General features: G+C 34.0%; 2 protein-coding genes across 2 annotated transcripts; one reads left to right on the plus strand and one right to left on the minus strand.

The window, feature by feature from the left end:
• Positions 1-16,466: 16,466 nt before the first annotated feature.
• LOC129234075 (leukocyte elastase inhibitor-like) lies at positions 16,467-18,071 on the plus strand (the record flags this gene model as incomplete). Its single annotated transcript, XM_054867966.1, has 1 exon — positions 16,467-18,071. A coding segment is annotated over one exon (1,230 nt), but the record flags the coding sequence as incomplete, so codon positions are not given.
• A 9,878-nt stretch (positions 18,072-27,949) lies between these two features.
• LOC129234076 (mitochondrial fission 1 protein-like) lies at positions 27,950-47,362 on the minus strand. Its single transcript, XM_054867967.1, has 5 exons — positions 47,136-47,362; positions 46,347-46,479; positions 41,713-41,789; positions 33,709-33,814; positions 27,950-29,966 (listed from the first exon to the last, which is right to left on the minus strand). Exons 1-5 carry the CDS (start codon positions 47,220-47,222, stop codon positions 29,839-29,841), a joined length of 531 nt encoding a protein of 176 aa, XP_054723942.1. The 5' UTR covers positions 47,223-47,362; the 3' UTR covers positions 27,950-29,838.
• Between the last annotated feature and the right edge of the window lie 24,727 nt (positions 47,363-72,089).

A 72,089-nucleotide genomic window follows, 5' to 3' on the forward strand; every position in this document is an offset into this window, starting at 1 on the left:
GGGATCAATACCAATCAGAAGATTCTGTATCCAGAAGACCTGTTCCAGGTCGTTCTGAGCATCAAAGGACAGCTGCTCCATATTTGGAAAAAATCGGACGAAAACTGGATTTGCATAAAGAAAAACCCCTTGTGGGGTGTATTCGCACCCTCCTTCCAGTTTACGTCGAACCCCTTCTTCAGTGAGAAAAAATATGCAAATATCAATCTTTCGTACTTATTTGTGTAAGTTGTGTTGATTTTCAACTGTTGTTGTTCAGTTTCAGTGACAATAGTCAATAGAGTTTAGAAAATGTCTCAGAGACATCTTTTGTCCGATTCGTTACTGTGGCGGGCAGTTGGATGAATGGAAATGGGATTGTATTAGGCTGAAGCTGCTAGACGTCTCAATGTCTCGTCGTGTTGTTCAACGATCAGCGACTTTGGGATCAATACCAATCAGAAGATTCTGTATCCAGAAGACCTGTTCCAGGTCGTTCTGAGCATCAAAGGACAGCTGCTCCATATTTGGAAAAAATCGGACGAAAACTGGATTTGCATAAAGAAAAACCCCTTGTGGGGTGTATTCGCACCCTCCTTCTTTCCTCATACGTAGGCGAAAACCCCTATGACAATTCCTGACCATCAACGAACCAATGGGCCAAATTTAGCAAAGATCCGACGAAAACTGTGGATTTGCATAAAGAAATCCCCTGTGGGAGGGAGGGTGGCCCCCACTGCAAACGAAAACTATAACCTAAGTGAATTCTTGAGCATCAAAGAACCTGTCTGCAAACTTTTTACAAAAATATGATGTAAACTCGATTTGCATAGAGAAAACGTGCGTGAGGTGTTTTTGCCCCTTCCCTCCACACTCATCGGTAGGCGAAAAACTCCCTATGAAAATACCAAAGCATCAAAGAATGGCTGCTCCAAATTTGGCAAAGATCCGACGAAAACTATGGATTCGTAAAAGGAAACCCCCGGTGGGAGGGGGGGGGGGAGGTCCGATGGTGACAAAAACTGTCCTGTATGTGAATTCTTGAGTATCAAGGGACCTCTATGCAAAATTTTGCAAAAATCCGACGTAAACTGGATTTGCATAAAGAAAACCTCCGTGGGGTGTTTTCGCACCCCACCCCCTTCCTCATAGGCAGAAGAAAAACTTCCTATGAAACTTTCTAAGCATCAAAGAACCGCTGTGCCAAATTTGGCAAAGATCCGACGAAAACTGGATTCGTAAAAGGAAACCCCCGGTGGGAGGGGGAGGGGTGTTTCGATTGCGAACGAAAACTGCTCAATATGAATTCTTGAGCATCAAAGGACCTTTCTGCCTGCCAAGGCTGTGGAGTCGGAGGCGGACAGGTTTTGGGGTAAAGGAGTCTAGGTGTCGTTCGAAAACATGCCGACTCCGACTCCGGGTTTCTTTTTTACTCCTTATACAAACGAACTGATGTGTGCATCACATGACTTCCTTTTACTCCAATTTAATGTCATTTTATCATTATTGTCAGTTTTAATATGATTCAATAGTTTACTCCCTAAATATTACCAACAGTGGCAAAATTGAAACCAGATTAAATAAATAAATAAATAAATAAATGAAATAAAATTAAAAAAAATCGCAAAGTTGGCGACCAAAAGACTGGCGATATATCGCCAAGTGTCCGCCAAATTATATCACCACTTGAGTTTACATAGAAATTAACAATGATTTCCCCACAAAAAGGGGCAAAAAGACCCTTTTCGGAGCAGCCGAATGCAACCAAAATGGAAGGTGAAAAACTAGACCTCACTAGGAGTCTACGTACCAAATTTCAACTTTCTAGGACATTCCATTCTTGAGTTATGCGAGATACATACACACATACGCACATACATACGTACTGTAACGGATTCGGGCGCGACTTCCACTTTCTTGAAATGAAGACACAGTCCTTGATAAAAACACAGAAGCTTTATTTACACTATGTACAGGAGAAATCGTTAACAACTGCTAAATTAATCATTAGCAATTAAGCAAATATCACTCAACACCGTAAACTTAACGGTTACACACGTATTTACTTCCAAATACGAAAACAACACAGCGAAATGCCTCGCTATAAACAGAGCAAATACGCTCTCCGTTCGAAATTTCAATCGAAACTCTCTTTTTATCCATCGCTAACGGCTTATATACACACCGAAAAGAAATCTCTCAAATTTTCCACACGCTTCTGGAAAATAGTAGACCGTTATCAAATTTTATCAATGAACAAAAAGGCAATAGGGGGGTCGTATACTTTAGCCATATGAAAAGGGGTTGTATATTCATTACGGGAAACTATTTACAGGTTACGTTACTACAATAATTACTATTTACAGGATTTGTAACATTGCCCCCTTCCTAAGGACTGCACGTTCCGGGCAGTACAATCCCCAGAAAGGGTGCCAAACTTCTATCAAAAGTTCACAATTACACACATTAAATAATAACCAATAGTGCAAAGGAAACACAATAATAACAAGAAATATTACTAAACATTAAAAGCAAAAGTTATCTACAACTTTTATGTTATCAACCATTGTTGTTTACGTAATACTCATGAACTATGGCCATAGTATGTGGCTAACCGATCATAATGTACAACCCTAGGTTTTGCATTAGGTGATTTTTGGATCCTCACTACGACGTCATTCAGTCGGTTAAGGACTTTGTAGGTTCCATCCCAATGCGACTGCAATTTGGGTGACAGACCTTTCCGTCGGATGGGATTCCATAACCAAACCTTGTCGCCTTCGTTGAATTCATGTCCAGTAGACCTTGTGTCGTATCGGGTCTTCATCTTCTCCGCTGTGATGTTGATTCGTTCTCGTGCGAAGTTATGAACGTCTTCCAACCGGGCCTGGAGATCCTGGATGTACTCCTCAGGCGATGCAGGCGCATCCGGAGGACGACCGAAGACGAGATCACAAGGTAGCCGAAGCTCTCGTCCGAAGAGCATCTGAGATGGGGCATATCCGGTGGTCTCGTGGACAGCACTGCGGTAAGCCAGCAGGAACAAAGGTAGCTTCTTGTCCCAATCCTGTTGATTTCTGGATACCATAAGCGAGAGATTATTCAGGATTGTGCGGTTAAATCTCTCCACCATGCCGTCCGATTGTGGGTGTAGTGGTGTTGTCCTAGTTTTCTCAATTCCGAGAATTTGACATAGGCCCTTAAACACAGCAGAGATGAAATTCCTCCCTTGATCGGAATGAATCTGCAAAGGTGTTCCATATCTCGAGATCCAGTGTTGGACTAGAGTCTCTGCTTCGGTGGTAGCTTCTTGATCTGGAATGGGATACGCTTCGGGCCATTTGGTGAAGTAGTCGATGGAAACAAGAATGTATTTGTTCCCATCAGCAGTTCTTGGTAGAGGACCCAGGATGTCGATCCCAATTCGTTCGAAAGGAGCTCCAACGTTGTACAGATGTAGCTTCCCTCTGCTTCTCTTCTTCGGTCCTTTACGAGCAGCACAGGCGTCACAAGAATGGCACCACTTCTCCACGTCATCCTTCGCCTTGTTCCAGAAGAAGCGCTCCCGAACTTTATTGAGGGTTTTCAAGACACCAAAATGTCCTCCAGTCGCACTACTATGTATTTCTTTCAGAACATCTGAAATCTTTGATCGGGGAAGTAGTAACTGCCACCTAGAAGTTTTGCCGTCATCAGATTCCCATTTTCGGTACAGTACGCCGTTCCGTAAATGGAGTGAGTTCCATTAAGCCCAGTATCTTTTTGTGGCAGGGCTGAAGATGGAAACGTCCTTCCAGCTAGGGCGCCGACTGTCACTTTCCATGAACTCCAAAATTGGTTTTATGTCGGGATCTTCAAGTTGATCTTTTCGAACTTGGTCGTCACTCCATGGATCAGGTTCTGATGATATTGGAGTCACTGTCACCTGATAGGCGGTAGGGCTAGTCGTTCCATACTGTTTCTCGATTCGGGAACAATAGGGCAGTTCTCAGGACAGGGTCTCCTTGATAAAGCGTCAGCATTACCGTGAGATAACCCTTTTCGGTGCTTGATCTCCATGTCATATTCCTGGAGCCCTCTGTATCCACCTGGCTATCTGGCCTTCTGGATTCTTGAAGTTCAAAAGCCAAGTTAACGAGGCATGATCTGTCCGAAGCAGAAATTTTCGGCCGTAGAGGTAATGATGGAAGTGTTCTACAGCTTTCACTATGGCCAGTAACTCCTTTCTGGTGACGTAGTAATTTCGCTCCGTCTTTGATAAGCATTTGCTCCAGTAAGCGATGACATGTTCATTTCCGTCAATTTCTTGGGATAAAACAGCTCCGATGCCCTCGTTGCTCGCATCAGTGTCCAGGATGAAGGATTTTTCAGGCTGAGGATAGGCGTCGATGTTAAAGCCTCCTTCAGTCGTAGAAATGCATCTTCGCATTCTTTGGACCATTCAAACTTTTGCTTGCTCTCCGTCAGCTTATGCAAAGGTCGTGCAATGTTGGAAAAACCCTTTACAAACTTCCTGTAGTACGTGCAGAGCCCCAGGAAACTTCGCAGCTGATGGATGTTTTCGGGACGACTCCAACCCTTGACCGCAGATACCTTTTCTGGATCGGTTTGTACACCTTCAGAAGAGATTATGTGACCAAGGTAGTTCACTTCCCGGCGGATCAAATTACATTTGGACGGGCTTAACTTCAGATTGGCTTCCTTAAGCTTTTGCAGCACCTTCCTAAGATTTGCCAGATGTTCTTCGAAACTGCGTCCCACGATGATGATATCGTCTAAGTAGACCAGACAGGATTCGTAGGAAAGTCCTCTTAACACTGTCTCCATAAGACGCTCGAACGTAGCTGGTGCATTGCAGAGGCCGAAGGGCATCACTTTAAACTGCCATAAGCCTTGTCCAGTTGTAAACGCTGTCTTCTCTCGGTCATCAGGGTATATCTCAACCTGCCAGTAGCCGCTCTTCAAGTCCAGGGTCGAAAACCACTTGTTTCCGGAAAGAGTGTCCAAGGTGTCGTCTATCCGTGGAAGAGGGAAACGGTCTTTCTTGGTGATTTCATTCAGCCGTCGGTAATCGACACAAAATCTGGTGGAGCCATCTTTCTTTCGGACCAAGACGATGGGAGACGCCCAAGGACTGGATGACGGTTCGATTACATCGTTCTCCTTCATCTCTTTCAGGAGGGTCTCAACCTCTTCCTTCTTGGCGTACGGTAGTCGTCTTGGATGCTGTTTAATAGGGAGGTGTTCTCCAGTGTAGATCCTATACTGCGTTAAATTCGTCCTGCCCACATCCTCCGATGTAGATGAAAACAGATGCTTGAAGTCCTCCACCAATTGTTTCGCAGCAGTTCTTTGATCTTTCGATAATGGCGCACTCCCAATTAACTTCGATGTCAAGGACTCAGAAGACACAGTCTCAGGGGAATTGATTCTTCTAATGATGCAGTTTACGGGAGTACAAGTTGATAACACTTCGCCTTTCCGGATATTCCTTGGCCTTTCACTCACGTTGGCAACTCTCACAGGAATTACATCCTTAGAAAGGTCCACAAGCGTAGATGCTACCAGCACTCCTTTTGGGTTATTGCTTAAGTTGGGGCATTCAATGAGTCCAAATCGAAAACTATGGATTTCTTCAATGCAGCCAGGTATTAATGATTCTGACCTTGAGGGAATCGATAAATCTGTTTGGGCTATTATTTGATGAGCTTATTTTACATCATTTTCTGCGTTGAAGATGGCTATGTCTTCTCTCATCGAGTGCAGTTCATTAGTCTTGAAATCAAGGGTGAAGTTGTATTTCTTTAAAAAGTCCAATCCGAGAATGAAGGGGTCCGTGATATCAGCAACGAATGCCGTATGATGGTAGGTGGCATTCCCAAACACTGTTTCCAAGTCCACTTTACCCTCAATCTCGATTTTGTCACCTGTCACAGTCTGGAGACTTACGCGTGGCGATGTCCACAACAGTTTCAATCCAAATTCACGAGCCACATCTGTCCTAACGATTGTCACATTGGCTCCAATGTCGACAATCAGTCTGCAGGGGTTCCCATTTACATGTGCGTAAATGAAAAGTCCATTACTGCCACTACTGGTAGAGGAAATCTGCAGAGCTCTGGTGGAGGTGATTTCTTTCCCTCACGTAGCTTGGCGAGCAGGACAACTCCTTCGCAGATGCCCTTCACTACCGCATTTCCAGCACTTCTGCTCTTGTTTCTTTTGGGCTGTTATGCTGTTCAGATGTCTTGCCAAGTCACCGAGTTGTCTCTCAAGTTCAGCGAGATGGGACGACCTGGAATCAGACTCATCAGCTTCCAGAGTTCGGATGGGATGGCGATCCACACGGGTTGCTTGCTGGGCGGCCTCCAACTTCATCGCATACACAACAGCAGAATTCAGGTTTTTGACATCCGCCATCCGTAGAGCTTTCTGGATTTCTGGATCTCGAACCCCGTCGATGTAGTAGTTGAGTGACAGGTTGTCTGGAACATCCGCAGGGCAGTCGCAAAAAGCAAGATGAGACAGTCTCTCGATGTCCGCCGCAAGCTCTTGCAGGGTTTCCCCGGTTTTCTGGAAACGGGACTTCAACTGGAGTCGGCTGAAATCTTTCTGGCACTTCTCACCGAAGCGAAGCTCCAACGCAGATGTGAGGGCGGCGAAATCCAGGCGCTGACTGTCCGGAAGGGTCTGAAGAATGTCCGCTGCGTCACCTCTCAGGGATGCTGCAAGATGGCAGGCCTTGGTAGCAGAGTCCCATCCGTTCGCTTCCGCCAATATCATGAATTGGGTCTTGTACACCTGCTACGAACTTTTCCCATCAAATGTGGCCAGTTTAATGGACGGTCGAGCAACGGATGTGGGAGCGCAAAACTGTACAGAGCTGCTTTCCGCGGTCGCCAATCTCCTTTCCATGTCTTTAATTATTTCTTCCTTAAATGAAGTAAATTTCTTGTCTTCTTCTTCCAACTTATTTTCCACATTGGCGATACGCTCTTCCACACAGTATCAAATTTTTCTTCCAGAGCATCAACTTTATCTCCCATGGCGGTTAGTTGATACTCCATCATGGTTTTCATCGACGTTAGGTCACTTTTTATTTCATCTTGACTTGTAGTAATTTTAGCAGTTAAATCACTATTTAACTGTTCGTGGTTAGTCGCCAATTCATTTTTCAATTGTTCTTGATTAGCCGCCAATTCGTTTTTCAATTGTACTTGATTTGCAGTCAATTCATTTTTTAATTGGTCTTGATTAGCCGCCATATCATTTTTTAATTGTTCTTGATTAGCCGCCATATCACCCTTCACAGAGTTGATTGCGTCAAGAAGTTGTTTTAATTGTTCATCCATTGCGCGAGTAATCACCATAAAAATAAAGTCCAAATTCAAAAAGTCTTTATGAAAAAAATGTCCAAAGTCACACTTACTCCAAGAAAGTCCAGAAGAAGCCCCACGTTGGGCGCCAAATTGTAACGGATTCGGGCGCGACTTCCACTTTCTTGAAATGAAGACACAGTCCTTGATAAAAACACAGGAGCTTTATTTACACTATGTACAGGAGAAATCGTTAACAACTGCTAAATTAATCATCAGCAATTAAGCAAATATCACTCAACACCGTGAACTTAACGGTTACACACGTATTTACTTCCAAATACGAAAACAACACAGCGAAATGTCTCGCTATAAACAGAGCAAATACGCTCTCCGTTCGAAATCTCAATCGAAACTCTCTCTTTTTATCCATCGCTAACGGCTTATATACACACCGAAAAGAAATCTCTCAAATATTCCACACGCTTCTGGAAAATAGTAGACCGTTATCAAATTTTATCAATGAACAAAAAGGAAATAGGGGGGTCGTATACTTTAGCCATATGAAAAGGGGTTGTATATTCATTACGGGAAACTGTTTACAGGTTACGTTACTACAATAATTACTATTTACATGATTTGTAACAGTACATACAGACGTCACGAGAATACTAGTTGTAATTAACTCGGCGATCGTCAAAATGGATATTTCGGGTGTCTGTAGTTCCTAGGCATATATCCACGTGTGGTCGGGTTGAAAAAAAACTCAACATTCATTCCGGGGTGAGCAAAATGGAAATTAAGGCCGATTTTTGAGTGAAATTTTTTTCGAGAATACAATACTTCCTTTTTTGTAAAAAGAAGTAAAAATTAAGTAACTGTTTGAAGAATGCAGAAAATATCTTAAAATTTCTAACACTCACCCATCACACACAGCTATAAAAGATTATGCATTTTTAAGTCAGTATTTATATTTCTCCGTACTTAAGTCCCATATTTTCTTTTCAAACGATATATTGACGGATAGAAATCGAAATATCGTTATCACGGTAGTAAATATATATCGATATATGACGGTATATCGACCAGCCGTAATATTGGTCGTATTAATGTCAAACTTTTTCTGTTGGAATGATTTTTCAATGGATAAAATTTGCCTAAACATAAGTAAGGGGACCAAGGGCGGATCCAGGCTCCGGTTAAGGGGGGGGGGGTCACCAAACGTGTACCCACAAACAATGGTATCTTGGTGGGGGGGGGGGGGGGGTTACGACATGCTCGTCAAAAAAAGGGGGGTTCTTCGGTCTAAATCGTAGTTTTACCATATTTCGTTATGTATGAAGAATCTGAAAACGTTGGTATTGAAATCTTGTGCTTGTTTCTTACTTACCAACAAATCGTTGTTGCATTATTAGCATATATAAAACAAAAAAATACAGTATGTTTCTAAGAAAACTATGTATATTCTAAATGTTACAATTTTTTAACTTTGTGGAGGCCTGATTTTTCTAATTTGAACTAGGAGCAGCAGCAGTCATTTATGTTGGTCAGCGCACTAGATTTTACTAAAATGAAAATAAAAAAAATATAAAACGTACAAGAATTTCAAATTGAACAAAAACCATACTGAATAGTCAGTAGCAGATTTTAGGGGAAGTCCAGGGAGTTCAGGCCCCTCCCAAAGGAATAAATTAATGCAACTATTTCATTTAATTTTTTAATTGACTTCTCGTTTACATAAATAAAAAACTTTCAGTCATGAAAAAGAACACAAAACACACAAAGCATATTTGATTAAAATTATTTTGTTTGCTAAGGAAGTACAATAGACTCTCTCTATTCTGAACACTCATTAGACCGAACGAAAGTCATCAGTTTAAGAGGGTGTTCAGTATAGGGGGAGACGGAAGTAATGCATACGTGATTCCCGGGACCATCAAAATGTGTTCAGAATATCTGGGTGTTCAGGTAAAAGAGTCAACTGTACTTCAGGAGTCAGAGGTCAGAGCGGCAGAATACATTTAATTCATCGAAGAACCTAATACCGCGTTTCGTCTGTTAATTCCTCTTTGAGGGAATCAACCAAGGGCGCCCATATAGGGGGCAAGGGGGGGGGGCTCAAGCCCCTCCCCCCTTTGCGATTAGAGCTTCCTTGCTTTTAGTACTTTTTTCTTTGCAAAAATATAAAAACATTTCTTTTCTAGCCTTGAAAAATGAAAAATCCTGCAATTTGCATGAGAAAATCCTGCAACTATTCCAACGAGTCCTGCAACTATTCCAAAAATTGTGATCAACACATATTACAACAAAATTAAATTGATACTAAAGAAACAAATTCTGTAATATTTAACGGAGTTAATTTATTGAGACATCCCTTAGTCATTATGACTAAGTTATTAAAAATGTTAAATTTTAATAACTCTAACTTGTGCTGAAATCGGTTTCCATGGGGTAAATATCCTGCTAAACCATGTGGAAAATATCTGAGCCCCCCATTAAAATTTTGCATATGGGCACCCATGGAATCAACTATTAACATTTTAAAATAATGTGTAGCTTAGAAGAGTCATTTCTATCCAAGAAGCTATTTTGGAAACAATAGATTTATTTTTTAGCTTATAAAAAATGTAGAATGAAAAAAATCGCATGGTAGTTTCTTGACCAAGCCATATAATATTAATAGAAACGGCATTTAGTATCAAAATGGTATGTCATCTGTATCAGGGCACTAAGAACAAATCAACAACTACTTTGAAAGAAATAATTTCTACATAAAATAAAATATAATACAATACTATTAATGTAAATATACTATAAACTAAATACAATAAAACTTACACGTTATGAAGGTATGATTTTCTTAGTTACATAATATTTTATAGTTAACACATAAATTAATTTATAAAAATTCAAATGAAGTATGGGTATAATTAAAAATCCTACCCTCGTGTTATTGTCATTATGACAATGTTTCTAATTGAAACCGCTTATTTTATAGCATCTCGGTGAAATTATACAGGGTTTTTAGTAGGGGAATGTGGGGCAAAGTGAAATAGTTAACATGACTGAGCTTTTTCAAAATGAACAAATTGGAAATTTGTTTTGAAAATACATAAGGAAAAAACGTTGTATTTTATAACAAAACTTGCATTGAAACCTTATTTTTGATTTTTAGCAGTAAAATTGTTTCTTCAAATAAAAAAGTGGAAAATGTTCACTTTTTTTTCCCCATGGGGCAAAGAGAAAATTGATATATTTTTCGAATGAAATATGTTCTATTCGATTGTGAAAAATATTTTTGATCAAATTACTAAGTAAGTAAAACGCGGATGATTTATTAGATGATTGAATGAGTGACTTAGACTAATTATGAGAAATATTAAAAGACAAGTAAGCTAAATATTAACTAAATAAATACTGCACCGAATATTGGAAGGTCCCAATTCATCATTCGATAATATCAAAATAATTTTTGAGTTACAACAAAATATTACAATTTGAGTATCATTTTTTAAAAATTGCTTGCATTATCATTCGATTAGATTTTCGGAGGTAATTTTTTCTTGACTGGAATAGACTACACATGACACATCTTACTACATAGTTAAAATATTACTAGTTAAGTAGCGCTAAAAACGGAGTAGATATTTCACCATTTCACTTTGCCCTGCTATTTCACTTCGCCCCACATTCCTCTACTAAATTGGCTTGAAATGTTAAACATATTTTACCTCCACATCAAAAGTGGGTTAGTGTGTAATATTTATGCATTAAAAAGTAGTTTAATTAACCTTAAGGGATCCTAAAAAACATTTGAAAATAAATTCATGAAAACTTTGTTATGAAAAATAACATTGGTGAAGGTGAGCGCTTTTCAATTTCCGGGGTCCCGTCCAAACATTATTTTAGTATTTCTGAACGGTTTTCTTCCACACATTTTCTCACAAGACAAAATCTGTAACTGGAAGAATAAAAAGGATCTGGTGGGTAATGTTTGGTTTGGTTAAGGGGAGCAGGCTCATGATCTCCATGACTCCCCCCCTTGGATCCACACGTGCCCCTCCCCCCCTTAATTTTGCACTTGGATATAATTTAAATTTGTTCACAAAGTGGGCGATCCTCAATTTCTCTTTCGAAAAAAATCTGTAACTTTGAGATTAAAAAGGCTCTGTTGGGCTATGTTTGGTCTAGCTAGGGGGAGGGGGTATGAACCCATGACCTCCCCCTTGACCCACACTTGCCCCCCCCCCCATAATTTTGTGCTTGGACATAATTTAAATTTGTTCACAAACTGGGTGGTCCTCAGTTTCTCCTTCGAAAAATTCAGTAACAGGAAGATTAAAAAGGCCCTGTTGTGTAATGTTTGGTCTGGCGCTAAAGGGGGGGGGGGGGTCATGACCCCCCCATTGGATCCGCGCTTGAAGGGGACCTGGGGCCCATGTAAAAAGTTAAATTTTGTATTTTTTGACTCATTTTTACTTCTTTTTACAAGAAAAAGGAAGTATTGTATTCGCGAAAAAATTTTCACCCAAAAATCGGCCTTAATTTCCATTTTGCTCACCCCCAAATGAATGTTGAGTTTTTCTTTTCAACCCGACCACACGTGGATATGTGCCTAGGAACGTACAGACACCCGAAATATACATTTTGACGATCCCCGAGTTAATTACAACGAGTTTTCTCGTGACGTCTGTATGTGCGTATGTGTGTATGTCGCATAACTTAAGAACGGAATGCCGTAGAAAGTTGAAATTTGGTATGTGGACTCCTAGTGGGGTTTAGTTGTGCACTTTCTTTTTTGGTTGCATTTGGGTGTTTCTAAGGGGGTCTTTTGCCCCTTTTTGGGGGGGAATCATTGTTAATTTCGATGTAAATTGAAGTGGTGTTACAATTTGGCGGACACTTGGCGATATATCGGCAGTCTTTTGGTCGTAGTAACTGCATCTGACTTTGAACATTTTTGCAATTAGAAGCATACATCTAGGACTAACGGTTGCGAAAATAAAGATCCTGCAAATTAAAACGGAACACCATGTATATGTAACTAAAGTGCATACAATTTTCTTTAAAATGAGCTATTATGCAACTCTGTAGCTCCTATAGAACTTGAGTAATAATATTTTAAAGCAAAATGTTAGCAAAAATTTTGCTAACTGCCATTCAGGTCCCAACTGAAAAGTTCAGGATATGTTCATTAAAATACATTTAAAATTATACATATATTTTTCGAAATTTTTAAAGCACACTATTTAAAAATTAAACAAATCTCCAAAGTTTGCGGAAGAAAAAGGTGACACAAAATTCAGTCAAGTTACAAATTAAAGTGTATGCAACTGTCGTAGCATCTCTGTAATTCACATAGAACTTGAGTTATAGCATTTTAAAGCAAGTTTTGTCCGCAAGTTAAAAAAGACTTTTTAATGAATTTCAAAAATTAATTACTCATTAATAATTATGAATGAAAGATGTTTTTAAAAATTTAGTATAAAGTTGGGATGTTATGGAGTAAGATTTCTGAAAGTACCATAAAAATCCAAGATGGTCATGTTGAGATCTTTTTTTTTTTATTTGTGCGATATAGAATGATCCAATCAACATGTTTCAGGACTAGATTTAACATCATCAACAACAATAACAAAAAGTACTGAGCTTTTTTACCGTTACTGTAAGCTTCCGCCGATTTTTAATGAGTAACTTTGAAATTATATTTAGACTAGATTTTACCCGCGGCTTCGCTCACGTTGATGTAGTTTTTTTTTTTTTTTTTTTTCAATCGATTCAAGTTAATGGTCAACACAGGAAGAGGTCAAATAGTTACCAAAAAATGGTTTCTCTCTCCAGTTTCGCCGACATTTAGAATGGCTACCACCCTTTAATAAATCAAGAGATATGATGAAAACTGAAAATCTAGGGGGGGGGGGGGTAAATGAAATGTCGGCGAAACTGGGAAGACACCCAAAAAATCACACAACACAAATCAGGAAAACGTTCAGGAGTTGTAAAGAAGTTAGTTTGGTTAATTCTCAAAAATTCCAATTCGAGTGAAGTCAACTATTCTTAAATAAAGTCAATTATTTCCTTTATAATCCCCATCCCCGTCAAATGGTGTCCAGCGCTACACCTGCTATCTAAATTATTGTACAGCTTTTTACCGGAGAAATCGTCTCAAAATAGGGCCAACAGTAGCTACAAATCCAGATTCTAATAATGTCCCTTTAGAGTGAGAACATTAAACCTTTAAAATCTCCCACGTGAAGGAAATCAACTGTTTCTTAACAACGTAAACAATCCTGATTAAAATACCAAAAAAGTTCAGAATAAAAATACCATTTAAATGAGGACAATAGTACAAAAAACTTCTCATTTCGTAAAGAGAAACATTCCCTAAAGTCTCTATTAGAATGGTGATATCAGCGTTTTCAAATAACATCTCCCTCTGAAGATCTCCTTCATGATTAATTCCAAAAATCTTCATCAGTACAGGTCCGATAGCATAAAAAACAAATTAAAAAAAAAGAACAATATTCTCTATTGTCGCTATTAAAGTAGGGATATTAATTCCACCAAATCCTAATTAGCACCTCCATTAATCCTTAAAAACACCCCCCCCCCCAAAAAAAAGAAAAAATAAAATTAAAAGTTTCATTAAAATTTTAGAAAATTCGCCAATGCGCTAACGTAGTGGCCTGGTGAATCTGGAGATATAAAATGGATTTGGTGGATTAATTTACCTTTTAATAGCAGTTTTAATGTTATTTGAGCGTGTTGTTTCACTAATTTGGTGGATTAATTTTAACTGCAATACCCTATACATAGTATTTAATGATATTTTTACCAAAATTAGTTTGGCGAAGTTTTTACATTTTAATGCAAATTTTGTAATGGCTGTAGTGCCAAGATTTTTGAACACTCGTCCCGACCGCGTTATCATAACTCTGCCTATCGAATAAGTTTTTAAAATGTCATTTTGTTTTTTTTGCAATTAAATTCATTTTCTTCAACAAATGCAATCTAATTCATTATCTATTTTTGCAATTAAAAGTAGCGTAAAAATGTAAAATAATCCAAATCCATTATTTATCGGAAAAAGGACCACAGTGCCATACATTCGCCAGAGACTTGCCAAGTTTATAAAACTTTCTAAAATGTTTGCTTAATCTACATCTACATTCATAAGATATGAATTTTAACTCCGAACAGAAGATGCTACAAAGAAAATGTTTTGCATGTATTTGGCCTTTCCTGATAAAAAATAAATATTTTTTCGACGGTAACTGGGGGTAGGGGACAGACTCTATTTAATAACTTTATTTGGTTACCAGATTGTTGTACATAGCAAAAATACCCGGCGTTGCCTGGGTGTGTAATAATTGTGAGAAACAATATAGTTACTTTTATTCGTTTTCTTCTGTAACTGAAATAACTAAAAACACACCGCTTTGACATGGTTAAAAATCGAGATTTTTCCTTACCCATAAAAGTAAAATGGCAATAAATACGAAGGACAAAATAGCACTCTTTTAGAAACGAAAAAACGACATTTGAGAACATACAAATTTGAGGAATTTCCAAAATATGAATTTAAACTTCACTTGTTTAAAATGATTTACCCCCCCCCCCTTTTTTTTAAACATATTCTAAAATCGTCTCTATATTGCTATTGAAGGACAAACTTTTAAAAAATGTAGCCGCCCGTAATCCCTTACTGCGATTTAAAATGTTACGAAATTTGCGGTAATCGTTTTGGGATACCTTGGATAAGTCTCCACCTCCCTATTTTGTAAAACTGTGGGTTACTAATTTTATCGAAGAGATAGTGTTGCCGAATACTGAGATACTTCCGGTGACCATGAAATGATGCTATCCGAAATGTTTCCAAAATAAGTAGTAAAGTTTGGCAATTGTGTTTGAAATTCTGCGCAAACTTGTGCTGTTTATGGATTTGATTAATTTAGTTGGTGAATCATTTTACATGTGAACAAATGATAAAGAAAGAAATATTTAAAAAATGGTGATATTTTGGTTACATGGGGAAAACCGAGAAACAGCATTCGCGTAGTTTTTTGCTTCAAAAACAGCGACAATTGAAAAAATTGCCACATGCCTTAGCTTTGAAATGATTCCGCAAAAGAAGTTTGGCGAGATTCCTGCTGTTCAATCAAGCACCCAGTCAACACAAATAAATTTAAAAAAAAAATGAATTTTAACATCTTGAATTCAAATTATGTTTTTCGCAATCACAAGTATGTTTTGTGTGTGTGTGTGTGTGTGTGTGTGTGTGTGTGGGATATGGACGCAACCTGGAGACGGTTTTTGCTATAGGAGCAGCATCGTGAGGCGGCCGGCCGACGGTGGTTCTGCAGAGGGAGGGGGGGGGGGAATAAAATCATAGGACATCAAAACTGTCAAGTGAAAATGATAAGCAATCTAAATTGCTCAAAAAAAACCCCCATTAATTGCCTCAAAGTTGCGTAAAACTGGAAAATAATCAGCCAAATCCATGTATTATTTGCCTATCCTTGTGGAAAATATCTTACTTTAAAATTTAACTTGAGAAATGCCTTGAACAGTCAGACGAAAAGCGAAAATAGTCAACAATACAACAATTGTCGCTATCGACAGGGAGTTGAAATGATACCCTAAACACTATATTGTGTTGAGGAAAGCCTGAAAGCCCTCGAACATGGAACTAAAAAGCTCATAACTCGTTTTTTATTCTACTTAGAAATTTGGAACAGGTGCCATCTTCAGCAGAAAAATCAGAGCTTTCGATGGACATATAATTTTAATATGTGCAAGTATTTTTTCATCCTCATATTAGAGAATTTATATGAAAATTGGATGTCCCCCTAGGGTTGTTTTGCCCCCCATAACGGGGTGAAAACTACCCTGTGTGTTATTCTAATGCATAAACTATATTATTGTTAAGTTTCATCAAAATCCATTCAGTAGTTTTTACGTGAAAGAGTAACAAACATTCATACATAAATCCATATAGACAAACTTCTGCATATATAATAGTAGTAAGATTACAAGGATTAGATTTTTTAATATTTGAAATTTATTTCTACAATATTTGTTGAATCTTCAATTTGCACTTGTTCGAATTTCAAATGAATCTATAAATGATGTGATTTATAGTTAAATTTAATTATTAATTTATTTTTCCAGATAATTTTTCTTTCATCTGTACTTGTTGTGTCAACATTCGGACAGTGCTTTCAAGATGTGGATTATGTGCCAACTAAGCAAAAATTACTTTCCAACATGGAGCATTTTTTTGATGCTTCAAACCGATTTGCAATAAAACTGTTGCATGCAATAAACAATACCAAAGATACATTTCTTAGTCCATTCAGTATATGGACATCAATGATTTTAGTATACCTTGGATCGAAGGGAACGACGGAAAAAGAACTAGAAGGAATGCTTAACCTGCAAGGAATGGACAAAAGTATCGTCGCTTACAGTTACAGTTCCCTTAAATTATGGTTTTCTTCTAAGTTGTGGTATTCTTCATCCGCTTCGTTTTCAATGATAAATAACTTATTTTTGCAAAAGGATGTAAAAATTCGAAAATGCCTTTTGGAATTTTTGGAAGATGACTTGGCATATGTAGACTTCCACAAAAATCCAGAACTTGCTAGGATATCGATCAACTTTTTAATCCAAAGATATACCAAAAATAAAATCAAGGACATTTTGCCGCCTCACAGCTTGCATACTTTTACTGAATTTCTAGTGACTAGTGCTATGCACTTTAAAGGGGCCTGGATACAACCTTTCTTTCCACAAGCCACACAGCCAAGAGCGTTTTTTACTTCCCAAGTAGAATACAAATTGGTGGACATGATGGTAACTCGAAATACATTCCTGTATGCAGTAAGCGACGAGTTACAATGCACAGCGATAGAACTGCCATATGTGGGAAGGTCTTTAACCATGGTCATCATGTTACCGAAGAACAAAGCTCATGGCGTTCAGATCCTTATTAGCTCGTTGACACCAGTTAGAATGAATGATCTGATGGAAGATATGTTTCCGAGGGAAGTTGTCGTGGTGATGCCGAAATTCCAACTTGAAGACAGGCAACAACTGTCTTCTGCGTTTTTGAAATTAGGTTTCAGAGATTTGGCAATTAATTCTTTGGACTTAACTGGCTTCTCAACAGAGATTGCACTAAACATCAACGAAATTTACCACAAAGCTTTTATTTCGGTTAATGAAGAAGGTACTGAAGCAGCTGCTGGTACTATTACAGCTCTTTCCAGAAATTCCAGGCCCACTAGAACTATAGATTTCATTGTTGATCATCCATTTGTGTTCTTCATCAGAGAAAACCTTTCTGGAAGCATATTATTTATGGGAATAATTCGGAATCCAAACCATCCAACACAATGAAAAATAACTTAAAACATCATTTTCATGATTTAAAGCTCTAAGCATTTACTTCTGAAGATGGTTCTTCAGGAATTCTACAGAATCTATTAGAGATTCAACTCTGAAGTTCAAAAAATATTTCCACTATATACAGATTTTTCAACTGTTTATTAATTCACTGTTAAAGAAATTACAGAGTGGCGACAGGAACTGTGAGAAAAAGTTCCCTGATTTTTCCCTGATTAAGTTCACCAAATTTCCCTGATTTACGTTACTAATGATAATGGTTTCCTTTCTTTGCCCCAATTTAAAACCATTGCATATTAAATAAAATGCAGTGTTTAAAACCTTTTAAGCTGTTACAGTAAAACCTGTTAAATTGACCATCTTTGTAAGTTGACCACCTGTCTAAGTTGACCGCTTTTTTCAGGTACGAAATTATCCTTTATCATATAAATCAACCTCTGTAAGTTGACCACCTTTTTAAGTCAACCACTAAAGTAGTGCACCGCAGGTGGTCAATTTACACAGGTTTTACTGTAATTAAAAACATAGTTTGAAAATATGATCCTTTTTTTTAAATAAAAATAGTATATTAAATTATCTATGGGGAAATATTATAGGGAATCTAAAACAAATACTTTACCTTCAGTAACCAATTAACATAAGAGTTCTAAGAAATTATTAACACCACTCTTAAAGACATATCTAATCATGATATAACTAAAAAATTTCTATAGAAATATTTTGAACTGAATTTTCAAGCAGTATAATTGTTTCTGCAAGAATAAGAAACCTTTTAACAACCAGTCCCTGTATTGAACTATTCTCTAATCAAGAACTTAGGTGTTGATGAATGAATGAATACAGTTTTTATAACTATTTGAAAATAATAAAAATACTCACTTTTGTACGCAACTCAATTTCAAATGATTTCCTTATTTGGCGAAAAAAAACTTAGATTACTTTTGTAACAAACATTGAAATGCAAAAAACAATAATTAATTTCAAAACATATATGTACATATAACTTGGTTTTAAAATAAAATAATTTTAGTCTAAACAAAAAAAACCCCCTTCTTATTCTGAGAAGACAGCGAATAATACGAAGGCAAAAAACCAAGTTGATTTTTATTTAACATTCAATTTTAGCAATTAAATTTAAAAAGCCAAGTAATAACTTTTAAGCTTTTATCTGTATTAATTTAAAAAACAAAGATTTTTTTCTTAAAATCATGATAACACTACGCTAATTACTTCAAGACAAAGAGTAAAGGCAAGGGAGCTAAGTCATTAAGGACGGTTTCCTCTTTGCCTGTCGAGTTGCTTATTTTACGTAGCATGGAAGGATAATTCAAGCTATGTAAAATAAACAACTTTACAGACACAGAAGCAATAATCCTGTGAAGTTCATCTTATGGTTAACAGGGTTCATACTCTATTTGGATGAAAAAATTCCATGACTTTTCCAAGACTTTTTCATGACTTCAATGAAAATTTTCATGACCTCGTTACACGAAGAGAATAGCAATATTTAATCTCAAACTAGATAATATTTTGAACTGAGCGTTAGCAAAACGTCTATATGAATGCCACAGCCTCATTGAAGCACTTACTCGTAATGGAAAAAATATAAGTGCACACTTAAAAAACTAAACTATTCTTATTTGTCTTCATCATATAAATTTAAGTAAAGTAAAAATGCAGTGAAGCGAATATGATGATGCTTAAATGTATGATTTTTTTTTTTAAAAACAGGCAGAATGATATTGAATGGAACAAAGGTTGAATGAGTCATCACTAAGTTTCAATAAATTTGCTTCTAAAGTTACCTTTTAGTGACAACAGTGCCTTTAATCATCCACGTAACTTGACAGTGTTTTGGTTCTTTGAAGTAAAGTCACATAGTTTAGTTCTTTATGTTTCTAAACCAGATCTTTTTTTGAAAGAAAAAAAAAATGATTCAGTAATGAATCAATCTTCCGATTCAAAAGTATATTTGTTTTGTTTACAAATTTGCATATTTTCAAATGCATATAAATTAATAGGTTCAGAAATTCCAGAACACGTTTAATTCCGGACATTGAACGTAGCAGTGGGTTGCATGGATTAGTTTTGCGTGCCGTATGTTGGGCCCTACTGTTTTAGAGCATTAGAATTCCTCTTTTTCTGTATTCTATCGCCTGACTTAAGATCTTTATTTTCTAAAACATTCAACAAATTAAGATAAACTCTGATAAATTTCAAAATAAAGTCTTTACAAGTGATGGAATCGAACTCGCATGCAATTGAATTGCTTTTTTTTTTTTTTCTTTTTGAGTGGGCGTAGCAAAACTAAGAAAGTGAAATTTTGCTACTACAGAATATGAAACATAAGAAGTGTTGAAAATAACAGAAAATTCAAAATAAGTGATGTCCAGGCAGTAAAACCACATCGCAAAAAATGGCAAGCGGTTGCAACAGAAGTGGATGCAATGAGATTTCAAAATTCAGATTTGATTTTTGGATCGTTGAATTTCACTTTTAATAGCTTTTATGTGCTATATTGTCAAATCACTCAAGATTTCTAACGCTCCTTTCGCTACTGTTCCTTTCTCTTTGTCCAGGACATTTTTCCATGACTTGAAATAAATTTCCATGACTTTCAATGAAAATTTCAATTTTCCATGACTTTTCCAGGTCTGAAATTCTGTTATTTTTTTCCCATGACTTTCCAGGATTTCCATGACCCGTACGAACCCTGAGTTAATAAGTTAAAATTCAATACTTTGACCTTGAGGAAAAAAAGATGTACAAATATGTGGCAGTGTATATTAATCGCACCTCATTAATTTTACCTTTATTTTAACAAATAATTGGTGGAAAATGTGTAGGAAATTAATGTATTCACTTTTGCAAAGTAAATATTTTTTTTTTTCATTAAATCAATTTTCCCTGAATTTTTGTTATTTTTTCGAACTTCCCTGATTGATAAAGTTCCCTGACTTTTCCCTGATTTGTCGCCACCCTAAATTATTTCTAGTTTTTTTCTTTCAAAAAGAGTTACATTTTAAAGTTAAAATGTTCACTTTAGCGCAGGGATTCCCAAATTTTTTGAATTCACGGTACCCTTTCAAGAACTATCATTTTCTCACAGCATCCTATTACATATGTAACAGTAAAAGTCTGAAATCAGGTAAATGTCGACAGTAGCCAGTGAATTTCAACATTCACATACCAAAGACATTGGTGAAAAACCAAATATTTCCGGTGAATCTCTGGTGAAAGACGACATTCTCCAGTTTCAGTCTTTCATTGTAACATATGCAGATATCGTCAACACAATGTTTAAACGCAAACAGCAATCAATTTTGAGGGATAATTTTACATTTCTTAAGGGGGCATTGGTTTATGATGCACCCAACAGCATTGTAATTTAAAATAGGCAGGTAATTTTAGAGGGTTTTTGATCTTATTTGGAATTCATTAAAGGGATCGGCACCTTGAGACATGGTACACCCCAAAGAAAGATCAAGCCCCAGATTTTAAATAAAGTCAGCATACTCTCTGCTGCTGGATTCTTGCAGTTGTCCATAAGTCGCTCCTATGGGGGGTGGGGGGGGGGTAGCTGCACCCTTACTTTTAAAAGTAGAGGGGCATTGCCCCTCCACTCTTCTAAGTTCTAATCGATCAAAAAATGATAAAATTGATCAATTGAAGTGTTTCAAGGATGAAGAACCAAATTTATAAGTGTGGTTTTTACATTTTTCTCAAGTCATTATTTCATAAAAAGTAAAATGGAACTTCAAGTTAGAAGAAAGTATTATACTGTGGCCATCCATTCCGATTTTTGAGGTCCCTAATTTTTTAGAGGTAATTTTATCAATAATGTTAAACTTCAATTCACAAAAAAAAGTCGGCTGTAGGGACACTACCCACCTAACCTGCCCCTCTCTTCTGTACCATCTTTGACCCCCCACTGTTTTGATGCACCTGCCGCCTAACAGGATCTAATCTTCAGACAAATTTTGATTTCATTCATAAAGCAGGTAAGAATTTATAAAGATTTTCATTTTTCATACAAGTCAAGTAACTTTCATATAAAAGTAAGTTGCACGGTAATATTGTAATGAAAATATTTTGAAATAAACAGCTGATAAAAAAGCTAGTGTAATGGAACTTAAAACTTTTTCTACATAAAACTAGTGTATAGTAATAGTTTTAGTGCTAAGTCTAACATCGTAACACTCTAAATTTTCCTTCTAGGTATATGGAGTACTTTGGGATGGGTAGAGATGGGCACCTGGGGAATCAATATATGCCTAGGTTAATTGTTATTCAAAATATTTTAACAAAAGGATATTGAGCATAAAACTTTTTTATTTAACATACGTAACCAATGCTTGTTATTTTTTGACCCTAGTTGTTAATATAAATATCTAAATGATTGTGTTCAGTAAGTTACCAACCTATAGCCAGTGTTAAAGCAGAAATACATGAAATACACATGTCGACCTTCAGGTCATTACTGTATTGTGTGTAGAATCTTATTCTGCAATGAGTCATAATAACATAGTTCTATATAAAAACAATTCCTTCATAATTATTTACCAGTGTTATGAGAGTGCATGTCCCAGCCTTTGTATGTACCAGACCAACTTTTTACGCTCTCCTGCAACATGGTGATAATGTGACTTACTCAAGTCTTGCTTTGAGGAACAAAACAGATATGACTGAAACCAATCTTCTAATACAAGCAAAGGTTAAAAGAATATCAGGTAATATTTTGACAATAATTGATCAACACCAAAAAAGAAAAAAAAAGTGCCCCGAGGTGAGCCGTTTTGCCCATTTATGCACATGGTTTTATTAAACTATCTCTGTTTTGTAGCTGCTTGTTTAAAGTGATAAGCATTTTGCATCAGTTCTTTCTTTCTTTCTTTTTTTTTTTCAACTTTTTGGTTTAAATTTTTATTTTGCTGATTTACAGATTTTCAAAGCAATTGTGTAAAAGAAATGAATCATTTCCCACAACAGGCATTAAAACTTTTCTGCAAAAATACACCACAGTTCTAACTGGGGAAAAATTGTTATGAAATGCTACCAGTCTCTAAAGCAGATTTTCTTTCAGCAGACTGCAATGCAAATCTAAAATAGTCTGAAAGTTAAACTGACATTTGATTTATTGCAACCAGTGGTGGCAATTCTTTTTATGGTTCATTTATTTATTTTATTTTCTCATTTAGAAATCAAAACTAGAAATTATAACAAAAGAAGAAATGTCAAAATTTTCAGATCATAATTATTTGTTTTACGTTGTATATCTGTTTACAAAACATTATTTAGCACAAGCAGTAACTTTTGGTTTATGTATTTATTGTTTAGATATTAGTAAATCAATTCTTTTACTTAAACAAGCCATACTTGCTTAGTGAAACTTTTACCAAGTGTTTGTGACATCTCAAAATACTTTGGGGTAAATAATGTAAGTCTAAGCCTTTCTTCGGGGAAAGTTATTGGGTACATAATTCATCAAAATGTTAAGAAAAGAGTTTGTTAAGCTGTTAGGTTTACATCAGTTACCACTCATATGCTCTCAAAACCAACCTTAGAAAATTGTGTACTTTTTTTTCTTTCTTTCTTTCTTTCTTTTTTTTTTGCTGCTGGTAAAAATCCTATGGCTTTTACTTGTCTTTTTTTTGCCCCCCCCCCCTTCAGTCCTAATTGCCGCCTCTGATTGCAACACATAGCTTAAGAATAAGATGCTAGTACAAGTACATGCTACCAGCTTATAAAATCCCAAAAAATATGGTACAACTCTTCACTAGCTGAAATTTAAGACTTTTTCTCTTAAAAATTTTTTTTTAGGTTTTTCTCTCAACTATGAAATAGTTGGCAGACTTTCTCAAGAATATGTGATGCATACTCATGCTGATTCTGCAACCTGGTTACCAGGTACTAAATTCAAAGAAATTTAACTAGAGTGGTATACCATTTGCATTGAAAGAATTGGGGGGGGGGGATACTGTTGAGTTTGAGATGAGAATCTTAGCTTTAGAATATTCTTTAGTAAATTGTTTAGTCTTGTTTTAAAATGAAGAAAGATTATTCTTTTTACAAAAACTACCACATTCAATTTTTCCCGCAACTGTAATATGAATAATATTATAATATTTTCATAAAAGCATAGTAAAAAGAATGTTGTACTATCAATAAAATTTTCACCTAAATTTGAATCATCTTTTTGCTATTTATTTATTTCTGTGCCTTCAATAATCTTTTTACAAAAATAATTTGACTTATTAGGTTATATATAAACCTATTATACAGCCAAATGCAAAAACTTATTGTGCAGTAATTTCACGAAAATTGCACAATGCAGTTTTATTTTTAAATAAAGTAGATCCGTAATACAAAAAAAAAAGCCTGTTTTCTGTTTGATTTATAATGGGGCAGCATATTGGTTCCTCACCATTAGCAGATCTACTGCATTCCCTTAGATCTGGCATCTATTCTTTCATATACCACCTCTATTAGCAGATAGCAATTATCATGAACTTTGTCGCCCAGTTTCCCTAAATAGGAATATAATATTGCTGAGGCTATTCAAGACCAAAATATTTAAGGGATCTTTTAAATGCTGCATAACTATAGGACAACGCTGATGGTTTTCTGCATCTTGAAAATTCAGACTGAAACCAGGTTTGAATCGAGACCTAATAGACCAAGAGTTGAGCCCCCAAAACGCGATTTATCTCTTTTATGGCTTATGGCAGGTTAAAATAATAAAAAAATGAAATTAAAAACTTTGGCTCGAATCCTCCCCACTAATTTTGGGTCACACGGCTGCGTGGGTGGATGAAAGGTCAAAAAAAAAAAAAGAAAAATATTAAAGTGATGAGTTAAATGGCTAAAAATTATATAATAACATTAAATTAATAAGAAAAAACACATAGCGAATTTCTCTCCCAGCTATGTTGGGGCGAACGTGGTAGCCCCCAGGGGTAAAGTATCGATTATAAAACTTAAAAAAAAAATGATCACCTTCGTGGGGGGGAATTTTACAGGGTATTAGTTTCATTATTTTGATTGCCAAAAAAAATCCCCCCCCCTAGTAACTATGGGTCAATTTGTCAAAAAATTTTTTTTTGTTCCTCTTTATTTGGTCCACGTCGAGTATTATTTGAATTTACGCATGACTGTTTAAATTGAAAAAAAAAAAAAACAAAGTTTGAACGTTTATTCGATACAAAAAAAAACTCGTAGCAATCCCCCCTCCACACCTATGGAGGGGGTTGCTACGCGGTGCACGGTTTTACAACGTGGTGCCCCCCCCAGGGGTGAATTATCGATTGATTAAATTAAAAATAAATATTCACTTTCTTGGAGGGAATTTTACAGAGCATACATTTAATTGACTTAATTGCAAAAAAAAAAAAAATCTCCCCCCTCCCCCTCCAGTAACTATGGATCAATTTGTCAAAAAAAAAAAATTTTTTTTGTTCCTCTTTATTTGGTCCGAGTCGAGTACTATTTGCACTTTAGCCTGACCGCTTAAATTGCAAAAAACAAAGTTTGAATGTTTATTCGTTAAAAAAACTCGTAGCAAATTCCCCCCATCTATTTGTGTGCGGTTTTACAATGTGGTGCCCCCCAGGGGTGAACTATCGATTGATTAAATAAAAAACAAATAACTGTCAATGAGGGAATTTTACAGAGTATACATTTGTCTTAATTGCAAAAAAAAAAAAAAAAATCTCCCTCTACCCCAGTAATTATGAGTTTATTTCACAAACAAAAGTGATTTTATGTTAAATTTGCAATAACGATTTTTTTTACTTGTAAATGTTAATGCGTTAATCCGATGCGTTAAATGAATAATTAAAATTATAATTTGGAAATTCATATAGATTTATTTACCTTCGGCACATTGGTTGTGATAGTGTCTATCTAGTTTGATAAAAATGTTCCTGCAATCTCGATGATATAAATCTGCTTCTGTTAAGAACTCGGAAAAATCTAAATCACGGAAATTCAGTTTTCAGTGTTTTCGAATCTTTGAAACTTTTAATCCTTCAAATAAAGTTTCTGTGAAAACAATCTTTTATCTGGTGGCTGGCTACACTTAAAATTACCCTTTAAAACACTCATAATATAAAAACATCAAAATATATTGTTGAAAAAGGATTTTTTTTACGTTTTTAGTTTAATGATGCGGTACAGGGTGCTCCGAAAAGAAAAACCAATAGCTATAACGACTTCACTGTGTTGGCTACAGTTGATCACTGACGAAACTGCCCTCGAAACAGCAAGGCGTGTACTTTCCCCTTCCTTCTTTTCATACTGAGCACACAATGGTAGAAGCAGATGTACGGACGCTAAATTGCTTCCTTTCATAAAATATTTCAAAATTTCTAATTTAAATTAAAAACCCTTTTTTTTTGGGGGGGGGAGATTTTTTTTCCTGCTACAATCAAATTTAAACTCAGAAAAAATCCCCCTCTCAACGAAAGTAATCCTTTTTTTTATTAAATCAATCGATAATTCACTCCTGGGGGGCAACAAGTTCGCCCTAACATAGCTGGGGGGGGGGGAAGGATTTTCTACGTGTTTTTTTTATCGAATAAATAATTGCAATTGTTTTTTTATAATTTAAGAGGTCATGGGAAAGTTCGAATAGTACTCGACTCGGACCAAATAAAGAGAAACAAAAAACTTCTTTTGACAAATTGACTCATAGTTACTAGGGGGGGGGGGAGAGATTTTTTTGGAAATCAAAATAATGAAACAAATACCCTGTAAAAATCCCCATCTCCAACCCCACGAAAGTGATCTTTTTTTTAAATTTTAACAATCGATATTCACTTCTGGGGGCGGGGGCTCCCACATTCGCCTCAACATAGCTGGAGGGGGGATTTGATACGTGGTTATTTTATTAATTTAATGTTATATTATTTTTAGCCATTTCACTTATCACTTATGTTAATATTTTTCTTTTATTTTGACCTTTCATCCACCCATGCAGCGTGTGACCCAAAAATAGTGGGCGGAGATTAGAGCCAAAATTTTTAATTATATATTTTTTTTTATTATTTTATCCGGCCACCCGCCATAAAACAAATAAACCGTGTTTTGGGGGCTCAGCTCTTGGTCTACAGGGACGACGGGTTCGAACTGAAAAATTTATTTTGTGTTGAATAGTCCATTTATTGAGAAGGCTATAGGCTATATAACATTGCGCTTTGACTAATAGGAGTGGAGCAGCAATAAGAAATGTAATGAAAACGGGAAAATTTATGTAATTGTATAAAATGCTTGGAACGCCGAATACACGTACATTTTTGAGGTAGACCGTGCAACGCCTGACAATGCAGCTAGTAGACTCATAATTGCTGGGGAGGAGAGATTTTGTTTTGCAATTAAATGTATGCTCTGTAAAATTCCCTCCACGAAAGTGATCATTTATTTTTAATTTAATCAATCGATAATTCACCCCTGGGGGGGGGCACCACATTGTAAAACTGCGCACCGCGTAGCAACCCCCTCCATAGGTGTAAAGGGGGGGTTGCTACGAGTTTTTTTTTTATCGAATAAATGTTCAAACTTTGGGTTTTTTTTTTTTTTTTTGCAATTTAAACAGTCATGCGTAAGTTCGAATAATACTCGACGTGGACCAAATAAAGAGGAACAAAAAATTTTTTTTTGACAAATTGACCCATAGTTACTAGGGGGGAATTTTTTTTGGCAATCAAAATAATGAAACTAATACCCTGTAAAATTCCCCCCCACAAAAGTGATCATTTTTTTTTTAAGTTTTATAATCGATACTTAACCCCTGGGGGCCACCATGTTCGCCCCAACATAGCTGGGGGAGAAATTCGCTACGTGTTTTTTCTCATTAATTTAATGTTATTATGTAATTTTTAGCTATTTAACTCATCACTTTAATATTTTTCTTTTTTTTGACCTTTCATCCCCCCACGCAGCCGTGTGACCCAAAATTAGTGGCGGGGATTCGAGCCAAAGTTTTTAATTGCATTTTTTTATTATTTTAACCGGCCACAAGCCATAAAAGAGATAAATTGCGTTTTGGGGGGTCAGCTCTTGGTCTATAAGAAAACCATGGAATGTTAGATTCAAAACATAAAATGTAAAAATTTGCTGTTTTTAAAATGCTCTCTCATGGTGGATTAATCTTAGTGAAATTGTTTTTATAAAAAAGAATAAGAAGAAATACAGTTATAAAATTCTTTAATAATATATTCTTAAAAATTTTATTTACAATTATTTGTAGAAAAGCACAAGACAATGACAGATATGAATTGCAAAAATATTTCCAAGCAACAGTTTGTAAACTTTCTGTCATAAAGAGAAAAAACTCTGGTTTTAACAACATATTAAAATTTGAAACAATGATATAAACATGATATTTTTTAAACTCTAAACATATAAATTTAAAATAAGATTAACAGACATAACTATAATACAATTTCATAACATATAAATACTCTACTTATATTTTTAATTTTAATCACAGTAACATTTGTATGCGTTTTTAAAATAATGTATTAAAAAAAAGAAATGAATACAATTTATATTTAATACAAAGTTAATATCAATCAAATTTTTGCTCAACACAATTTCATCCCATATCACAGAGTTCAACAAAATTTCAGATATTAAAATCCAACGATATCTAGTTATGTATGTATGTCATGCAATCTCGTAGAGAACAAATAAGAAGGGAGGGTACAACCAAATATCAAAAGATTCGAAATTTTACGAAGATCATAGTTGGCCAGGACACATCTCCATGCAACTCAAATTAGCGGGGATTAAATGAAGCATCAATCTCTTCAGCAACATTTTACCCATTCTAGAGCAATATAACAGCTGCCAACCTGTTAATAATGCTTGTTTCAATCAAAAGTGGATTAAGTAATGTTGGCCGCACATCAATAATTCCTGGTTGAGTCAAAGTGGATTGAGTAAGCCGCATTTTCTAATTCAAAGATGCAATGAATTGCCTTTTTTTAATATTTGGAAGGAATGTAATTTACCTCATAAAAACGTCAATTGATTCTTTTGTTAACTTAAGCAGCTTCAGTGGTAAGAAGAGGGAAAAGTCTCCTAAGTACACCGATGAAGGGGTGTACCTTAGTAGGGCAAACTGACCTGGTGGCTACTTTTTACAATAATGTTTAGAAATCCTTCAAGTATTAAAGTAGTTTCTTGATGGTTACTTTTATGAAAAGAACTTCAGACAAACAAATTTCCGTTAGTTCATCCAGTGGAAAATATTGAATTTTCTTCAATGTTTACGTAATATGAGGAGTAAATTAAGAATTCTTATTTTGTTTCACTAAATCACAACTGTCACAGTTGAAAGGTCCTTCATTAGACTATGCAAAATTTATCCTGGGAAGATTCGGAACAGCTTCTGTATGATCCCCGGGTTGGCAACATTTTGTGACACCAAACCATGCTAATGCGTTAAATTTTAGGACAATCCTTGTAACCTGTAAAGGCAAAACAAAACACAAGACAACACAATTGACGAGTTATCATAGGAAAAAGTTGCAAAAAAAAAAAGTGTTGCCAACCCGGCGGTTATACTGAAGCTGTTCTGAAGATTCTAAATATATTTGCAAAGAAGCATGCTTGAAATAAAACACATAAATTTACTAAAGTCCATTAAATTTTTTTTCCTACGTTTCATTTTCCTGTTCTTTTAAAATTTTATTCTTAGAAGGTCAATAAATAAATATATAAGAAACCTTACTTTGTGCGCCCTCTCCTCCCTGGTTATTTTGTTTGGATGCACCACTAAATGTATTGTTACTGGATTTTTTTAAACACTTCTCCAAACAAAATTTCCATCAGTAATATCAGGAAATAGAAGAAACATTGATTTTAAAATTCATATCAAGCTTACATTGTAAGCTTAGTAAACAAACGATTACATACATCTTGCTCATGTACCTGGCATGAAATTTAAAACAAAGACAAATGTAATTCTGCTACATTGCCTTTAGCAACAACATTATAAATCTTTTACAAAAAATGTAAGGTAGACTAAAGAAAAACGAATAAAAATGAGTTTAAGATGCAGACTAAAAAAAACAAAAAACATTTAAATGTTTCACAAAGATTTTATATAGAAAAATAAAGGAACTGAATTGTTTCATTGACCTTTTCTCTTCACCAGAGAATATCCTAGAGCAGCTCCAACAGCCAGACTACCGACTACAATAGCTGCAGCCCCACCAAATATAGTAGCTGCTCCAAACAAAGCCATTCCAGTGAGGCCATCTAGAAATAATTACACATCATTTTATATTAAATAGTGTGCCTTTCAAATAAAGGATTTAAAATTTAATGCACACATAAAATTTTTTATAAAATAAATGAAGTACAGTTACATGAAACTGAAAGGTAACTAAGAATCTAAAATTAACAAAAATTGATATATCTTTGTATGTATATAACTATGTCATCACTACTCCTGGTGAATGACAGAAAACTGATCATCAAACCAGGTATTGATAGATAAGCAATTTTCTTGGCTACATGTTTAGCTAGGTGCTATAATTGTGTGACTTTAATTAGTGGAGATATTAATTAAAAAAGTAACTATTCTCCTTTTGGCCCTTCTTTCGGAATCACTTTTAGATAGCTTCGCCTGTAGACAATTTCGCTTTTCCCAATCATTTTCCCCATCAAAGCGGAAATGCTTTCTTTGGTAGCCTGCTCGTTTCTCTTACTAAGTCATTCTTTCTCAAGGTCACCTTTGGCCTTAGCAAAATTATGGCCACTTTTTACTGTTCTTATAATTTCTTTCTCTTTATATGCTTTAAGCGAAGTGTTTTGATCTTTGAGTGGTTCAAACTTCTGGTTAGAAAGCGCAGTGGACTGACAATGAAATGGTGCTAGAGGTGTTCCGTGCTGAAAATTCATTTACTCTTCCTTAACTAATTTGAGTGTTTGATAAAGTGGGAATTAGAATGAAATGGTTCCAGAGATGTGTCGGGAAAAAGATTAATGAACTGGTTACTAATTAACGTTCCACCGCAGGCGGCAAGAAGAAGAGAGCGAAGCCCCTGAAGTACACCGCCAAAGGTCGTGTAAACGAATCCACGGCAGGTGGGTTGCACATGCTAGCCGCTTTTCCGGCTAGTAATTTCAAACTTTAAACCATTTTAAAAATGTTTTTGAAAAAAATTAGAAAAATGCATCAAGGAAGACCGAGAATTGGAAAACATTTTAACATACACATAGTTTGTGAAAGTTAAATTTAGCATACTGCAGTGTAAAAAAAAAAAAGGAAAAAAAAAGGGAGGATCAATTGACACTCTAAGACAAGCAATAGCTTTCAATCAATAAATAAATAAAAGGCACAAGCACACACACAAATACACAATAAATAAATAAATAAATAAATAAATAAAATTTTTTTTAAAAAATGGAGAAAGAAAGAAACACAGCATTGAAATGTACTGATTTTTCAAACTTATTGGTATTGATAAGGTCAGTGAATCATAATTGTTAACAAATAAATTGTGCATTAATGTTAATTTTAAAACCTAACCACTCAGCATTATATGAATATTTAGGTTTTTTACCACTCAAAAAACTCGAACAAAGACAGCAGAAATAAACAAGAAAAATGACACTATACTTCCAAAATAAGACAAGAAATACTTCAGCAATGAAAATGAGATCAAATATCTTGCTCCCTTAATTAAAAGGAAAAAAGTCCTTTTTTCTAAACATGTATTTAAATACAGTCAACATTTAATAACTGAATAGTCCCAAGGGCACAGCTAAAACATTCGAGTTATGGCAAGTTTCCACAATAGTCTCTAGAGTTTGGGAACCGATGAAAACTTTGAGATCAAGGAATATTCAAGTTATAAGCTTCGAGTTATCGAGATTTGACTATACCAAGAGTTTAATAATTCATATCAGGAAATTTACTGGTTAAGATTTTTCTACTGACCAGTGGGATTCTTAGTTTGACAAACTTATGGAATGGCACCCATGCTCCTCCCAGTAATACATTAAAAAATAATTATAAAATAAAAAATCTGCAGAATATACATTAAAAAAAACTAATGCAAAATAAAGTCACTTATTATCAAAAATAAACAGGATTGTTGGCCTGCTTTTTCTTCTATCAGGGTTCGTACGCTCCTTCGAAACTCCTCCAATACTCCTTCATTTAGGAAATTTCAATTTGGTTTTAACTCCTTCAAAACTCCTTCTTTTTTAGTTCAATGCTACATAATCTTCCTTTATGATTATGACAGTCATTTAAAATACTTCATGTAACCCTAACAGTGATCCATGTAGAAGCTAAACTTCAACAAAATAAGATCAGGTAGTTTTTACATCACTCTTCTGTAATAACATTTGCTACACTTTTTCCTAGTGAAGAAAAACTGCTTGTTGATAATGCTTTATCATCAATTAGACCTTCTGATGACGATGAAGTCACAAGCTAGCGAGTTTTTACTGTGCTGTATAAAAAAAATTGGAATGGCATAATTCGTCTATTTGGTAAATCCACCTAGCATTATAAATTGATTTCATGGACACTTCATGGCACTCTTCACTTCTTTCTATGGCACTGCACTTTAAGGTGCCACAGTACCCAGTTAGAGAACATGGTAAAAGGGGGGAAAGGGCAGACGGGTTCATAAAATTGTGACAAGGGGAAGAGAAAGGGTGACAAAAAATGACATCACACAGTTTATATCAGTATGTGTAAGAAAAATGTGACATATGACAAGAGAAGGAGAAAGGTGAAGTGTGACACTTTGTGACAAAAGGGAAGGGGGGGTCAAATATGTAGAACAAAAGTTTGACATTTAAGGACAGCCCAAAATTACTCCTTCAAAATCTCATTTTAGTCCTTCAAAACTCCTCCAAAACTCCTTCATTTTATTTCTGAATTTGAGTACGAACCCTGTCTATGATTTAAAAAAAAAAAATTAGGTTTAAACACTTTGAGGAATAAAAACTAAGTTCATAGATGATCACCTAGTTGCTTGGGCCAACTAGCCCTGATTGAAGAGTAAGTTAGCCCACATTCTGCTTATGTAAAATTACAGAAACGAACAAACCTTGGTCAAATCTTATACCTTACTTTGTACAAATGTAAAAGTAATGTATCCTTGATAAAAATATTTTTTGTACACCACATTTTCACATTATTAAACTCTAAAATCATGTGAATAAAAAACTCAAAAAGAATAAAACTGCAATAATTTAACTAAATTAAAACAAAAATTGAATTTTCAGATTCAATCCAGAGGCAAAAAATTGATACCCTCCTCCCCTCTAGTTCAATAAAATTTTATATTTAACCTAAAATACCATTTGGAATCTTTTTCTTGCCGTTTCCAACTGAAATCAGAAGCTTTTATCTCACCAAAGAACAATGAACTCCCTAAATGCTTCGGTTTCAGTGCTGAAAATTTATGCTCATTAGCGATTTAATGCTTAGTTTTGGTCAAGCCCTTTTTAAAAATATGTACAGTAAAATTTTGCTTGCCTCAGTTAAACGGCATTTTTAAACTAGTATTTTCTATGCGTTAAAAGCTTTCCCAAGTTATGCTAGTGCATAAATTGGAATTAGTCACATTTATGAAATGTATTTCAGCAATCATTTCAAAGTATCAAATAAATTTTTCTTCACATTCATTTTCTTTTTATATTTAGTTATTTACTCACCTTTTTTATTTTATGCTTTCCTAAAGTTTATTATTATATGCCTACAAAATTGTTATGCAGATTAAGGTTGGAAGACAATAAAAACAGCATCTTGTGATCATAAAGTGATTCTAATATGACTCATTTATTCATTCATAGTACTCTATAAATCTATGTACATGAAAATATAAAGAAGCACAATTTCCAAAATATTAGGAATGGCAATGTATAGAATGAATAAATTAGAAAATAGTCAATATTTTAAAAATTCATTTTTAAATTGAAGATTAATAATAAATTTTAGGTTTCCAGAAATAAGAATACCATTTTAAAATGTTACCTTTTTTAAGTTGTTTTTGAATATAAACATCTAATTGTTGAGCTTGAATGTTTGTAGGTTCAACACTTAGAAAGGCTTTAGCATATTTTTGGGCAGAGCAATAATTCTATAAAAAATGACAAAAAATCACATTGATACTATTGAAATTTTCACAATTAACACATTACTAAATAAAATTTTTTAAAGAATTCCAATCGAACTTGTAAGGCAGATCTAAAAAAAATAGTAATTGCAGAGTATAATCAGGGGTAGAAGTGGTCAACTTTTAATACATAGGACATTTTCCATCAAAAATATAAGACAAATATAGGATATGTTTTATGAATAACACTGATATGAAAAAATAAACAATACATAATATTCATAGAAATTCTTGCACAAATTATTATCAATGATTTCAATTAATCATGCTGCATAAGTTAAAAAACCCAAATAAAAGTTACAACTTTTACTTAGAATGAGTCTGCAGTTCTTGAATGAATAGCTTCAGAAAAAAAAAGTTTATACACATATATGTATTTAGGTTTGAGGCCATTTTCTATGCCTTGACTGCCTACATTAATCAGACTGTGCAAAATCAATTTTTTCTCTAAGTTTCACTATTTTTTTTTGGAAGGTACATGAACCTCTTCTTTTGCCTCTGATTGTTATGCATCTCTACAAGAATTTCAAAATTTTTTATGAATTTTGTATTTAGTACCATGATAATAAAACGGAACTCTTTCCTTGGTAATGCATGCATAATTTATTGCTTTCCCAATCACAGTACCTTAATTAACCTTAAAACTCTTATTAGGGTCTGGTGGGGGAAAGTGGTCAATGGGATAAAGTGGTCATTCGTCAAATAAATGGATATAGCTTGGAAATAAATGTTCGAATGAATGTGAAAATTTTATTATAGAGTAGGGCAGTTAAAAACTACATTTTGAATACAAAATTTTACAACTGGCAAAATTTTATTTGGTGAAAAAAAATATTTTATGTCAATATGAAAAGTTTGTAAATCTAAACACCTCTTTTAACTTCCTTGGGAAATTTTGTTTGTTAGAATTATGAACAGATTGACTGCATAGAAAGCTTCCTACATGTCTCAAGAACTCTTACTCATTAGCAGTTAGCTGAATCTATTTTAGATAATTTTTTAGAACAGTTTAAGTAAGATGGGGTAAAGTGGTCATAATATTAGGCTTAACAAATATTGTTCTTCTAATGTCACTCAATCATTAAGTATAATGAAGATATAAATTAAATATTAATTTCACTTAATATGTATTGTTTTTACAGTAAACGGGGTTAAATATACGAGTATATGCGTATGCATACGCATTATACTAGTGTAGGCACGTATATACGTATTCACATAAATGCACCAATAAATACGTATACCGATATCTGCAAGTATTTTAAATCTATACAGATATACATTCGACTATACACGTATGTACTCGCTTATACTCGTATATATATATATATATATATATATATATATATATATATATATATATATATATATATATAAACACTTATATACTCAGGTAGACACGTATATACGTGTGCGTACTCGAGTAGACACTTCCGTACAAGCATATGAAATACAAGTATGCAGGGTGAGTTTAAACTTTTGGGCAAATTATTAAAAGGTGTTACAGGGGAGAATAAGAAGCAAGAATCACACTTTAGCAACATATGGTCACAAACACAACGCTGACACGCTACATGCATGCAAATCCAGAAACTGATGGATGCAAAACAGGTCACAAATTTATTACACAAAGACAATTTTAAACAACATTTTTGGTCTCAAGAAAGTTTTAAAGTGATTGACGAAATTTTCGGCCTGCAGCTGTTACGCATGGGTTGCAATCACAAACCACTCTCTGTTGCAATAACGATACTTTTGAAAAACTTTCATCAGTCGCTGTGCCTTTTTTGCGATTCTTGTATTAGAGCTACTACAGGCCGTAACTTTTAGCAACTGGTCTAAATATTTCTTAAAAATTAAATGTTGGGTAAAATCATTGTTTGTGTAAAAAATTTGTGATTCATTTTGCATCCATAAGTTTCTGACTTTGTGTGCATGTAGCGCGTCAGCTAACGTAAGTTTCTTATAATTCTTTGTTTCTTATTCTCCCCTCTCACACCCCTTAGAATTTTGTCCAAGAGCTTGGATTCACTCTGTAGGCACACATGTATGTGCGCTTATATACTCGTGTATACATACATGTACTGGTGTATACACTTAAATGTAAGTATATACGTCTATACAGGCATATAATCGTGTTTGCACGTATACATACGTGCATAATCGTGCTTCACAATATATATATGTGTGAGTGGGTGTGTGTATAGACACGTATCCCCCAAACACGCATTGGATGTATCCACGAATTAACTCGTGTATACCCGTATATGTATGTACACTTACATATGCGTAAATACGTCTATTGTATGCGTGTATATGTCTGCTGTACACGTATATACTCGAGATACATGTGCATACACACATATGATGTTTGTTTACACGCGTATATACTCCTGTATGTAATCACGTATACATGCTTATATACTCGTGCTTCACAATATATATATATATATATACACCTATATATATATATATATATATACACCTATATATATATATATATATATAGGTGTGTGTGTGTGATGAGTAGTAGATACGTATATATACTTCAGTAGGCACGTGCATGCATGTATCTGATGCATACATGTATCTACTCATATATGAACGTGTTTACTAATGTTTACAGGACACGTATATACTCGTGTATACACACATATGCTTGTGCATATACTTCTAACTATGAAAATAACCGAAATATGCGAATATTAGGGTTATTTATAATGGTTTTGCAACTATTTTTAACTATGACCACTTTACCCCATGCTATGACCACTTTCCCCCACCCCATGGGGTAAAGTGGTCATAAATACAAAGAGAAAAGAAAGTGTTATAAAACTACTTAAATCAATATTTATTTTCCTAAAACTCAATGTAACTTGTTCTTTAACAAAGCAATGTAAAATAAAAACAAAAAAAGTTTAAGTGTTTAAAGAATTGATTGTATTTACTATTCACCTAAGTTGAAAATCTGCGATTTTATGACCACTTTACCCCACCAGACCCTATAGATTCAATGCCTTAAGATGATCTTTCTTATGTCAGTATCTTTTTTGTTTGCGAGAAAAATCTCTTTCAACTGGTGCTAAATCTTATGAAAGGTGCTAAAGACTTTCACTACTAAAAGACCTAAGTATTTGCATCTAGAAAGCTGTTCAATTTTTATCATTACGAAGTATTTTTAAAAAATGAATTAACATCCAATCCCCATTCCTCAAAATTTTTAACAAGATAGTGACGTATCAATGGAAGGATCCTGTAAAAATTTTATTTCTTTTTTTAAATTTCTGAAAAGCCTTTTTTTAATAACCAATTCTGCTAAAAATATAGTGTTTAAATAATGTAAAACTCTGATTTTAGTAAGAAGTTCAAATTTTAAAAGCAAGCAGGGTTAATATTTTTTTTTTTTTTTTTTTTTGCATAATTACCTACATTTAAATATTTTAAATGCCCTTTTTTTAAAATTAATAGCGGCTGCTTTTAGTGAAAATTCATTGGCAAAGTGCTTCATCAATAGTTTGGAGAGCTTATCATAAAATATAGACCATTGAAGCTTTCTCTTAAAACAGATTGAAAATTTTGTCAAAAATACTCTACAAAATTTAAAGAGACAGGTGCTGGCAGAGATTCAAAAAAAAAAAAATTTTTTTTTGTAAACAAGCATCTTGTTTTTAAGCAGTCTTGAATTAGCGAATCAAGTGACCAAAAGGCTTTTCAATGGTAATTTTCTACAATTTTTTATAACAAATTATAAGAATACAGGAAATATAGGACACTTTTGATGCTCTTTTTGAAAATATAGGATATATAGGACTACTTCTACCCCTGTATAATTGTGGTGAAATTTCTAAAGCTCGTATTTTTTGTAATGCATTTTACTAGAAAGATAAAATTAACAGCAGTAAATTTTTTTTTAGTTTTGCTGTGTTGCTAAAATAAAAAAAAATATATTGCCAGAAATGTGGCAATCGAGCCATAGTCTCTTAACTACTGACATTGTAGAACAACATTTCCCAAAGTGTGTTCCGCGGCCCTTGGGTTCCACCGAAATATATGAAGGGTTACACCGCGAGTTAGCCGTTGCGTAAATTTATTTTCTACTAGTTTCAAAAAAAAAAAGAATACCAAAGATTTAAAAAGTCACTCCAGATTAAAGTAGTAGTCGTCACAGTGTTTCGCATTGCCACGCCAGCATAATCAAGTAACTACTATCTGACTTGATTAAATTTCTTGATGAAGCTTCAGAAATAGGTACATGATAGTTATGAAGACATGGGTAGGTGCACAAATCACTACTATTTCATATGAAATATTCTGGCTATCCAAAAAAAAAAAAGGTTTTTAAAAGGTTGTATAAACTTCCAGATGAAATGAGGGTTTTTCAACAGGAGCAAAATGTATCATTATGTTCAGCTGTTTGCATGAGGAACAATGGCTGATAAATATTTTGTTGACACTTTTGGTGAGTTGAACCAAGTGGTTATTTTCAGTCAAAGGGAAACAGTAACCCCATTTGTTGTGAGAGATAAAACTACAGCGTTAAAAAGAAAGCTGAATTTTCGCTTTCCCTGCCAGAAAAAAACAACTTAGAATGTTTCGCTCTCTTAAGGGGAACTTTTGCCAGAAACAATCTCCATGAACACAATGCAAAGCAACTATTTCGGGATATTAAAAACCATTACTCTTGATTTGGTAAACCTAATGACACTGTTCGTGTCCAAGTATGAATCATAATTGCACTTCAGAGTTCATCTACTGGAAACCAATTTTCTGATTCAGTTTCACTCAATAAGTTTTGGTTTGGAGTTGAAGAGGAATACTCATTATTGGGCAACAAAGCTGAATCTGAAAACTTCTTCCCCTCATAATAACTTATCAATGCAAAACAAGCTTTCCAGCCTAAGCGTACACAAAAAACAAATTTAGTGCAAAACACAAAAAACAAACTTTAGTCTTCAACCACAACTGATTGAATGAGCACTAGTCAAACTAGCGGTGGAACATTGACAGTAGTCAGAATCAAACCCATCACCCTTTAGCCATGAACTTAGTGCCTTACTAATTGGGCGAACTCGGCTCGTGCCTGTAGCATATTATTTAACTATGCACCTGGACATGTTGGATTCTGCTCCTGTTGTACGCACTCAACCTTCCGACATAAAGCAAAAATTTATAGATATTGTCAGTTTTAAAATGAATTTACTTCATTCTTTATATTAATTTAGTTTGTTGCGGGGACAGTTATTACTGTAACTGTTGCAACAATTTCATGGGAAAACTATTTTTTCACAAATAGGTCTTATTCCAAATTGAATACAGTAATTTTTTGTTCATAATGCCTCATAATTTTTTGAAAAATTGCTTTCAGTACATAGTCAAATAATATGCTGCACAAGCCGAGTTCGCCCAATTAGTAAGGCACTAAGTTCGTGGTTAAAGGGTGATGGGTTCGATACTGACTACTGTCGATGTTCCACCGCTAGTTTGACTAGTGCATGTTCAATCAGTTGTGGTTGAAGACTAAAGTTTCATCCTAAATCAATAACTCTAGGGATGGTGGGCTGGTGTTGCTTAGCCCCAGATTTATAGGTTTGGGGGCAGGTAAATGCATATTTAAGGCCTTTTGTCTTCCACAGAACTGAATAAAACATATATCATGTGCATTTTTGTACTCTCTTCAGGGGTCATAAAGAGCCCTCGAAATTTTCGACAGGATAAATCCGCCATTACAGATGACCCTGGGGTGTGCAGTGAAGTATTATTTGGACACAATGAAACTCTCCTCTCTGCATTTCATATGAGTAATTGATACTTACATATTACAGGGGTGATTGTGAGCTTATCAAAAAATAAATACCTGAAAGTTTAAAGCGAGAATGGGGGGGGGGGGGGGGGAATCTTTGGCCCCTATTACTTAAGTGCACCTATGCCATAGTATTAAATAGTTCAATAGTCAGAGTCAAAATAGTGTGTGTACATTTGATTAAAATTTTAATGAGTTGCAAAGTTACTTTTGAGCTGGTGTTATACAAAATTATCTTGACATTTGTCCATCTTAAGGGATAGGTGTCCATCTTAAGGCTCTTGCAGGTATATTTGATGAGTATTATATAATTTTTAAAAAAAATGCAGAGGTAGGGAGATAAAAGCATAACAAAAAAACATAATTCTGGTATTTTCGGACATAAAAATACTGGAAATACGTCCGAAAATACCGGAAATTCGGTAAAATACCGGAACACAATTACCCCTGATCTTATCACATTTACCAAAATTCAGTTTTATGCTGATATTTGAATGATATGATTTATATCAGCCAGGTTGGCGTAATTTGCTGTCTTGGAGGAAATACAAATTTATGTATCATCACAACATAGTTGGAAAAATTAAATGTCAATGTGTAAAAACACTGCACAGGCACTGAGTCCTGAAAGAAAACATCAGTCATGCTGGACAACTAAGGCTTTCAAAGACCTTCTCTTGAGCAATACGCACCAAAACCAAACGCACTTCCACAAATATATGAGTTGAAGTCTCCTTGTATTTCAGTTTGTTTTTAATTCTTCTGTTATTTTTCGAGATATAAGGAGTAATGCTTGACGAAGAAAGCATTCTGTTGTGTCACCTCTTTGAAATGATTTGTGGCACAAATTGATCTCCACTTCTCCCATATAGGTACATATATGCGGTACCAATTTTTATGCAAATCATTTTGTTATTGTTTGACAGACAGCAATCACGCTTAAAGTGGAAATCGTTTGATTGGGTCAACCTCTGAAGAGATTAGTGCCAAAACTAATCAAGGTCTGCTCACTTGAAGATGCATATGTATATAAAGTTTCTTTCAATTTCATGCATTACTTTTTGAGTTAGATTGCTCTCAAGAAATCAGTCAAATACATGCTGAACACAAACAGGCGGACAGAAAGCCGAATGATGATGATTTTTCACCTTTATCATTTGACACCTAGATCCTTAACACTTATGTGTTTTAGTCATAAACAAAAATGGGGTTCCTTGAAATAAAAGCAAATTACTGAGAGTTCCGTGGCTTAAAAAGTTTGGGAACCACTGTTGTAGAATATTATTTTAGAAACATAACTGAAGGAGACTTTTGGTTAAAATGAGTTTTTGTGACATTGGGCAACTTGGGCAAAGTGGTTGAGGCCGAATTTTCAAAAATCTTGGCAACACAGCAAATTACAAAAGATCCATTTCAATATAAAAATTCGGTGAGATAAATAAGTCAAACCACAAAATTTCAAAATAATATGCCAAATAAATTAAAAGAGGCATTAAATAACTTTAAAAGTTTCACTGAAATGAAAAAAAAGCCCTCCAACTCCAGTGTTTATCTCCTGTCTCATGAAACTATGTTATCATTACCCCACCACAAAATCTCCAGCTTCCGATACTGTGAAAAAAAATTAACTTGTGTATTGTGCAACAAGATATAGTCTTTAACTCTGAAGAGAAGACACCTCAGAGCAGATGTTCTGCTTGGGTTTAGCAAATACATAAAGAAAAGCTTCACTGCAGTTTTGTTAAAAAACTACAACACAGTAAAAGTTGTACAACAACTTTTTCAGATTGAGTAAAATTTGTTTTGTGATTGCATGTTAGATAGCAATCAACTTGCCGTCCCCCCCCCCTTTTATATAATGTGGGAAAACACTAAAATGATTCATGATAAAAATCCATGTCTTACATACTTTATTAATGGACAAAAAAAAATTATTTTACTTTTAGAAATTTTATAGCATTGCTTTGAAAATGCTTTATTCATTAATAATCAAATACATAAATAACAAAACGTAGCATGCAAATGCAAGAAATAAATATTGCAATAGAGACATAAAACTAACCTTCTGTTTTGTTTCTGCAACTGCCAAGTAAAACAAACTATCTCTTTTAATTTCTTCATTTCCTTCCTTGAATATTTCTGAAAAAATATAGTTAAAATTTTTACCAAATCTGCGTGAAGCAATGAAGAGAATGTTGTATATCATGACATGCGTAACACTTTAGTAAAGCCCATATGCCAGGTGCTGCTTTTAAAAGTTATCAATATATAAAATGAACACACCAGGGTTTCCGTAATGGTCCAATTTTCGCAAATTGCGAAAATATTATTTAAACTACTAAACTTAATGAAGAAAATTGTGGGTCATTTCATGTCAAATCATCCAGAATTTTTTGCAAATGCCACCCACCATCTCCGATTTCTTTCAAATTCGGTGTACTTGTAGATTTTTTGATGCTGATTATGAAAATATAAAATTATACTCGGATTGGTGGAGGGGTTGAAAAGTTACAGGCCTTTAAACATATGTCAAGATGATTTTTTTTGCCGCCATTTTGATTGATACAAAGAGGGGTATAAATGGCTATAACTCAATAACAAATTGTTACAGAGCTTTGAATTTTTTTTATTTTGTTCAGTATGATGTAAAATTGAATTTGAACTGGTTTTAACTTGTATAATTTTTTTTTTTCAAATTTCTGTGAGGGTTTACTTTTAATTTTTTAACTCGAAAACGGAGTAACTTTGACAGAAATTTATTCAAAGTATACCCTCTTCAATTTTAACCAAATTTTGTACACAGGTACCCCTAGGTTAAAGCTCAAAACTCGCGGTCGCCAGTCGCCAAATGCGACCAATTTTCAAATTTTGGCGACCATTATTTTCACTTCAGTCGCCAATGTGGCTACCATTCGCCAATGCAACCTTCCCTGACCTATAGTCTTGATATATGACCTTTCCCCAAATTCTTTTGTCCACTAAAAATTTGTCTATCGGATCGCCAGGGATGAAGGAGGGAAGGGGGGGAGTATTGTCCAATTGTGGCTAATTGTGCTATGTGTTCTTGTTCTGAATAGAAAACAAAAATCGCAATCAGGATGGCAAATTCGTTACAAAACTTGCTATTTCGAAAACTCGGCTTTCTTTATACGCGATCGTAAAAATAGACAAATTTCATACACCAATTTAGTAAATTACGCTTTTTTGATCTTAAATTCATTTTTCAACTTTATTTCTCCTTAACAACTGGCTATTTCTTCGTTTTGCGGTATTTTTAAACTACGCATTTTCAAAATGGCGTCACTTTGTTATTGTTTATTTTACCAGTTAAGACGAAAATGTCCTTTCCAAAATAAAAAGAATTAATCTTGTACATTTGGTTTACATATGAATAAACAAAAATAGCGCCTTTGAGTCAAAATGCACCGAGACAAGGTAAAAACTATATCGCTGAAAAAAAAGTTTTTTTGCAAGATTTTTGATTTTTTTGTTTTAATCATATTGTTAGTTTTTCCTTTTCTTTTCTTTTTAAAATAAAAAACCTACTGGAGGAGAGGACATATCCGTTTATTTACTTTATTTCTCCTTAAAAAAGTTATTTTTAAGTTCCGCGGTAAATTTTCAAAATGGCGTCCCGCGTTTTCAAAATGGCGCCACGTTGTAGATTGTCCATTTTCACCATTTAGAAGAGGAAAATGTGTGTTCCAAAATAAATAAAGAGAAGTACAATCGTATTTATAAAACCCATAAATAATTTTTAAAAAAATGGCATTCCTGCATCTAGAGAAGGTGGAAAGAATACGGCTGAAACCCTTTTTTTCTTCTGCTGGATCTTTTATTTCACTTTTTATTTTTTTTTTCGTTTTGTTTTATATTGTTTACCTTTCTTTTATTTATTCATTTTTTGACACTCTGGCTTCGATTTTTATAAAATTCTGCATGCATTTGTAAAAACAAAAAAATATTTTTGTAGAATCGCAAATGGTTTAGGTTTTACATTCTGTTCAAGATTTTGGTATTTTGTTGTTTTCTTTATCAAGGAACTAACTCGTGTTTTGGTTGAAAGCTGTGATGTTTCTAGAAGTTTTGAAAGCTGAAAAAAAAAATTAATAATAATAATAATCTTATTTATTTATTTTTTTATCCTGATGTGTTTTGCTTAAAGATAAATTAATGCAGATTATAGTTTGCAAAAGATGTGTTAAATAATATCTGGGCAGGGGTGCCCGTTCCCCCCAAGTTCAATTCCCCCCCCCCCTTCAAAATTTTTCCTCAACCCTCTTTTCCTTTTTTATTTTTAGCTCGTTTTTATTTTATTTTATTTATTTTTTAAATATTTTTTATTCACTTATTTATTTTTAATTATTATTTTATAAGAAACGTTCTTTGCTACGCCAATGACATATGCACAAATACTAAATAAATAAACGGATTAAAATAAATTAAATAATTTAAATTAAAATAAAGTTTGGCTACCATTTTGTGAGGATCTGGTAGCCATTGGCTACCAATTCAAAATTTGAGTTTTGAGGTATACCCTAGGTGTATTAAAACATCTGGTAAAAAAATCTCGGTGGGCCATTCACAGGCAATTGTTAAAAACACAATTTTTTATTTTCGGTCCCCCCCCCCCCCCACAAAAAAAAATCAACTCCTTTCAAAAATATAGTTTATTAAACTGCATTTTCCTTAAAATGAAAGTCAAAACGTGTAAAAGGGGCTACAACATGAGAATTTAGGTGTGTGCAAAATAAATACAAAAATCAGAATAAGATAAGATTATCTATCAATGAAGGTATTTACCACTTTGGCTTACAGTACACACCGAAAACATTAAATTTGAATCCGAAACTATTAAAAGTATGATATAAAATATCTATGAATAATCTTATCAATAAATAAACTTAATAATAAATAAATGAATAATAACATGAAATATTACTCCATGTTTTTGAACTTACTTCAGCTGATGTATTTTCAATTCGATAAGGGTAAACATCGATGAGTGTTGCATAAATTCTGTTTCATATGAAGCGTAAGAAAATAATTGCAAATAATATTTTCTTGCACTATAAAAAAAATCAAAGCTCTGTGATAATTTGTTAATGAGTTATAGCCATTTATACACGTGTTTGTGTCAATGAAAAGGCGGCAAAAATATATTATAATATATTTAAAGGCTTGTAACTTTTCAACCCCTTCAAAAATATGAATATAATTTATATTTTCATAATTAGCATAAAAAAATCTACAAGTATACCAAATTTGAAAAAAATCGGAGATGATGGGTTGCATGGCCTGGATGATTTGACATGAATTTACCTTTTTGCTCAAATAATAAGTAATAATATGTTTTTAAAGTCAGTATATCCTCTAATAAATGCATTATTAGGGGGGGTTGTCCCATTTTGAAAATTAAACTCGTGTTCTCTCAATAGTAAGCAAAATTCTAAAACTTTTTATTTCATATTAAATAATAATAATAAAACAAAGCGCTACTGTGTACTTTATTTCTTTCAAGGTGTCATGGTGGAATTTTGAATTTAGTATTTAACTAAAGATGAAAAACATGGAAGCATTTAGAAAGATATGTGAATAACCATCTTCAATATTTCAGCATTTTGCTCAAGCTTTTTTCCCGGTTTTAGCTTTTTTGCTACAGAAGTTTTAAACTCAAGCATTGGAATACTACAATTTTTTAATAGTCCAAGGTTTACCTATTGAAAATTTGAAATTTGAAAACATCAGTAATTATCATTTGAAACGTAATTTACTTTAAAAACAAATTTATTGGAATGTATCTAGTGAAGAGCTGTTTATAAAATGAAAAATCAACTTCAAGGATTAGATAATTGCCATTATTTAACTTTTGAAAGTTTTTTAATCCTAAACTTAATGGGCAATACATACATAATTCATAAGTAGGAAATATTTGGGAGCACAGAATTAAGATTAAATTATTCAACTGCAAGATCATGCTTTTAACTAAGGTGTTGAAAGGCAGGTATCAAAATCAGATTACAGCACAATTGCCTATTTTTAAATCTAGGTAAGAAATCAAGAGTAGGATGAAATAAGATTAAGAAAAATGCAGTAAAATAATATAAGTTATGCAATATTAGGTGCATTGTTCTAAATTTTGCAAATGTTCATATGCAAAATTTCATTTTTAAATTTTAATACACACTTTTCTGTCAAAGCGATAAATTGCGTGGCTCATAAAGAATTTCGCAGCTTATCTTACTTCTTGGAACCCACACTTATTTTTGAGGGTATTCATTCATTATTTTCTTTAAAAAAATAAATAAAACTTGATGAAGGAAACCGAAAGAAGCTGGATAATTGTGGCAGCTTCAAATCTTTGCTCGCTTTTTGAAATTTATGAAGAGGCACGGCTCAAATTTGTGCAACCATTCTGTAAAGCCCCCCCCCCACATCAAAATTTTCCAATTGGGCCCCGCATTTGCTAAGGCCAGCTCTGCATGAAATCCTAATATTCTGAAGCTAAATTCATAATGTATGAATTTATATTGTAAAACAATTTCGGTCAAATGATTTTGTGTTGCAGAACATCACAAAGTATTCTGCTTTTGGGATGCTTGATAAACAAATAAGAAAAGTTTAAATAAAATTTTGTTGTAGTTTTCTGCATGAAAAAACTAAAAATCACAATTAGGAAATCGAAAATGATGTTACCTTCAAACATAAGTGCTCCTTTCTTTATATCGTTGCGATTAGAACTATGGATAAGGCAAAACGCATACTGAAATTTTGTCTGAAAATCAATATTATTCGATGCAACTTCTGCTTCATATTGCAGTTGGTAGGTCTAGAAACATCAAATAAACATAGACTGAGTACATCATAGAGCAAAGAAAACCTTATTGGAAAAAAAAAAGATAATTAATGTACCAGAATTGTAATAAAACAATATTGATGAAAAATTTACTTCTATTTTCTGAAATAATATTGGGGGTCAACACTTTAAATTAATAAATTTATTATTGGACCCATTAGGGAAAGGCATCAAAATGATCATTTAAAAAACTAAATTTATTTTTAACATACTTTTGCAATGTAGTCAGGGTAAACCTTTAACCTGACCATGTTGTAAAAGTAGCAATGAAAAAAAAAAAAAGAAAAAGAAAAAAGAAAAACAACAGATTAAAACATTTTTAACATAGACAATATTTTTAACAATTGCACTGGTATTAATTAACACTAGTCCAGGCATTAAGTATGAGCTGCCCCAATATCCGAAGGTCTGTTCAAACTTTTTGATCATTTTATGACTAATAAAAGAAAAAAACAAGCCACGAATGTGTTGAAAAAATGTAATACGTAAAGCATTTTTAGCAAAAATTAAGGTTAATACTTTTTATATTAAAAAAAAAAAAGAACCATTACTGTCATTCATTAAGATAATAAAGCATTAGAATTATTGATACTCATTTGGGATTATAACAATTATAAACGGATCTTTACTGCTCTATCTTCTACTGGAACATTATGATTCAACAATGTTTTCATATCTTCAATCGGCAAAACCAAGCTTCTAGCTTCGGTAGCCATATTAGAATAATGAGATACTACTCTTTGAAAAATATGTTTCTAATATTTAGAGAAAAAGTTTCAAATATAAACAACAGTCATTTCCTGAAATGACAAAGAAATCATAAATACATGTACGTAAAAATCAAAAATACACGATGAGCGGCCGAGACTCGGCTGCCGGCTGGCTGGCAGCGGAAGCACCACAGCTAGGCTGCCGGCTGGTACACGTGACCTGTTTGACGGGTTTTCACGTCACTGTACGGCAGCGGAAACCGAACAGATGTTTGTTTACAGATTAGAACTGGAAGTCGTATTGCCGCTACGTATCAATTCGTATATATGATTCAATGTTACTTTTTTAATAAAAATATCGACAAGTTCATGATAGTTTGAACCGATACAGGTTTGTACTCTGTGATTACCTACTGCTACCGTCAAATTTGTTCTTTTGTTTGTGAACGAACGAGTCTATAAACTTGAAACTTCTGAATGAAGCTTATTTTTTTTCAATTCCCTTTATTAGTGCTGGAATGACACTAAAATGAGGCTTTCCATTTGTCTACTTGAATTGCTTACAGCAGGCTTCGTAATTGTCCTGATTATCCTGATAAAAAATATTTTGTCATGAGTATTAACTTTTGGTCCTGATGATCCCAACAGGTTTTCAGTTTGTTCCTTGGGAAAAGTACCTAATTTCTTCATGGTCCTTAATCTGAACTTCAAAAGGTTAAAATTAGCAATTCCCTAGTTAACCAGCAGTAATTAGTAGACTCCGGCAGTAATTGGTAATCTACTGCTTTGCTGATTTACCTACCCGCCATTGGAAACTGATTAATCAGTACAAACATTTTCATGTTAAAAGCAGTGGTGTTCTCCATATACGCTATATACTCTCAAACATTTTTTAGACATATAGCGTTTACCCTCAAGCTTCAAAAATTTTCATACTGTGATATATCTTACTAATATTATATATGCGAAAGTTTGTCTGTATAAATGGATGTATGGATGTATGGATGGATGTATGGATGTTTGTTACTCTTTCACGCAAAAACTACTGAACGGATTTTGATGAAACTTTACAATAATATAGCTTATGCGTCAGAATAACACATAGGGTAGTTTTCGTCCCGTTATGGGGGGCAAAACCCCCTTAGGGGGGCAATAAAACACAATTTTTGTATAAATTCTCTAATATTGGGATGAAAAAATACTTGCACATATTTACATTATATGTCTATCGAAAGCTCTGATTTTTCTGCTGAAGATGGCACCTGTTCGAAATTCCTAAGTAGAATAAAAAACGAGTTATGAGCTTTTTAGATCCATGTTCGAAGGCTTTCCTCAACTCAATACAGTATTTAGTGTATCATCTCAACTCCCTGTCGATAGCGACAATTGTTGTATTGTTGACTTTCTTTGCTTTTCGTGATTGTTCAAGGCTTTTCTCAAGTCAAATCTTGAAGTAAGAGTTTTGCACAAGATTGGCAAATAATACATGATTTGGCTGATGATTTTCCATTTAAACGGAACTTTAATGTAATTAATGGTTTTTATTATTATTTATGCTAATTGAACACTTACTCATTATCCAAACAACCAGCAGATCGCCAAAATTTTTGCAGAAAGATTTCCGTAGCTGATGCATTTGGCAGTTTTTTCAACGTTGCTGTTTTTGAAGCCGAAGACTACGTCACAATGTTTCTCAGCTTTCACCATGTAAACAAAATATCGCCAATCAAAGAATTTTCAAAAGACTTTTTTTACTGTGTTAAATAATCCAGCAACTAAATTAGGCAAATCCATAAACAGCACAAAAACTTCCATTAATTTTCCTTTTTGCACAATTTCAAACAATCACCAAATTTTATTACTTATTTTGGTAACATTTCGGATGAAACTGTTTAGCGCCATTTTATGGTGACCAAAAATATCTCAGCATCTGGCGACGATATCTCTGTAACGAAAATTAATATCATATCGTTTTACAAAGTAAGGAAAGAATGGGGGAGCATCATCGAAGGTACCTCGAAACGACTTTCGCAAATTCGGTAAAATCGCACCAAGAGCCACAATGATTGAAATTTCCCGAAATAACTAAAGCAAGTATAAGGGGATTACGAGCGCAGCTACTTTTTTTTAATCACTTCGTACTTAATTAGCCATACAGAGAAGGTTTTAGACTCCATGTTAAAAAAAAAGTATCAACAAATTAATCTTTTTAAACATGAGAAGATTAATTTCATGTTTTTTAAATTTGTATATGCTTTCGTTTCTAAATCAATACTACTTTGTTCTTTATACTTATTGCTATTTTAGTTTTATGGGTAAGGAAGATACTCGATTTTTAATCACGTCAAAAAGATGTGTTTTAAATTTTTTTACTTAAAACAAAAAACAAAAGCAAGTAACGATTTTTTCTAATAATTATTACTGACCCAGGCAACGCCGGGTATTTTTGCTAGTTATATATATGATTGCATACACATTGTGCATAATGGATTACTGGGAATATATATACCCCTAAAGAAAAAACATGACTGGTTAAAAGTATTATCGCATAGAGGATGTAACAATGCCTATTGAATTTTAGCCTATTAATCGATAGATTCTGTTTTATATTGTTGAAATAACTTTTGCTAAGCACTTGAAATTATGCTGAATGAATTATTTACACCTAACCAATAGTTTTGAACTCCAGTTGGTATATTGCATCTCACTGTTCTCTCACCATTTGATTCATAACTTTCAAGTATGGGGCAATTCCATGAAAAATGAAACCAGTAGGTCAAAATTTCATATTGCAGTTATTTTGCTATATTATACATCATTGTAAAGCTTGCAATGTGTATTTTCAGAATATTGCATTGCTTTTTTAATAAAAATTAAATAATAATTTTTTTTCCTAGTTAGAAGTATGATAGTCGGGTCTTCAAAACAATCAGAAAAAAATACCCCATTTTCAAACGCTTATTTCTAATAGCAAAATAAAAATAAACAAAATTAATTGCAGTACAGCTTAAATTATTAACATAATACTATAATAACATGCATTTATTTTTATTTTTTTACAAAATGAAATTAGGCAATTAAAATTTTTAAAAAATGAAGTTCAATGTTACGTCCGTAACAAAAATTTAGCAAAAGTTGTTGTTGCTTCCTAAAAAATCAAAATTAAAAGAAATCCTTTTTTGTCCTTTTAGCAATTCATCAGAGTAATTGTTTACCATAGTTTATAACATTAGAATTTCTTTAGTTTTTAAAAAAATGGCGTTACAGACGTAACATTTTTTGTTACGGACGTAACAAAAAGCAGTACGTTACGTCCGTAACACATATATATTTTCAATTAAAAAGAAAAAAAATACAGGATAGGCAATGAAAATATAGGGTATGACATGTAATATGATATAACAAAACTTCTGATACTGTGATTTTCAAAATTTTATAAATATTAGTGGATATTTAATTTCATTTTTTAAAATTATTGAAATACACATCGTCGCCTCAGAGCAACATTAAGACATCTAATCCTAGGAATAAGACAAGATATCCTACTGTTGCTCTGAGGTGTTCCTCTCAATGTAAGATTTTTTTGTCCTCCAAATCCTAATTCAATTGGTGTTAATAATTCTAGATTAGCAATTAATGCTTAATAACATGCATTAAAATATTCTAGAGGGTTCCTTAATTTCTTAAACTTTGCTTCATCAATGCACTATGACACAAAAAAAAATAGTGTTCTCCCAGTAGATTTTTGTGAAAATTCCTTGATCATTTAACACGATGAAATCCAAAGCATTTTGTGCGTAATTTTTATCAATAAAGTTTTTTTTTTTTTAATTTATATTACAGATATTAATTATAGTTTTTCTCTTCAAACTTCTATCATTCTGAAAGCATAGCCAAATTGATATTACTTCTTATTTAAAAACTAACTTAGAGATAAGAATTTGTCCTGTTTAATAGTTTAAACCAAAGTTACTGAGTTACTTTTTATTGTTATTTACTCTCCACAAAAAAATAATATTTAGATTACTGTTTCATTAATGCGTTGAATATTTTCTAGTTTTAAAACTTAAATTAAAAAGCATAATTAGATTAGAGTTAAAAATACTAAATATTAAACTAGCTACATCTGATCCTCAGATAAGGCAAATTTAGTTTTGAAGCAAGATTTAGATTACTTAGACAAATGTTGGTCAAAATGTATTTTTCCGATGTCAGTTTCGACAGTTTTTTTTCCACCTTTGGCAAAAACGTGCCAATTCTATTAAAAAGCGATCAAAATCAAAGGCAACCGTTAAACTTTAAAAGAAATTTGGCAGTTAATATATTTGTTGAGAGATAGAGAAAATCATCGAAAATTCTTAAACTGTAAAAGTTCTTCCTTGTAGAAGACCCCCCCCCCCCCCCCGCTCTCCCTCCATGTTCATGTTAAAAATTTGAAAAATTTCTTTGTAACTGAATAATTCCACTTTTGTTTTGCTTAATTTCCCCTTGGATAATTTCACTTTTTATGACGCACCAATTTATATTTTATATTTATTTACATGGTGGTATATGGACGGGGGCTGCTCCCTACCTCCCCAAATCTTTAAAAACTATTAAAGTGTAACTTAAATGGTCAAAATAATGTATTAATCTAGACCAATGCACTCTCTTAACAAAAATTATTAGTATACATAAGCTTTTATTTGCTTTGTGCAATTAGTATATCAGACATGTTACGTCCGTAACACTTTTTTGTTACGTCCGTAACAAATATATAAATTTCTATCATAAATTTTACAAACAGTATCCATGAAAACTTTATGGTTTTAGAAAGCTTAAAATCTCTAGAACAAGTATTTCAAAGAAAATTTTAGAAATCTATGAATAATTCACAGGAATATTGGCAATTGTATGACAATGTATACATTTTACTGTTTTCTGAGTTACGTCCGTAACAGGCAGTTTTTAATTTTTGTTACTTTTTCTAATAAAGCAATCTGCACCCAAATTTTTGATAGCATTAATAACACCCAACTATACAGCAGAAAAAAAAATTGTAGCTTTTTATGAAACCAAATTGAAATTATGAGTGTTTAAAGTCTGTGATTGTTACGTCCGTAACGGTGGAATTGCCCTATGGTAATGTTACTAACAACATATTGATACTCAGGGGCTGATACAGAAAACTATTTGGGGTGGGGAGGGTTAGCTGAAGAATGACGACCCCCATGAACGAACCTATGGTTTTAGGTACGAAAAATTTCAAAAACTACTTGCGGGTAAATAAAAAGCATCAAATCAGCCTGGAATAAGACACCTAACTGGGGATAAACGTTGCAAATTGATTTCATGAGGAATGAGATGTAGTAGTTCAAATGTTTACTTTTAAAAATAATAAATGAAATGTTAAGATACTGTAATCATCTACATTTTATGCATAAATTTCTCGATTGTTTAGGGGGGGGGGGTATGACCCTCCAGCCTCCATGACTCTCCCCTTGTATCTGCCACTGTTAATACTTTGTTTGAGAAAAAAATAGAAGGGGACAGAGGAATCACTGAGTAAAACTCGAAATGGAACCAATATTTTAAAGCTAACAAGGGCCTGATTTTGAAAAAAAATGGACTTTTAGAAACTTGTAACAGTGTCCAGTTGTGAGCCCTACAATTTGCATTGGTCTTTTTATGACAAATTTCCAGTGCAAGAAATAATAATAATAAATGAAAAACATCTGTACTAAACTTGTTTGCAATATCTGATGATATACATTTCATTTTGCTACTGAGTGCAATAGTATATATGTGCACTACTCTTTAAAAAATGTTAAGTGTTCTGATTTTTTGTAATTTTGTGTCCTGATTTTTTTTTTTTTTTTTTTTTTTTTTTAAGCCACTACAAAGTCTCAGAGATATTTCAAGATTTCTCTCCTCAGTCATGGATTAAAGAACAGAAATTCACTACGTAATTGCCACAATAGTCGGGGCTTTCCCGAGTCTTGCTGTGCTATACTCTCCTGTTTGAACAAATAATTGACCATAAGTAAGCCTTACATTACCTATTTAGTGCCGATTTTTATGATATGGTTCTATAATAACCAAGGACGGATGCAAGGGAAGAACGATCGGCTCCTCCTTGAGCCGAGATGCAGGAACTGTCCCTCAACCTATTTTTGTTTCTCGAGTTCCAAAAATGTAATTTTAGATGATCTATAATGTTGTGAAAAAGTGGGCTCTCTATGGGAATTTTTTCAGAATTGTTGTCTTGAAAATGCAATCGTAGAATGTTGCTTAACACTTTAGTAATATTAATCGAAACACAGGTAGTTTTTCAAAGTTCCAAAAACTCTATTCTAGATGACATTATGGGGTTCAGGAGATCACCCCTAGAAAGTATAAATTGAAATTCAAAAAAGCAATTTTAGGACATCTTTGATGACGTTTAGTTAAAGGAAAGGGTTCAGGACGTCCCAATCCACTCCCAACAAAAAGAAATAAAGCAAAAGAAACTTAATTTGTTACGATCATCGGTGATGTTAAAGGGCGGAGGTTTTGGAATTTATTGAAAGGTAATCATCTGGATCCATCCATGGCAATAACCTACAGTTACCATTGACTGATAACCCATGATCTTACTATCATGTTTACTGACTTAATCTTAATTTTTTTATGATACTAACCATTTGACAAACTATTTCAGTTAGCACATCTGAAAAATGTATGTGTATAAAGAAGTGGTCATTTGTTGGTGCTAGGGGGTGGTGCTATTCAAAGGGGTTATGAAAAACCAGGCTTGTTTTAAAAGAGGGTCACAAAAAAAAAAAAAACCCTCATAAAGAAGGAGCATGAGAAATTGTCCAATTTCCATTGCAGAAAAGGAATTAAAGCAATTATACATTTTATGCTGAATGTTTTTCGAATGAATTAGCAATAATTTTAGCATAAAGCGACAGCGGCCTTGCCAGTCAATTATAATTTCTGCTGAAAAATTTTTAATCCTCATTGTATGCATTCAAAATCTTGCAGGTGACTAAACCAGCAATACCGGATCAGTAGCTGATAGGCTGCTTGCGGCCTATCAAGCTCTTTTGTTAAGTTAACCATAAAGACTAGTGATGGGCATAATCAAGATCTCGGGAATCAAGTACTTCTGATAATCGAGACTTTTTGAAAACGAGAATTCGAGTGATTGATGACAGAACTTTTGAAATCGGGAACTCGAGTGATTGACTGCTGGGGTATTTTGAATTCATATCTCACAATGTTTCAAATTGAGATCTTGAAATGTTTAAACTGCGTTTTTGAGTAATTAAAACTCAAGTTTTTCAAAATTGAGTTGACTTTGATAGGGGTGCCCACTAAAAAGAGGGGGGGGGGTCTATAGCACAAACAGCACCACTAAAATTTAAAGGGACAGTTTTTTGAGAGGGTTGTTTTGTCTTATTTTTGAGTGCGAGATCAGTCTCTTTCTAAATGAATAATCTGTAACATTTGAGAGGGTTTGCGATTACCTTGGGGGAGAGGGATGAATTGAATTCTTAAGTTGTTTCTGCAGGAGGGAGGGATGCCGTCAACCTGTCATTTAGGGACTGTGGTGGCCTGATTGGTGAAACTTCTAACTTGTGACCAGAGCCCAGCCCCCTTCCCCCCCCCCCCCCTCCCTCATTCTTGAAACAAAAACTGGAAATCCACTGAGCGGTAAAGTCTGGAAACTTGCTACTTGGACGGAGTTTACATTAGATGCGAAATTTAGTAATTATTCAGTTACAAGTTTTGCAAATTCAGCCTGCTGGTGTATATTAGTAATTTCGGTTTAAACACTGGCATTTTTAGTACCAAAGCTGACAACCATGGCTTAATTGTTTTCTTAACAGATCTTTATCATATAAGAGGGATGAGAGATTTAATCTCAATGGGTCCTTGCTCCAAATTAGTAAGCATTTCAGAAGTAAGGAATTAAGAAGTATTAGTTCTACAATTACATTCGTTCAAATTATTTCGATGAATATCAATGTGGTTATCATTTCTAATACTCACTATGCTAAATTTGTATGCTGTATGAAAGGTCAAATATGTATTTCGTTGAGTTATTTATAGTGCAAGGATAAAGGTTATGAAGATTTCAAGAATAAAATTATTTAGTAAGCACTAGAAAAATAAATTTTTGAAGTGTAATCAATGCTGTAGTTGAGAGAAACAAGTTTGAGGGGGGACCTCCTTTTCATATGTACTCTGCACAATTTAAAGCCAAAGAAAAAAAATTTCTCTGAAATATTACCACACAGTAGCTTGTACAATTTATTTGTATATTTATGACGCAATGGGACTTGATGGCTATTGGAAATAACTTTTATGTCAGTTTCAGTTTTTTTTGGGGGGGGGGAGATGTATTGATGTAAGCAATTAAGGTTAGTAAAACCAACCCCCTCCCGTTCGAATCCTTCAATTCATTTTAATTTTTAACTGGAATTGTTTGCTGTATATGTTGTTATGCCCTTTTCTTTAATTTCCATATTTTACTCAGTAAAATTTTAATACTGGTCGAAATTTTAGATTTCATTAGTCACTATGATTCTAATTGGAGCTCATTCAGTTGCAGATGATTGCCCATTGTAGAGACTGCAAGTTTTTTTTTTTTTTCCTTGACTTGTCTCATTGCAAAAAGAAGTTGTTCTAAGCCATTTCATGAAAGTAAAAAGAATCATGTAACGTCACCACAACATAAAAATAAAGCTTATTTTCATCTAGTATTTATGCTGTGCATATATTGTGTTGTTAGCACTATAACTAAACAAACTAGTCAAATCTTATTCAGAAATAAAACACTCCTGATTGTAGTGTCTGGTTCTTACTATATCACATGCGATACATCCCCCCTAAGCCCACCCTCAAATAGAAAAAAAAAACATTACTCTTTTCTACTTTGTACTAATCAAAACAATTATTCAAGTTCATTGTACAAAATATTAAGCTTTCATTCTTTGCTTGGGTCTGAAGGAGATAATTTGTAAACAATGTGTTACCACAAAACAATTTAAGAATAAATTCTGTCAGTGTAAGTTTATGCCAGATTTATTTCCTTACTAACATATTTATATCTATAATTGTATTTAAATTAAATATTCACTCTTTACTTTAATTGTAGAAAAATAAAACTGGTTCTTGTAATTTCCTGAGACAGTCAGATATCTCTACTAGAGGAATCTACTGCTGTGAATACTTGTAAAGAGGTCTCACACTCAAGAAAAGTGTAAGTGTAGTTTTTATTGCCTTAACATTGAAAACAGCTTTTTTTTTTTTTTCTAATTCAATTCTGGTCCAATTGACCTTTTTGCTAAGTCTTGACTTTTGAGCTGAAAGTTAAAATCTACTACTTACTTTAATAACATTGTCACAGGGTTGGCGAGGTTTTTGACACTATGGTAAATACCATGGTTTTTACCATTCTGTCCAAAACTGCATTTTTAGTGAAACTATATTTTGTGAGAAAGTATCAAAAACAGAGCAAAATGTGTCAAAATTATGTTTTAAATTGAATATTTATTCAATGTGTACTAGACATTCAAGTATAAATAATATATATATATATAACTTATTTGTACAGCTTAATCTATTCTAGGAACATAGAAGTTTAATTCTTTATTAAGAATTTTAATTTGTTCGTCCGCATTTTTTTTTCATAATAGTTCGACATTTATGCATGGATGCAAATGTAAGTGTTCAAAATATAGTGCAATAACTGACTTAAATACAATAAATGACGATTTTTTTGAAATTGCAAAATGTATTAAAAATATGAATTTCAAAAAGAAATTTTCACAAGTTAAAAAATATAAGTGCATATTAGGGTGGCCCTTATTTTTCAACTTTGTGAAAATGTAGCTCCCACCCCCCTATTTTGTTTCAATGGACAAAAAAATAATGTGTGCAAATTATTAGCTCAATCGGAAAAGTTTAAAGGGTGCCTCAAATAGCATGAAATTGTCGAAATTTCACCGAAAAAACATTTTATTCATATTTTTTCAAGTTTAAAAGCAAATTTCTAGCAGATCTGGATTTTTTATGGCCTTATTTCCTGTCACAAGTGTTATTTTATTCAAACTGCTTTTTCTTGAGATTTTGTTCAGCTTTCCCGCTTTTTATCTGATTCTTTTCTGATTCTGACTCTTTCGAAGCTTTTTCCCCAAGACAACGCTTGTGACTCATGACGTTTTTGCAATCATTTCTACAACAATCTAACCAAAAGCTTCTCTGTGAATATTTAGCCGAGTTATTTTTGTAAGAACACATAAATTTATGAGTGTATTTAAAATTAAGTAGAAATTTAATTTAGTTTCAGTTTTATTAACTTCGTTAGCATGCAGTGTTTTCTATAACATGGCATTTACTTTTGTTGAGTGAATGTAAGAAAACACTTATGAAAGGATTATGAAAGGTATTGTATAATTGATATTACAAAATAAATCCATATATTTTTTTTCATGTGGTTAGATAAACTAAATTTGTAACTCTATTTTTATGAAATGTGTATCCTTTATTTAGTTTCTAACTAAGTATAACATTATCTTTTAACTTTAATTTTCACTTCGTGCGGTAACTCTATTTTTACAAAATGTGCATTGTTGACTTATTTTCTAACCAAGTACAGTATTGTCTTTTATCACTTAATTTTCACGCTGCTGGTAACTTTGGCCTGATTATTGTGACGATCAAACTAGGCTTGTAACATAGCACCAACATCTACAGGGTTCGTACTCGATTTCAAAAATAAAATGAAAGCATCTTGCAGGAGTAAAATGAGATTTTGAAGGAGTACTATAGTGCAGTGCATAAATATCACTTTTTTTCAACATATTTGACCCCCTTCCTTCTTTGTCAAAGTGTCACACTACACCTTACTCCTGGCCTAGTCACATGTCATATTTTTTGTAAACATATTGTGTTAATAACTGTCATGTCACTTTTTCTCACCCTCTCTCTCCCCTTGTCACAATTTCATGAACCTGTCTCCCCTTCAATGCAGGGGCGGATCTAGAGGGGGGCCATGGGGGCCATGGCCCCTCCCAAAGCCTTGTGATTGTAGGAATTTTTTTAAGAAAAAAGAGGAAAAAAAATATTATGAGAAGATAACAAAATTTAACACATGTGTTATACTGAAAAAGAAGTATAGGCCTTAATTGGGAGATAAATTATGTCCCTACCCTCAAAACAAAACTTATTTCCAAAATTTTTCTCCATCTTGTACACCATTTCTTGATTCCAACTACAGACACTTGGACGATCTCTAAATGCTGCGGTTCTCAGAGTATACCTATTGTTTACAAGACCAAAGAGAGCCTAAATTTTCGTTTTTATGGCTTTAATTTCGAAACTAGGGGGAGAACCCCTTTTCCTATACCCTTTCACAAATGCCTTGATATGTAGTAAAAAAATTGCATTTTAAGTATTTGGCAAAACTGTCAACGGAAACTAGCTTATCCAGCCCTTATCAGTTAACTTGCTTAAAAGCAACTTAATGAAATTTTTTGGGACTTCAATTACAAACGATCTTTGATAGGACCCCCTCCCTCCCTAGTTTATATCGTGATAATAGCTTTAAAAGAAGGTTTTTGGAGGAGCTCACGAATTTTCCATCTCTTCCTAAAATATGTATAAAAATAGTTAAAAATGGAATTTTTATAGCCTCAAATGCAAAATATTTCCAGAAATGAAGGATTCTAAGCACCTTCACTCTTCCTGAAATGTAAGCACATTACTAGGTTATGTAAGCATTATTTATAGTTACCCTAAATAATGTAAGCATTATTTAGGTAAAAGCACATTACCTAAAGGTGCATTTTTATGATGGATAGCTGAAGAGCTAGAAGAGCATCCCTCCTCTTATAACTTCTCGATGTATAATGACAGAGTATTTTGGTTTCTCAGCTTTATTTTCAAAAAATATTTTAGGGCCAGCACCTGAAAGCCGACCTTTCTCGGTACATCATCAAAGATAGACAAAATGCGTTTTTAGTTTCCTAATTTTCAAAAATTACACGGTAATTTAAATTTTGAAACATTTTCAAGGGAGATTCCGAAATCCACCCCCTCACCTAATGTCCCGATACCCCGAAATTAAGTTTTTAAAACTTCATTTTAATAAAATTTCTGGGGATTTCGGAGTTTGTTCAAAAATTTCGAATGGCCCCTCCCAAAACAATCGGCTGGATCCGCCACTGCTTCAATGGCATCACTTGTGAAGGATCCCATTTATCATGTCAAAACTGCTATTTACTAAACAATTTTTTTTTTTTTAACACAATCACTAAGAAAACTTCATGTATTTTTAAACATTTATACAGTAATTAGACAAACTGACTTTTACTGCTGAGAGTGTGGTAGGGGGAAAAGCAATAATCATAAAACTTTAAAATATAAGCGTATGAGAACAATAGTTTCATATAAGTCATCTTAGTCATCTAATGTAATATTTTCATTTTCAAATTTTATGACTTCTATAAGCAATTTGTAAATCACATCTTTATGAAAAATAAATAAATATGCGAAAATACTACATTAAAATTTCAAAATAAAAAGCTGTAATTTAATAGTAAAATACACTAAAACATTGATTTACTTTGTAAATCTTACTTGATCGACCTACTAAATTTGAAAAAAAAAAAAGTGTGAGCTGTTGACATTTGTTTCCTTTCAGTCTTCCTCAAACTGTTCGATTTCAGGAATAATTATATGTCTTTCTTAGTTTCAATGCCCTTTTTATGCTCAGTGATGTCTTTTTACAGGCAAATGTTTTTCTCCTACAAATAATTATTTCTTCCAGATAATATTACTTTTCAAATGACAACCTAAGAATTTCTCTTAACCTTCAAATTTTATGAACTCTGTTAATCAATCTGTAAATTACATCTATATAAAAATTAAATAGCAAAATATACAAAACTGCTATGTTACATTTATTTATTAAAAAAAAAAGAAAGTGTTTAATTTAACAATAAAATATGCCAAATCTCAAAGTGTTTATTTTTCTTTCCCAGCTGCGATCAACTCAGTTGAGACAGAATTCCCCCCCCCCACTTTGCCCTTGTGGTGAAGCCTTGTTCTTGATCAAAGTATTTTAAAAGACTGTCATAGAGGATGGTTATGTAGGAGTGATGAAGGAGTTTGAAGGGCCCTTCAAAACAATTTCCTAAATGAAGAAGTTTTGAAGGAGCGTACGAATCCTGGTCTACCGGTAGCTGTTCACGCAAGTTAAGAAGAGATTTTTATGTAGATCTTCTCGATTACCTTTCAAATTAAATTATTGTAGTAAAAATGCCATCAAATAAGCAAATTTTAAGCGTTTTTTTATTTTTTACAATGACAAAAAAGTAAGAAGTACAGCATTATTGCTTCAAGAATTTCTGTTTCTTGGCAAAAACTCACCAATTCGTACTAGAAGGATGGACACTGAATTGATAAGTTAGCCTAACTCTATAATGCATGAAATAATTACAGATTTTTTTTTTTTTCAATAATTTCAGGTTAAAAAAAGGAAGAGAAAAGATCTTTTTGAGGGGAGAGATTTGAAAATACGGATTATTTCTCTGACAGTGCATGTACATATGCTTTGAAAGACATCAAAAATGAAAATAATAGGAAATTCTGAATTCTTCAGTGCAAAAAAGGACGCCCGGGCTCCAAAAGGGAGTTGTTCAAATGAAAAGAACTTATGAAGAAATGGAATAACAATGTCTCATCAAAAGCTTATGATTTAGCTTCTAGTTTCAAACATCTCAAGCAACGATGGTTTTGACGACAGTGACAGAGAACCAGGACAAAATTTGACGAATAAGATATATATCTGGTAACTATGGAAGTACTTGATGATATATTCTCAACCATGCTCGAATTTCTTGAACAACAACTTTCTATTCAGAAACAACAGCGTGATGATCATCAAGATTTTTTAGAATTAGCTATAACAATCTTACCGGGATTTTAAGGAATGGGATATCATTTCGTAAGCCAGGAACTATAAAGTCATGCTAGGTGGATCTCAAAGGCTCTTTAACGTATTCAAGATTTAACTACTTTAGGGTCAATTTCAGCTATCTAAAAGGGAGAGGAACTCTTTAAGAACATCATGTATTTTTCTTGGGCTCGAGTCTACATTGGAACCTGCTTTCTCTCCCCAAAAGCTGTAAAAGCTCCCTATCCAGATTTTCTACTCATGCATCACATGATCAATTATCAGGATATTGATCCAGAAATCAGAAAGTTACTCTCAAAAAAATTTTAAGCCATGGCTTAAATTTGGTTCACGAAACTATGACTCTTTCCTTATTAGATAATATTATTCCAACTAGGGTTAAGAGAATTATGACTCAAATTATGCTAGAAGCTGATAAATATTTTGAAATACCTGTTACAAAATATTTCTTTACTCGACAATCAGCTCTGATTTCTTTAACAAAGGCTTCAACTTGGAAGGATGAATTTAGATATTATATTATTAATGGAAAAACTTGACAAAACAATTTTTGTGAATGATGCTGCAGAAAGAGGTGTAAAATTGATTCAGAAACACAATAATATTTTCAGAGAAGATGAAAGGGAGGAAAAAAAATTGCTTCACACGTTATTGCTGAAGACCATAAAAATTGCACTTCTGATACTAAATCCTGACTTAAGAAAGAATAATGTTCAACATTGGTTTATTCTACTATGTTTTGATTCTATAAAAATTATTAGTCCTAATAAAATGTATTTATTCTCTAGAAATTGTTGTGATGTTAAAGAAAAATGCAGTTTAAATTTTTTTTTATTATATTTCTAGGACTGTGTGTGTGTGTGACTGAACTTCAAGGCATTTGAAGTACCCCTAGAAATTGTCCAATTGAAGGGAAATTTTGCACAGGCTGTTCTTTTGTCCATTGGAACAAAATAAGAGGGTGGGTATCAATGCAATTTTAACTTCTGAAAAATGTCCTATAGCTAAGGGCCACTCGAGTGCATATATTTAATAATCAATGTCTTGTTCGTTAATGTATGAGTGCAAAAAGAATTTTCATTAAAACTTCATATAAAACTTAAGTGCAAAAACTATTTTAAAAAATCAGATTTTTCTTTGCACACTTTACTTTACACATTTAGTAACATTCTTTTGAGTTTTAATGGAACTGAAATTAGTTATCTTGGTACTGTTGTGAATTTCCTTTCATAACTCTACTGACTGTTACATAAGAAAGTTTTTATGTAAAGCGTTATTTGCAAATTTTTTTTAAGTGAAATATTTCGTAAGTGAACATTTTGAGGAAAAATATTATCAAATACTCATTAATTAAAACTAATTAATATTTATATTTATGCATCACGAATATTGCAGTAAATACGAATTGATTAGATTACACTTTAGTTTTAGCATACTTTTGGGCAGTTTAAGACACTTTCAGACAGTTTTAAACAGTTTTGGTCAGTAAAAACCACTTGTCCTGTCCTAAACCAGTTTTGGACAGTAAAAAACCCAACCCTGATTGCAACACATACATACAGTCGGATCCCGCAACAACGCCATCCGACTTTCGCGAAATGACTATAAGGCGAGTTTTTTCCAAAGTAATGAATTTTTTTTATTGCTGACGCAAATTGCTTGCCTGCAACATGAAATTTTTTGGAAAGGAGCTGCGTAGGCTTCGTTGACACTAAATATTGGTTTTGTGAATGGACTTTCATCCCTTTAACATCACTGAAATCAGAAGTTCACACACTGTATTAGTCTAAACCTAAGCAATGCTTTGTTTTAGTTTATACAAATAACCTGGGCCGGATTTAGACTTAGCGGGCCCTAAGCTGTTTCAGGTATGGGGCCACCTGTTGTAGTTTGGACAATGTTTCTCTCAGTGGTGTAAGATGCAATTTTTTAATTTTTTTCTCTTTTACTATGTTTGTCTCTTTCATCTGCTACATACAGCAATACTTTTGCTTTTTTGATTGCTTTTTCCCTGGTGTCCTTTTGGGATTGACCTTAAGAGGGGGAATGATTTCAAGAGCTGGAAACCCAGGACTCCTCTTTAAGTTGAGTATAGAATATCCCCAATTGTAGGGGGTGCGATAGTGTTTCTCCCCTGGAGGAAAGTTTGAAAAATAGATATTAAGTTCTGCATTTTGAAGCCTTATAAGATGTAGTTGGAACTACAAAAATATCAGGACAGAAATAGGCAAACAAAACTTTTTTAAAGTAATATACTTTAATTAAGATAATACGCAAATTTAGATAATGTACAGTAGAAATTATTTTTGATTTGACGAATCAATGACAGAAGTTGACAGAGAAAAAGAGTGTGGGAAGAGAAAAGACAATTCATTGGCTTTCGATACAGTTTTTAATTATCATTCCAACCCACCAACAAATACAACGAGTTAAATATAAAATGATCAACTGTAAAAAATGCTTTAAAACATATGGTGTACAGATTTAGAAAATAGGTAACAAGACAGTAACATACTGCCTATTTGAACAATTCCTAATGTATGCACTTGATAAGAAATAAAATTGGAGCCCAACTTTGCTTCGGATTTTCAAAGACTTAATAATTATTTTCAAGAACTCTAAAACAATTAAAATTCTTTAACTCACTTCATTTGTACTTTTATATATTAAGTATGCCTAGAACAAAAAACTATGGGTGAATTTATTATACATAAGTAAATATTTTTTTTTATTGTTTAAGAACCATAGTAGGTGGTTATATGCAGCCTGACTCAGTTCCCCTCGCTTCCTCTCAAACTTTTGACAGAATACTCCTATTCAAGCAAAAAAAAAAATGTTTTTCAGTTATTGTACTCTCTTTTTATACACATAACTACAACATTTTACAATTTGCTTTAAAAATTACACCCTTTAATTGAGCAAAAATGTTATTGTGTAATATGTTTTTGTTTTTGATGCAGGTATTTTTTTTTCAACTGAGAGAACAGTAAAAGCCATTATGATTATAATTAATCAGCTAATGGTTAATTGGACAATTTGCTTATCAGTGCATCCCTGGTTTATACACTGTAATGAACTATTTGATGGCCAAAATAGCAATAAAACTTGCTTGAGCATGTTTTCAAAGTCACAAGGAATCTCTTTTTCAATAGAAACACATGTGAGCTTATGAATGAAGAGAAATTCCGCAAAAATAGATTATGCATATTTACGAAAGTCTCTGAACTGAAAGTTCTAGTGAAACATATCTTCATTAATTGTGACCCACCATGTTATCCTAATTGAAAATTAATAATATATGCCTATTTACTGATTGAGGAAATTAGGATCATTCAAAAAAAGATTTAGAACTTTTTTTGAAAAATGTGAAAGCCCATACAAATTTTTGAAAAAAAAAAAAGTATGTATTATGAAGTAGATTTATTGCATACCAAAATATATATACTGACCTGTTGACAAAATGTATAATATACTCTTACTCACCAATAAAAAGTTTCTAAAAAACTTTGACTTTTGTCGGAGTCATATTTTTTATTTAAGTTTTAAAAGGGGCTCTCATTGGCTGTAAGTCTTTAAAAGAACTTCAGTTGCAAAAGTTTTCAAAATCTATTCAGGCAGTCAGGGCCGGATTTGGAAATGTGGAGGCCCTGGGGTAATGAAGGAGTGGAAGCCCATAATCAGGGTTCCAAAAGATCATCATATTTTCGAAAATATTAGATACTTTGATATATATATCCGAATATTTTGATATATATGTATATATCCGATATTTTCAACCCTTGAAAGTTAGGATATTTTGTAAAAATTTTATTGTGGGGGCCCCTTTGTTGTGGAGGTCCCGGGGCAGTAGCCCCCGCCTGCCCTCCCTTAAATCTGGCCCTGCAGGCAGTATCCTTTACCTAGGAAAATAATCCATCTACTAGACCATCACTCACATAACTGGTTCCTTCATTTAACCAGTTACTATTTTCCTTGTTTGGCAACTGTTTTGCAGACTTTTTTATTTAAAATTCTACTTAAACCACTATTTTTAGACCATAACTTAGTGGCAGCCCTGTTCTGTTTATCACGGCAGCATCAAAAACTTGGCAATCTGATATTTATCAATGAAACAATGATATGATGAAAAAGGATGGCTTATAAAAATTGCTTTTGGTTGAGACATTTTTTTTTTTTTCAATTCTGGTTCATATTTGATCTACCATCGTAAAAATCTTATTGAAGAAGGGCTTGATTTGGAAAACTTTCAGTTAGGCCTTAATCATCGATGAAACAATTTTATGATCTTAAATCATCTCTAGAGAATTTCTCAGCCAGGGATTTTACCTGGGTGGAAAGGCCGAAGGACCTAAGTTTTGTCATGTTTTTGACTACTATATTAGAATTGGTAATATATGTTATAACGAAGGGCTCTGGGGACTCAAAACTCTCTTTGCTGCCCCACTACTTAAGTCATATTAATAAATTTTGTTATACATAATTTGTATCTTTTGTTATGTGTAATATATAATTCTTACTATGCATTTACTTAGCCTATTTCACTCTGTAAATTAATGTGTAATTATATCTTAAGTGACTAATTGTTTTTTTTCTTTAGCTAGTGTAAAAATTAAGTACTAACAAGCAGCGACTAATTCCATTAGCCATCAAGTCAGTAAAGTGCTAGCTGGTGCTGCTGATTGGAACTTGCATCGTTCTAGAAAAATCGAAAAAGGATACTAGACTTGCAAATCCGAATAAGAAGAAGAAAATGTATAGATGCAAAAAAAAAATGTATAAAACTTTTTTATTCATAATAAATTTGTAAATATATAAATTGCTCCAAAATATTCTTTTTGAAGAAAAAAAAAGAAAACAAAGAAACAAACTTCCTAAAATAATAGTGGCTGCTTACCGTTGGAAGCTCCCTATTAGCCATTAGAAAAGTTTTTATAATCTTGTAGCGCATGAATGCAACATGTTTCCTATTTTTTGTTTCAATGGCTTTACTTTTATCATTTAGAGAAAACATTCTTACAGAATTAAACTATCAATGAGTAGAATAGGATGTTCGCATCTGATACTTAATTTTAATACATTCAGGGCCTGGTTTAAGCGTAAGCATGAGAAGATCAGGCTTTAAGGACCCCAAAAATTACAAAAAAATATATAAAAATTTCATAATGGGTGTTTAAATTTGTATTGCACTATAAAATTTTTCTAAACATTTTTATTCAAGTATAAGTTTATTGCTGGCTCTGTTTTAACGAGGTTTACGAGTTCAGTGGAAACCTAACTCTCTCCCCATGGATTGATTAAACTATTTGGAGTGATGTATGAGATCACTCAGATGTAACTCTGTGTTAGTACGGATCGAACTATTGCTGCTTAAGGCATTTATTTTGTTTCTGTTGATTTACAATGTTTCAAAATGTTTGAATCTTTTGTTTTTTGTTTTTGTTTTTTTTTTTAATGTAAGTTTCAAGTTACAAAAACAGAGCTGTTGATATTTACCTGGATTATACAGGCTGATAAATTGACTAGCACCTAATTTGCTGGGCCCAGAGCCTGTTCTGAGTTTCCACTTTTGTATCCGTAATGTAAAAACAATTTCTTATTACTATCTAGTGTTTCATTTAGTTAGAAGCAATACTTAACATGCAACTAACAAAATACATGCTGAGCTTGGAAACCAGTTTGGGGGAAGGAAAAGACTTAGTTTAAGATATTCAGTGACATTATCAAAACAGATATACCCCGAAATTTTTTGAAATTGCAGTTGCAAAAACCCAGTTTTGGGTAATGTTTGAGGGAAGAAAGATTGGGGCCAATCCCTGGAAATTTTTTGAAATTGAAATCTTCAAAACACAATTGTGATAATATCTTGGGTAACGTTTAGGGGACCGGCAATCTTTACCCATTGAAGCTCTAAAAACGTAATTTTGGTTGACTTTCAATGATGTTATGTGGAAGAATTTTCGGAAGCTCCTCTCCTGAAAATTTTCTTAATTTAAGCCCTAAAAACTAAATTTCAAACAATCGTTAATGGTAGAGAAGATGGGGGGGGGGGGCAAGAAACATTCCGCCGAAAATTTTTTGAAGTTAGCTTTTGAAAAGGCAGGTTTTAGAGGATTTTCGGTACTGTTTGTGGAAGGAGAGATTTGGGACCACTTTTCGGTAATTTTCGGCGACGCTCTCCCGGAATTTTTTCCAGAATTGAAGCTCTGAAAACGAAAGTTTGAACGATCTTTGGTAATATTGGAGGGGGGGGAGTTCGAACAGAACTCGAGTTTTTCCGAATTGAAGTCCGAAAAACGAAATTTTTCGCAATTTATTTTTGTGAAGGTTCGAAAATTTCCCCCCACTGGCTGCGGCCTTGCTTGAAAAACATCCCCAACATTTTAAGATATAGAATTAATCCTTCGGGGTGAATGACACCCAAAATGTGTCTTAAGAGCGTACGAAAAAATACATGCTCAAAACTTGCTCCAATATTTAAAATTTATAGAATCCAACAAACGCAGTAGCATTACTACAAGAAGGGGGGTGCTACTGGAATGGGTTTAAAAGTTAATTAAAAGTATAAAAATTTCATTTCAGAAATTATTTTCAGATTTTTTGGTTGTATTAAACGTTGCATATTTATTTTGATTAGGTAACATCCTTGCTTTAAATTGCTTTAGAATTCTCGCGAAAATCTTCAAAAATCCCGGAATAAACCCAGTTTTTTCTTTTCTTTGCAATACTACTTATGACTGAAAGGTGGAAGGTGAACGAACTTGGAAACTAATACGAGCGAAGGCAATATTCCACAACAGTATTGCCCAATAATATATACAGGGCCAATGTCACCTGGTTACCAAAGTATCTGCCAAAGTTGCGAAAAAACTTGCCGGCAGTATTGCCCAATATAATTACCCGACATTGTGAAAAACTTGACCGTTCGGTGGCGGCCGACCCAATTAGACCGATAATGACGAATTTTGTTCTACAAAATTGGCCAGCCCTGCATCTGCCAGTGTTGCAAAAAGCTTGCCGGCATACATTGGCTAATTTTGTTCTGCCAGTATCAGCCAATACTGGCGTTGTGTAGTGCCCAATATTGTATAAAGTAAACCGTTTGATGTCAGCTATCCTAACTTTACGTGATATTGGCCAGTCTTCCAAACATCTTGTTTGCGACATTTTTTCATTGCACATTCTTTGTCGTAGATGGAGCAAAACCCAGCGCCGGAGCGGCAACTTATGAAGGAGAAAATTTTTAAGTGCACTGCGCACCTTGACGAGACCTGGGAGAGCATAAACATGCGTTTAAAGGCATTTAGTTTCGGAAAATTTCTGGGGTACAGCCTCCTGATTTCCTAGCCCCTCCCTCTCTTGTCAGAAAAAGAGCTAAAAACCCTAGTAGCACATGACGTACGACAATATCGTAAAAATACCAATGCTATATCGCTGTGTCATCGGGTCACAATATAAAACGATGTCTAATCTGACAGAGCGTGCGCTATTGTGACAGTATCGTTACGCGTCATTGTAACGATGACGCAAGCGTCATTATGCAGTCATCCTTTCCCATAGCTACGATATCTTCCTATATCGTTTGTGCGTCATTGTAACCATAACGTAAGCGTCATCGTGTCGCAATGAGAGAGGGGTGTAAAATTTCAAAAATTTAAAATTTTTAAATAAAACTGGATTATTTTTTATTTATTCCATTTTATTCATAAAATAACAGTACAGCTTTGAAATATGACTATAATAAAAATAATTTTGTAAAATATCGTTTCTCGTAATATCGTGACGATGACGCGCTATACAGCAAAAACAATATACGGCAATGACGTACAGATGACGCCACAATATGGTGTGCTACTACGGAAAGCTATCTTTTTAAAACTTGAACTTAGGAAGGTTTCGAAATGGGAAGTTTGAGCGACGAGCATGTTGGGTGCTGGGAACATTTTGGGCTCCCAGCACAATGGGCCCAATGATCCCATCGCCCAAAATGCTCGGCGCCCAATGTTCCAGGCGCTCAATATGCTCGGCGCCCAATGTTCCTAGATCGGAAAGGTTTACGCTGGAGAGTCACTTACCTTGCCTCTTCTTCTCTGACCTGGCTCAACAGAGCCTAAAATGGCGTTTTTGGGACATCAGTAATTTCTTACAATTTCCGAAGCGGTTCCCCCTCCCCCTTCCTCGTCTTGTAATAAAGCCAAAGATAGCTTTAAAATGTTTTAAGGTGTAGGTATAAAGACTCCCAAAGTTAATTATTACCTAAAGATAGCTTTGTTTTTAGAGCTTAACTCTTCCTTGGACACCCCCAAACCCTTTTACGTTGAAAGGTGTCCGTAGGAGAGTACTCTCACCCTTCCAAAGTTTCGCTTATACAGGCTAAAATTGCGTTTTTAAAATTCAATATGAAAAAGTTTCAAGAGCAGCGCCAACCCTGACCTTTTAAGTAATACACTATAAAAATCATTTCTAGGCCTTGAATTTCAGAAGTTTTCCGGGGGAGGTGTTCCTTTATTCCACCTCTATTTCCCTTGCGTTAATACCAAAAAAAAAAAGTCAGACATTGCATGCTTTTGATTTCCATTATGAAAATTTCCAAAGTAGATTCCCCTCTCATTTTCTTCAAAGATAGCGAAAGATATATAGCAGAAAATTGGTTTTAGTTTCGATACCGTTACAAAACAAAGTCCCGTTTTAAGGTGCAATTTCAAAAAAATCCGGACTAGAGCCACTTAACTTCTCTTTCAGTAACAAGACATCCCCTTAACATCACCAAAAGATCATAGGCGGCTGTACCAAAAAAGGAGTTAAACGAAGTGTAGAGGTTGGGGGGGGGGGGGAACCAATGAAGCTTTTTTTTTTAATTATTATTCGTGAAATTGGGCTATAGTATTCCTGGCTTTTAATACTACTGATTCAATTTACTTCTTAAACTGCAAAATATGGCCTCGAAATTCGGGGCGGAGAATCACTTTAGATTTTTCCTTTCAATTTTAAAATTCCATTTTTATGAAATAAGATGAGTAATGTCCCTTTATTTGGAATATTTAGTTCATACTTTCGTGAAATAAATCAATTTACTCTATAAAAAATTAAAAAATCATTTTTCAATCGGTGTCTTTGTTCATCCTCTTATATTAACGAAAACCACCAAAAATTGCAATTTTAGTTTAACTCGTTACCTTCAAATTACTAATAGATTCACCTCCCCCGTCCCTTTTTCCTGCGATTAAATCTTAAAATTTTATTAAAAAACTTGAAGGAATCAAAATGGTGGATTCAGGGCCTGGTTTTAGTGGTGGTCCTTTCCAAAAAAGGAAGGGGGAGGCCGTCATTTAGGGATTCAGGAGGAGCAATTGCCCCCCCCCCCCCCCCCCCATGTGCTAGGTCGAATCTTTTTTTTTTTTTAAGTTCGAAATTTTATGTCAATGAAACGTTGCCCCAGAGGCTACGACTGGGACTGAAAAGTGCGGGGGGTGGGGGGGGGGCAAAAAGAAAAACTTAAAAGCCATAGGATTTTTAGCGGCAGAAAAAAAATGAGAAAAAAAAAGTGTAAAATTTTGTTAGGGCTGGTTTTGAGAGCAGAAGAGGGGTAATTGATGTGAACTCACTTATTTCTTAAGATGTTGATGAATTTTGTACACAATAAGTTTCTTCGAAGAAACACTTAGACTTACAATAGTTACCAGAAGTTTTTTGAGATGTCACAAAAGGTTGGTAAAAATTTCATTAAACAACTACACTCCTGTTTGTGAGCATTGCAACACCATGAAGGAAGCATCATAGTTGAATAAAATTCAATACCCAGTTGAGTGAAACAAAGTTTGAATATTTGCCTGCGGAAGAGTATTCCATATTGTTTGTATGCGCAACCAAAGTTCGTCTGTCGAAACAACAGGACGAGGATCACGAGCGAGACGCCGCCCAAGGCCCAACGAAATCTCACACATGTTCAATCGGTGACATATCCGAGAAATATGCAGGCCAAGGAAGAAGTTGTACCTGCTGCGAATCAAGGTAGGATTTGACAGTCCTGGCGACATGTGAACGGGCATTATCCTGCTGGAATACAGCCCCTGGCAATCCTTCAGGAAAGGAATAATTTGGGGCTGTAAAACTTTGTTTATGTATCGAATACTGTTCAAATTGCCCACAATTCGTAGCAATTGTGATCGTCCATGATATGCTATGGCACCCCAGACCATAACTCCGAGTGTTCGTCCATGTGGCGTTCGATAATGCACTCCGGAATGTGCCGTTCACCGGCATAGCGCCTGACACGAATTCGGCCATCATGGTGCCACAAATTGAAGCGGGATTCGTCTGTAAAGACGAGCTGCTGCCAATCAGCACGCCAGCTTCTATGCACATTGGCTCATTGTAGCCTCAGGCGGCGATGGTTTTGCGTAAGAGGAATCCTTGCGCGCAGCCTACGCTGTAGCAAACGTCTCCGAATTGATGAAGCACACAATGAAACACCTGTAGCTGTTGACCACTGTGCTGCCAATTGTCTAGAAAAAGCTGTGCGGTCTGTCAGCGCCATACGCACCAGGTGTCTTTCATCGCGAGCTGACGTCACATTTCGGGATCCACTCCCAGATTTCCGAGCTGTCCGACCTTCGTCCGTCCACTGCTTCCAAACATGCATGATTGTGCTGCTGTTATGCTGCACAAGAGCGGCTACTGCACGATAAGACAATGCAGCTTCACGAAGGTGAACTATTCTGCTCCATTCAAACTCCGAAATTTGCTCAAATTATCGCTTTCTTTCGTCGAAGAGGCATAGTAAAGATTCAGTTACTCTAGCATATAACCACCGATAATCATACACGCCTCGCTACAGCCGTCTACTTATATTCGGTTCGATCCGCAGTTCAGAGGAAGCTGCTCAGCATACGCATGCGCTACCGGTCTGCAATTCTGATCATTTGCAT

The sequence above is a fragment of the Uloborus diversus genome, unplaced genomic scaffold (assembly GCF_026930045.1).
Source record: "Uloborus diversus isolate 005 unplaced genomic scaffold, Udiv.v.3.1 scaffold_974, whole genome shotgun sequence".
In the NCBI taxonomy this organism is placed as follows: domain Eukaryota; kingdom Metazoa; phylum Arthropoda; class Arachnida; order Araneae; family Uloboridae; genus Uloborus; species Uloborus diversus.

Bases quoted from the DNA above. Each gene is read 5' to 3' on its own strand.
- LOC129234076 (XM_054867967.1), bottom strand. From the start codon at position 47,222: ATGGCTACCGAAGCTAGAAGCTTGGTTTTGCCGATTGAAGATATGAAA. The intron at 33,815-41,712 runs GTTAGTTTTATG...CATTTTTTATAG, and splicing joins TTGCAGAAACAAAACAGAAG to AATTATTGCTCTGCCCAAAA. The intron at 29,967-33,708 runs GTAACATTTTAA...AATTATTTCTAG, and splicing joins TCAAAAACAACTTAAAAAAG to ATGGCCTCACTGGAATGGCT.